This window comes from Mercenaria mercenaria, chromosome 8 (genome assembly GCF_021730395.1).
Source record: "Mercenaria mercenaria strain notata chromosome 8, MADL_Memer_1, whole genome shotgun sequence".
In the NCBI taxonomy this organism is placed as follows: domain Eukaryota; kingdom Metazoa; phylum Mollusca; class Bivalvia; order Venerida; family Veneridae; genus Mercenaria; species Mercenaria mercenaria.
Window position 1 is genome coordinate 41,799,593 of NC_069368.1, and position 72,089 is coordinate 41,871,681.

Here is a 72,089-nt window from a genome sequence, read left to right on the forward strand (position 1 = left end):
ATTTTATTCAAACTCTTTCAAGCTGGTAATTGAATACGTAATGTGTGAGCAGACCAGCTATACATATTTCAAAAGCACAGTTTTAAATATACAATGTAATACTAAAGATATATACGTCTCTATCTAAGGTGGGCATTGAACAGATGTTGCCTTTAAACGATATTAATATTATTCAAATTCACTTGAATACTTGAATTTGCTGGTTTGTCTACAAGAAAAAATATCCACAATTACCGAAGATCAAATAAATACAGGCAGACTAGTATGACCATTCAAATAGTGTCTTATTTGTTTTTGATATTTTTCAGCTAAATTAGGATTGCCGTGAGGTCATCTTAGCTGGAGAAACATCCATTGTTGCTAAATATTCTCTGTGTTACCGAAAACGGAACATTTGTCCGCGAATGCCATGACGATTTGCCGAAATTAAATTCTTAAAGAAAAAATTCGAACTTAGGTCCCTTGTGCTTTTACGGGCGCTTTTTTCAGACACAGGCTTGGTAGAAACACTACTAGTACTGCATAAATGTAGTCACCAATCAATGTGTTGTCCGTATAATTTTTTCAACAAATGGTTAACTATCCAAATAGTCTTAAATATCTTATAAAACAAATTTGCAGTTTCCCAAAAGGGCATGGGTGTTGCTCTCGCTGACATTCCCTTGGTAGTTCAGATACAATTTGTAAAATATTTGCCGACAAGTTGTTAGCTGTCCGATAGAACATCATACTATCATAACTATTCAACCAGAAAACATACTAGTGGATTGCTGTCCTATAGAATGTTATTTCGTCACAAATGTTACCTGCAGTTGGTTACTCGTATATAGATTTGGCACAATGTCGCGTGACCCCAAACATTCAATGGCGAATGACCAGCTCATAAGCCTTCATAAAGTTTTGACTGGAACGACTAAATTAGACCTTCCTGGTTTTGGTAATGTTGATAAATGTTTTACCTACATATGAGCCGCGCCATGAGAAAACCAACATAGTGGGTTTGCGACCAGCATGGATCCAGACCAGCCTGCGCATCCGCGCAGTCTGGTCAGGATCCATGCTGTTCGCTTTCAAAGCCTATTGGAATTAGAGAAACTGTTAGCGAACAGCATGGATCCTGACCAGACTGCGCGGATGCGCAGGCTGGTCTGGATCCATGCTGGTCGCAAACCCACTATGTTGGTTTTCCCATGGCACGGCTAAATTATGTCTATGTAAGCTATTAGGTTTGTGAAATTCCGTTCTCTAAAATCTTCAAATGTGTGAATCTTAAGAATTATATAAACCTGTACGTTTGGAAAATTCTTTGAAATCTCTTACATATAAAACAAAATTGGTTATATTTGGTTCCTATGACAACCACAAAGATGAAGCCCATTATAAGGAATACAATGTCTAAACTTCTAATCATCAGTTTTTAACAAGATTTACAATAAAGGGAAGCTCATTATTCCATAACTTTTACTGACCGTGGTGGTCCTAGTTGCCTTCCCTGACGGTCCTTCTGAATTAGATGCTGTTGTGTGTGTGTGTGTATGTATGTGTGTGTGTGTGTGTTTTTTAATGAATCGTTTCAATTTTATGATCACTTTTTGGGTTTAGAGGTTTACCCCTTATTGGTAGTCTTTGTCTGAAATTGATGAAGAGTCAGATATTAAATTCCTTTTATTGATCTTTATTGTCGTAGTCACAATAACTGTAATCAATTTTGATTGATATTTTTCGAGATTTATAAGACTTATCTAAGAATGTATTTACGTGTATAGGTTTATTTTCTTTGTAGATTTAACAAATAATGCAAACCTTTGCAGATTTTTATGGATAAAATTTCATATTAAGCGTTATATTCAACCTTATGTTAATGAATATACAACAGAAATGTATCTAAAACACATATCTGAAATCGTTAACTTATTTGATCATTTGGGGAATGGTGTTTTATGCAGAGCGTGGGACCTGTTATTTTACACTTGTTTTCTATTATGGGGTGGTGCTAAGATGGTCCTGAACTCGGGGTGAAAATGGGTACGCAGTCACAACACTAGAACTTACTAGCACTGATTATTTTTATCTTAAAGCCATCCATACTTTGCTTGTTGTATTTTTAATCATTAAATTGAATTTTTAGTATCGTTGACGTTGCTTTATAGTGGCAAGCTAACTATTTTAAAGTCATTGATATTTTAAAGCGTTTCGAGTAATAGCAAAAATGTGGCCATCAGTTGTGTTTTGTTCTTAAATCCTGGTAAATGTGGGTACAAAACCTTTTAGAGCATATTTCGGCGAACATTTTGATCTACCCCTCTGTCTGAACTCGTATCATAAAATCTAACTTTATGTGAGGCGATGTTCATCAAATGTCTCCAGTTTCGTGTCGAACCATTCACTAATTTGTGCGAATAAAAAAGTAACAAATTTTTATACGTTGACATAATTATGCGGTACTGATTAGGTCTAAATGCACGTCACGATGACAAACGCTGCGATTCTCATATTTTTGTATAAAATTTAAATTTTGTAGTCGAGTGTATATAACCAGGTTAGCCTCGAGTTGGCAAGCAATTACTATAATCAGACTGGGGTGAATAAGTCGCAATATAAATGCAAATTTGAATAATTTTATACACCGGCTTCGTGAAAAATAACACTTACGTATTCCGGTAATGAACAAAAAAGCTATATAAACGTTAAATGTGCACTTCGTACCCGGGATAGTGAGGCTTGCGTGTCAACCAGGAGCTTGGATATTGACTTACAAATTTTATACTAAATATGTAAACAATATGTGTATTTTATATCAATGTAGTAAAGTTTTATTACCTCCGTATTACAAACACGCACTTGAAATTCAAATATCAAAGTTTTTTTCTTTATTTGAACATGTCTAAATATTCTATCAAATTTCTAGGATTAAATCCAACCGTTGACGAACGGTTTTATGTTAAAGCGAAACGAGGTTGATTTGAATTCATCTGAATAGCGTTTCACAAACTTAGATTTAAATTGTCTGAACGAAACTATCATTTTTATTCGATGGATTGTCGGTGCGTAGCAACAGTTAACTTAGTGTTAAAAATCTGAGTAGCGCATTATCATTAACTTTCAACGGCTGGATTTGTAGTGAACTTTTTAGCAGATATTTCATTTCATTTGTTTGTGAGCCTGCAACAGGATTTACATTTTATTGTCGCAGACGACATCCAATGATTTTTCCCGCGCTTGTTTTATCTACATCTACATGATAAGTGTTATAACAGGAGAATAATAGAAGAGGGTGCTGTTATTATTGATACAGCTCTAAAATATAATGTGCGATATATGTAGCTAAACTTACAGTGCAATAAACACGTCGTGAATTTTACTCCGACTGGAGTTCTTTAAAGTGTTAGATACTCGACTTATATTTTGTATTATCTTGAATCGAATGATAGCCGACGATTGGGATGATAACCACGAGATGATATTATGAGTTATTATAGATTTCGTCTGGACTGAAATGACTTTTATAACACTGTAAGTAAAATTTAATCTTCTTTTTTCTTTTCACTATCCTAAGATTATGGAATGAGATTTAGCTTTAATAATAGACTGAATATATTGTAGCTCTTTTATGGTACGGCAAAGAACTGATAAAAAAAAAACATGTTATCTTGTATAGGAGGATTTCTACTTCGATTTTTGAATTTCATGCATTGCTGTCACCTTCTAGTGAAATCTTGTATATGTATGTGCGTCAGACTGTCTGTTATTATATGCACGCATTTCAATAAAAATCAAGAAAATTAAACAGGCACAAAATGGAACGCATTAGCAGATACAACCCATCTCCAGTGACAACTCAATTCATTAACTCATTCGCGAAATGCACGTGAAGACACACACATACGCGGGTATTTAGTTATCCGGTATACATTGTATTATTTTATACGTATTTCTAACACGTTTCTGGTTTGAAACTGTTTAGATAGAGTAATGATTTGATGCATCATAAAGATGGTGATAATAATGTTGGTGATGATATCAAACATAAATATAATACATGCGCCATTAAGCTAGGAGAGCCCTGCTGTTTAATGGTCTGTTCCGTTGCGTTGTTAAGCAATCATAAAGGTTGAAATTGTGAGTAAATTACGCCTAACGGCCCAACAAAAGAAGGCCAAGGGTATAATAAAAAAGGAATAGCAAATAAGCAACTTCAGTGACAACTTGCAATGCTGTGTGTTTGATGAAGGCGTTATACCAGTAAAACTGGAGGTTATGGGTCCGAACTCAAATGAAGTCACTATCAATACCACTATCATATGACACAAGTACAGATTTTTCTCATCAAACAGACTGGAAAGCTAAAATTTATAAGTATTTACTATCTAGCTATTGAAGCCCCTTTTTATTGTATCGTTTTTTACTTTTTAATTTGCTAACATTCTATTCCCTATTTTTATTCACACTCTCTCTGTAGTGTTTGTTTACATTTCGTATTCTGTATAGTTTATAACTGTTGATCAATACGAGCTTTATTGACTATGAATGAGCAATAAATAAAACAGCTTTATGTATATTTTATAAAGCAAATGATATTTTCCCAAATTTAAGGTGCCTGCTAATGTTTCATCTTAAAGTGTTACCAAAAATCTGCCAATTACATTTTCTATTTTACGCCCTCTTTAATTGCCAGTTATTTTATTACCCTAACTGCACTTGAAAAAAAAAGTTGTGCGTTTGATTTCCACTACAAGTAATGAAAGGGAATGTGGGTGACAGACAGATTTCATAACATTACTGCCTAAAATGTCTTAAAGAAATGCTCTAAGAGCAAGCAACGGAATGTGGAGAATTGTGAAAAAAAAAATCATGTATTCTTTCGTTAAAACAAAATTACAAGATCGAGGGAAGAAAAAAAATTCAATGGGGTTTGTCATGTTTTCAATGTGTGTGTCTTCATTTCATTTCAGGATACCAAAAATGACTAACCAAAAAAAAAAGAATGTTGTTGCATATCATTAATGTGCCGCAAAAGATTATCATGTATTACGATGTAACTTCTACAAAATTTCAATTTCAGTTCCACTAGAATATATACAAAATGTATACATATATATCAAAAATTAAATACAGTTAAGAACATTTTTAACTCGTATCATTCGAACCTACAGACTAATTTCCCTATTATTGATAAACTTTTGCTTCCCAAATATTTGTAAAACACAGGGTTATGATATTGCCAGTAATTTCAAATAAAATGGGCACTTTTTAAGTCCGTGTGTTTTAAGTCCACTGTGCCCGTGATATCATATTATCAGTGAAATGTTAATGAACAATATATATATATATATATATATATATATATATATATATATATATTCTTTAAAAATGTTTGTATAACCATGTGTTCATTATATACTATTTTTGATTAAGTGTGGTTGACGGTTCTGTTTAAAGTTTGACTCGGTTATGCTCACAAGATTTTCTGCAAAGCCTAAAATAATGCCTTCGGAGACAATGTTGCTTTGAAAAAATATGATTTAATATAGTTCTTCGTTTTAAAAACAATATTTGTTTCAAACGTGCAGAACTACCTTAAAACATTCACTTAAATTGAATCATAAGTTGAACAAAGCCACCTCCTCGTATTGAAATTGTGTTGGCAATCAAATTTAATAGCATACATATTTCCTGATAATCTTCAGCAGTTTTCAGAACAGTTCAATTCTGTTCACATTTTCTTTAAACCTTTTTGATATTAAAATTATGTAGTTCAGACAATTAGCAGTCATTCAGAGTGTATTAGACCTAATATATGTGACCATCGATCTTAACTCGACTTCCCTTTTATACAGGGGATGAAACTCTGTCATAAACTATAAACGTAAGTTACTTTAATAACGAAATGCTTCGGCATTTTAGATGGCACATGTGGTTTATTAATTAAACATGGAGCAAGAACATAAACTCGGAAACATATAATTTATCTATTCTATCTTGGAAACGGCGCGTACAAAGCGGACATCTGTGAATATAAAAACACATAATAAATGTGTCTTAGAGTGCTAGAGCTGAATTATCTCGACCATTATCGAACATTTATTTTTTGTTGTTGCAAATTATGGAACGCATAAAAACATTTATTTTTCCTCATGAGTTTGCCGTATAAAAACTATGTGGTGTGGTAGTAGTAACAACAAAATATGTAGATCTAATGGTTTGTATATGAGAAATGAATTTAAAATAAAGTAACAAACATTAAATAAAAAGATGCAACCTAATACAGAGTTTAGTGGTTCAAAGAAGCGCAAATGCAGTTGTGCCTAACGTATCTAGAATCACAAGAGACAGAAAAATACAACTTAGCACTTGTACACTATACGTGGCAAGAAATACGAATTATGTATAGAACCAGAAATGGCATAAAAATACGATTTATTAATGGTACTATAACTAAACTGAAAAAATACGAAGTGTATATAGCCGCAAATGTCACAAAAATACGACTTATCAACGGAACTATTTATAATCACGTGACAAGAACGAATTATCCATAAAACAAATACGCCAACTAATCAACAGCTCCACACGTAACACGTGAACTGTACTTGATACAAACTGAAAATATGAAATGTCTATAGACCTATTCGTGACGAAAGAAAACCGACTAATTAAGAAAACTGTAGTGACAAGAACTAAAAATAAATACGCATTTAGTGACACAAACATACGACGAATCAGCAGAACTAAGTACGAATATCTGTTTAAATAAGTACGAATATCTATAATACATACGAATATCTATAATACATACGAATATCTATAATACATACGACATACGAATATCTATAATACATACAAATATCTATAATACATACAAATATCTATAGAACTTAAAGTGAAATCAAAATTCGACTAATCAAGAGGAATGTTGGGGAAATATAAATTATGGATCTTCGCTCTAATCCATTGTAAGTAAAATACCAAAGGCGCACGCTCGATTTTTTTTAATATTCCATATAAATGCAGTATTCCCAATTTTGCAAGAGTGAATGACCATGATGACTAGAGTATTAATTCGTTTTCGGAGTGTAGGCTTCAATTAATTTGTACATTTATCCAGTCAAACAGCGCGTGCAAATACATGTATTTAGCATGAGTACATGGCGCATATATATTTCATTTATTTAGATATTTATTGATCGATTTTCACGCAAATCTCCAAATGTTATAAAAGTTGGTATCGCCTCATGCTTCCACTTCATTATTTTCTGATTGGTTTAAAGGAGGTATTTGGTTTATAATTTTTATTTCGTAAAAATCATCAGAATAGACTTGCGCTACTACTGTATATGGCTAGTTTTGATGCTTAAAATGCTGTATCACCGTTAAACTTTGAATTTACCGCATCCGAGCGAAATAAAGACTGAACTGGCGCCAAACAGCACGCAAGGTTCTGACTTCACATCCTAATAACATGGAAATGAAACTATGGTACATGGAATCTTAATCCTTATATCCTCAAGAATCTTCCAGCTAAAGTGTCCCGAAAATTGTAAAAACGATCGTTTTATTGACTCTTTTCCAAATTTGGCAAATAATGACTATTTCCATAATAGAAGCATCTGCCTCTAAAAAATTGATAATTTATGACTCATTGACAAGCAAATCTTTCGAGACCTGTTAATATTTCTTCTCCTAATATGAAGAAATTGCCTGTTCTCGGTTTCTGGAGAATGTTATTCCATCAAATTCATAAAGCTATAAAATTACGTTATGAGCAGTTACGGAAACCAATTTACAGAATAATAAGTTGGAGTTAAAATTCACGAATAAAAGCAATTCTCTTGAAATGAATAAAATACAAATTGAAAATACCATATGCGTGCAAAGACATTAACAAATAGCTTCTGGTATGTTATAAGGAATAGATAAAAAAAATGCTTCTAAGATCTGAGGCCCGTCATTTGCATGGTTGTAAATGATTTAAATTTTTTTTGTTTTATTGGTGTGGGGTTAGGTCTCACCAGGAGCTAATGCCATTCATAGATTATATAAATCGCCGGCCCATAGTTCGTGCTATATGACTTGTCTCTATTCAGCACATGTTTACTGGGCTTATAAGTCAAAACGTGAAAAATAATTTCTGGATTTATGTAATAAACACTGATTGAATGGCTTTCCTTGTTCGAACCTCGGTTCAACAGACTGAACTGTTGAACTGCAAGCATTCAATATTAACAGGTCGAGAAATAAGCGGAAATATTGCCCGACATTAAGAGAACGAGTGTATATTTCTTGATGCAATGTTAATAATCTTTTTATTACATGCATATCTACATATGAATATTTATTAATATTATGAATTTGTTCAATAGTCTGAATAAAATTGACAATAGTAACCAAAATAAAATAGTGCAACGACACACAACAAAATGACGTCACGCATCCATTATGAAATTCAGACGTCAGTAACTTAACGGAGAACAAAAATGAGTGTGTAATAAGTGTATAATATGAACTTATCTTCAGGGTGTAAATCTCCACTTTCTGGGCATTATTTTTATATTCATGGATAAACACCGTTATTAAACTGGGTTTAAGTCACTTTAACGGCAGCATTTCTGTATACCCTGTTGCAAAGGCAAGTATGTACTGTAGGTTCGCTCTCTTTTTTTTTTAAAGAAAAAAATATCTCCATTAAAAATATCAGATTATATTATGTAACGTTTGGTTCTAAATTTAAACCGATTTATTCACGTTAGGTGTATGTACTGGCCATGTACATCAACGTAGAATTCAGCAAAATGCTTAAAACTTTGGTACCAAACATGATATAATTTGATTAAAAAAGAGATTTTTTAAGAGTTGCGCACTTCCATTTAAAACAGACTATAGATATAACGGTCAATTATTATTTCGAAGGTTGTAGGACACAATTATGATTCATATACATTATAATTTTATTTGCAAATCAAATAAATAATTTTGTAATATTTTGAACTATTAAGGATGACACAGGTTATCATGTAAGATACGGAATCTTGATGGTGCGGGTCCTGCAATGTGGATTAACAACATTTGTAGGGAAAGAACTAGATTAAATACTCATTGAAGATTACGCTCGTTCCCACACATTTTTTCACCTTTTAGTATTTTTTCTAAATTTATAAAATTTATAAAATTGTGTGCATGGAACGCCGCACAATTCTGGACTTAAAAGGGATGTCAGCTGGCTTTTGTAGATAACTTGTTTCCGGCAACCCTAATTTCTAGTAATTCAAGGGCGAGTAGGGAACCTGAAGCTCCACTGTTAGAATGCTTTCCTGGCTTATTATATACGCAGAAAACATACGAAGTTTTTAATATTGAAATGTCATTAGAGAACATATATCACAGAAGGATGTAAAAAACTTGCTCTTTGGGTAATGAAATGTATGTTTTGGGATAATGTCACGATAACCTGCACCCTGAGGCTGGGCCTCAACAAATGTTTGAAAGTGACGTTGAATTCGCCACCTTTTTTTCCATTTTGACAGTAATGCGAAAACAATACCAATTTGTACGAAAATAACACATCTTAGCCTCATAACTTTCGCTCACATATGATTACCATCAGACATAATTCATTTTTCATATGGGAATCTTCTCGTGCGATGTTCACGAGCAGATATTTTGTTATTCCCCACGGGTCGACCCTATGGTCTATCAATCATAAGAAAACGGAGATGAGTTTCGCAGCCTTCCAAACCGACAAGAAAACTTTGAAGACTCTCGTGCCAGGCTTGTATTGAAACATGATCACAGGACGTTAGAAACCTTCAAACAAGACAACATCAGGATAATTTATAAAAGTTATGTGATTTTCATGATTCATGGTCCCTGTTTGCATCTCGCCGGTGAATAGATTTATTGTTATGTGTAGGCCTATATATGTCAATTCCAAGGTAATGAGTTTTTCATTTTCGTTTGCTCAAATTGGTTGCGTAAAGTAGTTTAAGTTTATTATAGGTCATTTTGGTACAAGAATGTTAGTTAAATTGTTTATTTGTGTAGAATGACAGCTTAAAATTGTACACCCGCTGCAAGTAAATGCTGTTAATAACATGCGAGCTGTCACGTCAAAAAGTACCATCTCTTAGACAAAACGTCGTTAAAATATAATTGTCATTCAATGAGTTAAGTTTTACACTTTTATTGAAAAAGGAACTTGAATTACGTAGGCTATAAGGATTCATTTTATTCACTTTATTACACAGAAAAAAAGATCTTTTATTTTTGAATTCTGTATTTCGATTGTCCTTATATGCTTGTAGGAATTCTTTATATAAAATGAGGCTTGTAAAACAGTCTAACCTGCGTTGTATTGGAGTATATTTGTAAAATATGACACTTTCAGTCTTGAAGGCTAATATATAACTAGACGTTGCCTGTGCATGCTTCAAAGCTATCGTGTTGCAAACGGAGTTACTTCCCTTCTCGCCACTCCGCCATTTGCAACGTCATATACAGACGACATGTTTATTTACGGTAGATGTGAATAAGGAACGAAATACAAAGGTTCTGAGTTAAGACCAGTCTAAAAGATTGAATCTAAATTATTTAGAACCACATAGCTTGCGTACCATAATGCTCAGTTTGTCTTATCTGTAAGTAGAAAAATCTAATGTAGATCTACGCTGGATGGGCATCAGACATTAGTTTTTCATTTGCTCAAATTGGTTGCGTAAAGTAGCTCTAGTTTAAGTTTACTATACAGTAGGTTTTTTTGGTACAATTGTATGTTTGTTAAATTGTTTATTTGTGCAGAATGACAGGTTAAAATTGTACACCCGCTGCAAGTAAAATTTAGGGCTGTAACGAGTATCCGAGTACTCGGATATCCACAAGTTTGACCAAAAGTTCGAGTACGGATATTCGTCATTGTCAAGATCGTTGGATCGCGATCTTTTTCATTAATACATGCAATATGTATAATTCTATCAATAAAACTGAATTAAAGCCACATTAAACGTCTTTAATGAATTTTCTTGCACATCTAAGACGGTTACGCGTTGTCAGATTCTAAACCGGATGTAAACAAATGTCTTAGGTAGAGTTAGAATCGGTCTTATATTCGAACTAAAATTACTATGAAATCTGTCAAAACAGTGAATAAACATTTATCATTTAAGTAATTAAATTCAATAAAAAGTTAGATACGAAATCCCTGTTCAAAAAAAATAAAATTTTCTCATAAAAAAATACGGAACTGTTACTAAATAGTGTGATATTAATGACCGACGTCATATCGTTATCTGCAAGAATGGCCGAACATTACAAAAGTCCACCCGTGAAACCTGACTTTAATTAATGAGAAAAACATTAAACATAGGTCAAAACTATTAAACTGAGCACCATGAGAACTGCAAATTTAGATTCCATAAAGAAAAAAGTACAAAAATAACAGGCTTGCATTTTTGTATCATTATAAGTTGTTGCTGATGATCCGTGGTTCGATCTGTGAATCGTAAGCCCCGACTCGCGGATCGGATCGGATCGCCACTTGTCTGACGATCCACAGCCCTAGTAAAATTAAATGCTGATAACATGTGAGCTGACATGTCAAAAAGTGCCATCTGTGGCAACGTTAAATGTCGCAACGCCGCTAAATGTCGCAACTACCGTTAAATGTCGCAAGATTGACGTTAAATGTCGCAACCACCGCTAAATGTCGCAAAATCGTCTGCCGCTAAATGTCGCACCTCTAACGTTAAATGTCGCAAAAATTTTCCCATCGTTATATGTCGCAACACCAACGCTAAATGTCGCACAGCAAAATAAGGTAAGTTAAACAGTCTTTACAACTTAGAGATAAGACTGGGTAATGCATGCTTGATTTGGGGAGGGCTGAATTGACCTTTCACTCTAATCTGCACGTTTGCTTTTCAGTGGTTCCGCACCATACATACGTTATATATTTCATATCTAACGGCTTGAGCACTACCGCAGTACCAGATTTATTTCAGGTCTGAACTATGTAATTCTATGGAGTCCTGTTTAGCTCATGAGACATTAAGCTCGCGCTCCGTATTGTCGCGCGTTGTATCGCATGTCTTTAGTCGACCTGAATTCCGTTACATAACAGGCCGGGGGCCAGAAATTGTTGATGGAGGATGGGAGGTAGGGAGTGGGGGCGGGGGCACCAGTATAAAACAAAAGCGTCACCGGCGACGTGCGGTAGGGTTCCTCTGTCCGTATTTGTGGGAAAGTTTTTTATATACCGGTATGAAATGTTGGCCTGTGGTGCATTTTTGTTTATTTTTAGGTAAGTACTATAGGGGCACTTCCCTTATTTTAGGTGGTTAGGGTCTTTTCTCCATTGACAATTTTGAAATACAAGTATGGAATGCTGGACTTTTATTGCAGGTTTTGTTCAAAATTTCGGTGTATGGGAGGGGTTATCCCTGTCATTTTCGAGGGCTCAGGGTCTCTCCCCGGGAAAGTTCGAAAACCAGGTATAAAATGGTTGCCTTTAGTGCATTGTTTTTCTTAATTTTAAGGTACTCGAGGGGTACTCCCCCCATTTTAAGGGGTCAAGGGTTCTTCCCCCTGAGGAACTTTGAAATATAAGTATAAAATGTTCGCCTCTGTGGCGTTTTGGGTCTACATTTTGAGAAAATATTATTTCCAAAATAGTTGGGTGCAACTTTGATGAGTATAAGTCACTAGTAAGCCAACAAGGGTGGGGTTTGGGGTTGGGGGAATCGGCTCGGGCAACAATCCAGGCCTGTACACAACAGGATGTTCAACTACGCGACACGAAGACTGTGTTTTGTACCAGCTGTAGAAAACGAAGATTTTCTATTAATCAGCCATGGGTTCTATTTCTTTGTTTGGAGGTTTACATTTAAAGTCATAAAGTAACTATTAAGCGGAGAAAGATCCTATGTGGCCCTCTGTACATTCTTTCAGGTAAAGCGGAAATTTTGTATTATTTTACTTTTAGTCTCTTAAAATTGTCTGGTTTAGTCTCATTCCCCTCATTATCCTACTTTTCCGCCTACCCACACATAACCACCCCCCCCTCTCTCTCTCCCCCCCCCCCCCCCCCCCCACTCTTGAAAAATGTAAATATTTATATTTTTTATTAATTTGTTAATTGTCTTGGTACTGTGTGTTTGTGTCTTAGATGTCTGTGTCGTTATTCACCCCGTTCCACACCCATACCCAACCCCCACAAACATACAACACTATTACTAAATCGTATTTAGTTAGAAGAAACCTCAGAATATTTCTGTCCTAAAACACTGGCCCTATTACAAAATAATTTCACAAATATTTTTCTTGCGTGACTGTTCACGCAAGGTGTGGAACTCAGGTGAGCGATCTAGGACCAACAAGGCCCTCTTGTTGCTATACGTAACAGCACTTATCATTAAGATAATTATTTGTATTACATAAACCTGTTAATTTTTCTTCCCTCAAAAAAGTAAATATACACAAGGAAATTGATAGCATAGTGTCAAATAGGAAGTGCGACATTTAGCGTTGGTGTTGCGACATATAACAGTGGGCAAATTTTTGCGACATTTAACTTTAAAGGTGTGACATTTAGCGGCAGACGATTTTGCGACATTTAGCGCTGGTTGCGACATTTAACGTCAACCTTGCGACATTTAACGGTGGTTGCGACATTTAGCGGCGTTGCGACATTTAACGTTGCCACACCATCTCTTGGATAAAACGTCGTTCAAATATAATTGTCATTTAATGGGTTAAGTTTTACCCTTTTACTGAAAAAGGAACGTGAATTACGCATAAGGATTTATTTTATTACGTAGAAAAAAAAATATCGTTTTTTTTTTTAATTCTGTATCCAGGATATTTCGATTGTCCTTAATATGCTTGTAGGAATTCTTTATATAAAATGAGGCTTGTAAAACAATCTAACCTGCGTTTTGTTGGAATATATTTGTAAAATATTACACTTTCAATCTTGAAAGCTAATATATAACTAGACGTTGCCTGTGCATGCTTCAAGTGTTGCAAACGGAGTTACTTCCCTTCTCGCCACTCCGCCATTTGCAACGTCATGTACAGACAACAATCGCATGCTTATTTACGGTAGATGTGAGTAAGGTCATTGGGCATCAGACAAAGTTGCCACTCAAGTGTCTCCCTTTAGTGTTTGCTCTTTGAATAGGCTATTGACTAACTCAGGAAGGTTTCAAGTGATCTTTGTACTCTACACTGTGCGAAATTCTCCGACATTTTATCCTGAATATGTGACCACAGACACTTAGGGTCTGGAACCAATCTGACTGAAGTACTTGATCTTCTAAACGAAGATCTGAGAACGACCCATTCACATACGTCTTGAACTCACGGTCTTCTGTATATTTTGGATTTCCAGCATTGCTATTTTTTTTTAACCAATGAGACGACTTGTTAGAATGTCAAAGAGTAAGAAAAATGTGCAGTTTTTCCCGGGGCTCGAACTCGGGACCCCTCGATTACTAAGCAAGTGGCCTACTGGACTGAGCTAACCGGCTATCTGACTTTTCCGACAAAGAATTCTAAATATCAAAAGACAAGGCTACAGGTAATTTGCAAAATTTTGTAAGTTAAGCTTGATTGGCTAGCAAAAGGGTCGTCAGAACGGGGCTATGAATAGGTCGTTCTCAGGTCCTATGTAGCGTAATAGGAGATGTACTTTAGTCAGATTGGACCTGGAACCTCCACCCCCTCCAGCCCAAACTACTACGCACCTGTACATTTTTATTCATGTATTTTTAAGCTAGTGGGAGATTATATATTTCATAAAATTAGTTCAAATAAATCTAACCTTGTTTGTGTGATTAGAGTCTGGGTCTGGATATATACAATGACGATGATTAAAAATATACAGGTGCGTAGCAGTTTGGGCTGGAGGGGGTGGAGGTTCCAGACCCCAAGTGTCTGTGTATGTGACAATAGTCAATACACATTATACAGTACAGGCTGTGTTTGAAGGGTAATTTACTGCATCATGATTCAAGCTTTCGAGTAGTTTGATCCACAGGAATCATATGGGTATCAAATTCTTTTTATGCTCCCACATTTCTTTGGGGGCATATAGCGTTGTTGCTGTCCGTATACATACATCCAGAATTTTTGTGTGTCTAACTTCTCCCACACTAGATCTATTAGCCTGATTTGCTTCAATCTTCACAAATGAACAAGTTTGATGTGCAGATGACCATACAGGAATGCTGTGACTATTTTTACCTCAGTTATGGCTCTTTGATAGAATATAGAGAAAAATCTGGTGTGTCAAACACTATTGAAAGTATGTGCTTGAAAGTTTCACAGATCAATGACCTTGATGTAAATGCCATAAATAATGAACTTTTTTTCTATGGTTATTTTTTTCTAGAATTATGGCCCTTTCTTAATTTTACAAAATATGCCATAGTCATATAGTGAAGAAATTTGGTGTGTTCAACTTCTCATACACCAAAGTCCTTTTAAAGGAATGGATTTAAAGTTGCACAGATGCAAAACCTTGACTGAATTTTACCATATCAAGGAGGTGCAAGCAGTATGTGTGTGTGTGGGGGGGGGGGGGGGGGGGGGGGGGTGGTGTGTGGGGGGGGGGGGGGGGGGGGGGGGGGGGGGGGGGGGGGGGGGGGGGGGGGGGGGGGGGGGGGGGGGGGGGGGGGGGGGGGGGGGGGGGCACTGTGTCCTATGGACACAGTTCGATTTTTATTATGAATACAAAATATAAAATTTCTTCCTATATTTTATTTTCTGCTTCTGTTATCTCAGATATTTGTTATAGGTATATGCATATTGGATTAGCATTTATAAAAAGAAGTATTAGGAATCCATTGTTTTTATTTGTAATATTTTTATATGGCTCTGAATCGATGTATTAGTTCATGTGCATCACCAAAAGTACTGCTTTTCTAACCGCTTTGCGACCAGCATGGATACAGACCAGCCTGCGCATCCGCGCAGTCTGGTCAGGATCCATGCTGTTCGCTTTCAGACCGTATTACAATTAGAGAAACCGTTAGCGAACAGCAAGGATCCTGACCAGACTGCGCGGATGCGCAGGCTGGTCTGGATCCATGCTGGTCGCAAAGCCATTATGTTGGTTTTCCCATGGCGTGGCTCATCTATGTATGTTTTAACATAAAATTAAAAGCACTGTGGTATTATTACCACTCATATTCAAGTTAAAATATTGCATACAAAATTTTCTTGAACGTTCTGTAAACCAGAATTTTATACAGAGAAAAAAGTTTTGGTGACCCTCAGTCTTGCAAAATAAACTGCAGAAAGTCATAAAACCTCATGCTATGGATTTGAGATCTGTCAATTTATAAAGTATTGCAACAAAAAGCAGCGTTTTAGCAGACATATTAATCTTCCATAAGGCTGAAAATTTATGTTAAACACATATAGTTATATAATGCAGCTGTCCAAATAGAGAATATATGCATTATTATATGGTTTTCAAGATTGCACTTGTACAGTACAATAATTGGTCCTTTGAATATAGTATGAGGAACTAAGATTCTTTAAAAAAATCTGTGCAGTGCTTAAAAATGATTTTCTCAAAAATCCCTACGCACAGCCAAAGTTGTTTGTTTCGCATGTATAGAACTGTTTTCTTTATTTCCCATAATGCAAGTGTTAAGTGTAAATATGATATACACTACCATATCATTTTTTACTGAGTTCGTAAGTAGCCTTCCGTGGATTTATGTAGTTTCAACGGAAGGGTAGACTGCTGTCGTTAGCCAAATCTTCTTATATATTATAATACTGGCCAGTTTTAGAGGGTCAAACCCAGTATCAACCACTTGTTTTCAGTCTAACCATTGACCCTTCACAGAAATACAGGGATGGGGATCACCACGAAACCACCTTTAAACCGAAGAAAACGTTAGAGTATAGTGGTTACTTGTCATTCCTCGAAAATATTAGGGGTCATTAAGGGCATACATTTTTTTCCTTCAGTGTCTTGCTTTTTTATTTGTCTGGATCATTCCCATTGTTTAAATGCTGGCAACTGAAAACTACCCTGCAAAGTTCAATATTAAGCCTTTGGCATTTAGACTGGAATTATCTAAAAACGTCAAATTTGACACGAAAATGTGTATTGCAAACATAGATGATTGATCATGTACAGACTTAGATTGCAAATCAACATCTCTCGTCACCCAGATACAACTGAAATACCAGGAGCAACAAATTGGTTTCATTTTCAACGTTTTCATTTCACTAGAGAGCTGAATCCTGCGAGAACTGGTAGACTTCCGTCGCCTCTATAGCTCTTATGTAAATATAATTCGTCAATGTGAATGATAGAAAAACACCGTGCTGGCACTTTCATTGTTTTTTCGACACATATTTCAACACTTACGTTCACCATTTTTTTCTCTATATTCTGGGTGAAATTTACGAGTATTTCTGTTAGGCAGTGGTTTCAGATTCCGTTCATAATACTAAACCTGTTATTGATTCACTCTGTTATAAGTAAGTGGTATGACATTTGTGATCAACAGTACAGTCCTGTAAGTACCGGTAGTGCCATAAAGAAAACTGATTTGATACATTCAAATCAGAGTGTCCGAAATAAATGTGGTCAGTCTGATGTTTGATATGAACAAAAATTTTAATTCAAATACTGCTAGATATCAACAGTGGATATTTTTCAATTGTGATATTTGTAATCTGATTGTCCAGTCAAGAAAGAATTTTCAGACGTAGGTGTAAAATTGACAAAGATATTCTGACTAAACAATTCACAGTAGCACTGGTAAGATAGCACTTCAATTTCCCTGAATTTGGAAGTCTGAAAATTAAACGTGAAATTTTAAATTTTAAGACATTTTTTATCTCCTTTCTGTCTACAGATTGACCAGAATTTGTTATCTGTATAAAAGTGTTGTCTGGCGCGGATGGGACAGTGAGAAAATGGCATTGCTTTTAAGAAAAATAAGCATCATTTTATAAAATTAAATATTGCCCTTTAAAGGAGGCAAAACGAACGTTTACAAAATCCAGTTAAACTTACAGTTCTACTCAAGGCAAAAAGAAAGTATGCTGCCGGTTAAATATGTATTAAAGTTATAATTGCAAACGCGTAGTTACGCTGAACTACTAATCATTTGGGATAACTTGTCAGTTGAGCAGGTCGATTATATATACGTTTATTATTTCATATTCGGGAAGAAATTGATTATTAAGACATATTTACATTTTATTTACTTACAGATCATTGTTAGACCGATAGCCGTGTTCCCCAAAAATAATATAAAAGATAACGATGCAACGGGTAGACAGAAAGCAAATGAAATTAATAGTTTTGGCTATTCATTAATTTCCACAAATTATGTGAATTTGCTTCAAAAAAAGGAAACAAAATTATCTAGTCGGTTGCTAGATTAGAGATCTAACTGGCTTAAAATCATCATCGGCTGATTATCATCGTCATCACCATCACCAGACAACCAAGAGTAGAAAAAATAAAGACCATCCTATATTAGGCATATAAACCTTGTTCCTCCTAAATGCTTGCGTCTCGTACTACATAACGATACAAAATGTATGGAAACAAATGTAACAAAAAAAAAAAATAATCTTATATTTACATTATTTTACATGTGCGTGTGTGTATCTATATATTTCAAGAAAATGTATCAAAAGGCAACATAAACTTGCTCCAGTATTGTTATTAAAGACGAGACATAACTCGTGCCATTTGCAACTTGTATTTTTCATACTTAGTCTGCCGACGTCATAACACAGTAAGAAATTTGCGAATGCTTTCTAATCCCATTAAAGGAAAAGCATAAATTTCAATTTCGTAAATAGAAAATACGGCTTCTTAGAAAATTCTGAAATTAAGGAGTGGGTTAATTTGTATCCTTACTCAAATTTCCAGCTGTGTTCTGGTGTTCAATTTAAAATACTGTCAGAAAAATATTCCTGAATCACTGGTTTTGGATTTGGTAGGAAATCCATGCTCTCGAAGGAATTAAATACGTCACATAAATCAAGCCCTAGCTTTTTGTTGAGCAATTGCAAAGAATATTTTATTGACAGCATCGAAAAGTGTATTTAAAGATTCCAGTCTTTTATTTCTTGGTGCGTTCTTCAGAAATCGTTCTTAAGTTGCTCCTTAACCGTGAGATTATTATCACATTGTGACATAAAGCAAACTTCTTCCTCTTTTATACTAATTTGGAAATTGAGTTTGGCCAATTATATAGAAGGTATCTGTAAAGAAAGTACATGCATGCGTGCGTCATATTTCCCGTCCTCTCCATAACTGTTATAACTGTCAAGGGAATTTAATATATAACTTACCACTATGAGGCAAAAATGCACAGGATGAATACCAGTAGTACAAAAGTCAAGGTCACACTAGGAGGTCAAAGGTTTGCTGGATATACTTCGTGTGGGTCCATAACTCTGCCAATTTTTATATTACTTGGCACACATTTTCACTGTCACAAAGTGGAGACGCAGATCAACCAAACAATTGCCATTGTGACAGCTGGAGGTCAAAGGTTTGATGGGTCTTTTTCGTTTCCATCCATGAAAAGGGTTTCCCCAAACGCTCAGCGTAAGGAGGCGACTTATCACACGTAAGACCCAGGCTGGTAGGCTGGTAGCGTCAGACTTGGATGTCAGTTGTTCATGTCCTTTTACGCTGCTATTACTGTAGATAACGTGAGCTTTAGTATCAGTATTGTAACGTGTGACTGTCCGTAACTCTAACAACCAACAAAGGGTTCAAAATTACCTGGCACAATGTTACCCATAATGAGTCACAAGTTTAATATAGTTCCATGCGTGCATGGACACGGGTAACCCTGTAAACACATGTGCGCAGTGGGGCTATGGGGGCATCGTAAAGTAATATGTATCTATGTGGGATTCTATTTTAAGTAACCTCATAGGCCATTTTTATCCCAATTTTTGATTAAAATCGTGGTAACTTCCAGTTCTCTTAAATACGTTATAGAAAAATATTACCGATTCGCCTGAAAAGCTAAAAAAAAAAAACTTTGGCAGGACATTATATCAGGAGTTTGGTGTTTTGTTGTAATTGAATATAGTTATTACTTGACTATAAATATCCAATTTTGCAATATTTTGTGCCCATTCGTTAGCCATCGATATAAGGGAAGCAACTCGATACATCATAATGCAGAGTTTTTTTAAAGTGTAATATCAGTTATATCCCTTGAAACAGAAAACCCCTTACAAACTGTTAAGAAATAATAAAATTGTTGAGCATTATTCCGGGAGTACTAACAAACTGAAATTTCTCATAATAAATTTGTTGGAATTTACCCTACGTTTATCAAAATTATTAAAGAGCATAGATTTTCATCTAAGACACCATATCAGGTAAATATCTCTTACACCCGGGTCTTACATTTATTTTTTATTGTGATCTTTCCGAACCTGTCACCGCATTCATCGCACAGATCATAAGTGATTGTTTATCGATCATTCATTAGTTTATCTGCTAAGCATATTACTTTCATATTAATTATCTTGATTTAATTATCAGGACCAGCGTTCGCACCTCAGGTGCGAAAAGCGATACTGTTATCGGCCAATCAAATTCAAGGGCAGCCATGTTTGTTTGTATTCCATTTTGACAGCGCTATTGATATTTGATATAGGAGTCTTATCTTCAACCAATCGGAGCAGCGGACGGATACTAATGGTGTGAGGTTGAAAGAGTAAGCTCCGCCCATTGACCCAAATTAAAAATAGCACAGAACACTGCGATAACTGAATGTATTAGCATGAATACACGCTTTCAAATTGGACCTAATTTAATTTGTTAGGTGTAAAATAAACGGATTATGCTTTGCTTATGATTGTTGCATAGGTTTTTTTTTGTGATAGTAGAAACATTTGATTTACTAAAACATGCCGATACATGGCTAATGGTTGTTTATGTTTTATTCACAGACCGAAGTCTCGGAGAAAGGGGAAACGTTCGGACATTTTGGAAGAAAAAAGGAATTACACATTCGTGCCGAACTCGTGTCATGGAAAAACGGAGATGTTTAAGCCGATTTCCCGTCTTGGTCGGGAAACAGTGTTCCTGACGATATTTGTTCTTGGGATATTCTTTAAATCAGGTAAGACTGGGTTTTATTTTAGTTGCAAAATTATCTATGTCGAGGTCACCGATTTTGGACATTACGTTACCTGTGTAATATTGTATACACAGCAGTGTATTGTCAAAGCAGTGACGGCGCGTGAAGTTTCGCACCTGGCTTATCTAATTGATAGTAACTGAACATTTTATTTATACAATTAGGAAAGAAGATTAATTAATGTATATGCAGGCCATTTTGCATGCGTTAGCATCACAAATTTCAGATGTTTAGTGTAGTCAGTAAGGAGGTTTTATAAGTATTATATATCGAGTATGCAAGTTGATATGATAAACTGTCCTAGCAGAGAGAAAATGGTCCTATGGATACTGGTAAATGTTTCCATTGACATTGGTATTGAGGGAAAGCAGTGATCCTACAAAATGCATTTCTGCCATTTTTCTGTCTCTGGTTAGCAGTCCCTATGTATATATATATTACTAGGCTCAATTTTCGACTGCAAGACACATAAATGGACAGACCAATTTCACTGTGAAATCACAGACTGACATTTACTGTATGTCTGCCTCTACGTGTTTGTATGTGGAGGAGAGGGATATTCACCTGTGCAAAAATTTATCACAATATCGCGACTTGCGTACAGTTAATTGGACTGCATATATTACATGAAAAAGCACCTTTTAGAGAACATGTTTGTGCATAGTGATCAAAAATCTATTGAGAATTTATATACTTTCATATATTTCAGTACATACATGTGATGTAGATGGATGCTGGGACGAGTCCCAAGTCGCATACCAGACACTAAGTCAAGGTGCAGCAGGAACAGGTTCAAATAAAGACACAGACATTCGATGTACAAGTCTGAGGACATATATGCATTGCTTAGATAATTTACATGGGTGCAAAGGGAATATCAAATTTCATAGTGTGAAAAAAGTTGTGAGAAATCAAATGAATCACTACAGGTGTGATCCTAATTTGGAAATTTGGACTGGAACACCAATTACTCTTCTGCCACCAGATGAATTGTGTACCTATCATGGAACAAAAGTGTACAGACATTGTGGATTATTTGGGGATCCCCACATACGTACTTTTGACAATAAGTTTCAGACCTGTAAGGTGCAAGGAGCATGGCCGCTGGTAGACAATGACCATCTTACTGTGCAAGTGACAAATGAAGTGGTATCGCGTTCACTCAGTGCTACTGCCACAACCAAAGTAAGCATTTTGGAGTATGTCTGTATGTGTCTTTGCCCCTTTGCCCCTTTCTACCCTCTCCCTCACTACACCCTTCCTCCCTTTTCATAACCCCTCCGGCTTACTCACATAATCTTTATCCTGCATGTACAGTAAGGTGAGTTTTATATTTGTAAATTTTATTTGTTTTCTTCTTTGGGTTCAGTTTGTGATTGTTTTTTCATTTAAGGTCACAGGGTTATAGTTGACACATGCAAAATGCATACACTTTTCACACTCGCAAAGAAACCTTTCTCTTCAATTATGTAGCTATACATGCATACATTTTATATATACAATGTATTTGTAAACAAGTCAGAATGGATTTAATGAAAACTCAAGATGGTATCATTTATTTGATTTCTTTCTTTTGCACCATTTTCAAGTAATGCCTTCAGTTTTTGACAAGTATTTTTTCTTTCCTGTCACTATTAACAATTTGTCTCCCATGTGTTTTGCCTATGGCTTGGTTATATTGTACACTATATTTACCATAGGCAACTTGATGTCATCTTTGATTTATGCAATATCGGACTAGAAGGTTAACCTTTGGATGAAAAAAAGATACACTAGTGTTCACTGTGGCTTTTTCTCCAGATAAAAATTAACATACATGTGTGTATGCCTTTTGTCTGTCAAGAGTTTCAGAAGAATGTAAGGGCAATACACACATACACTAAATCTTCTAAAAATGTACCTTCAGTGTAGTACTTACTACTACGTAAATGAAAAGAAACAAGTTATTCTAATGGCCGCTCAAGTAACACATCTAAAGTAACAAGTGTCAGTCATACTCGTGCAGTTCATTTTTCATTCACAAAATATCTATATGTTATGCCAGTAAAATATTTCTGTGTAACCCTTACCATGCTGGACACGATTGATTCTGCCTTTGCGACCAGTGTAGATCATGATCAGCCTGCACATCCATGCAGTCTGATCATGATCTGAACTGTTCGCCATTCAGTCAGTATCTTTTTGGTAAGCACCTCTTTCAACAGTTAATGGTACTGTCCAAATTGAAAGATAGACAAGTTCATTATAAATTTAGCAGGGTCAGGGTTAAACTGTTTGAAGAAGTGTAACAATAAAGGTCTTTAAAGAAGTTGTAGGTAATAGGTGCTTTGGTCACTAATTGAAGTCCAGACAGGTAAAATTAATGAAATATACGTAATATGATATCTTAAAGTTTGGTCAAGTAATGTACTTGTGTATGGTTTAAGTTATGTGTTTGTTCAAAGATTTAATGTCCGATCATATGGCCTGGTGCACAGTAAAGTGCCCAATTCAGCAAAAAATCATGTACATGGCCCCATCTTTCAAACAATACATGATAGAACTATGAAATAAAGTTTATAAGTAAGGTACGATACAGATGTAGATGTGGAGGTGAACATTTATCATGAAAATTTAGAAATAAAGTAGTGCGACAAGTTTAAGTATGCAAAAATTAGCCATTTTTGCATGTAACGGGTTAGCATCTAAAATTTCATCATTTTTGTAAGTTGTCTCACAGAAGTTCTGTTCTTTTTTACATCTTCACTATTAAATTTTGTGAAAGAAAAATATCTTAGCTTTCATTTGATATATAACATCATGTACTTCTGTAATTCTTGTTCTGAGAATCATGGTTTGAACCAAAGTTGTATGGATGTAACGCCCTAGAAATCTGAAAAAGCTATACTTAAAAATGTGTAGAAAAAAGTAGTATCTTTTGGTGCTAAAACATGTGAGATAGCTTTGAAAAGTTTGAAAAATATGTAAGTTGAAATAGTCAAAGTATCATTTCTGTACATCAAGTCTATAAATAAATATGGCCGAATATCTCATCAAAAGTTAGTTTGTGACAAAAAATCCGTAATGTCCGTCCCCCTACCATAAACTTCATTAAGTGTTATAAAACTAGAAATTTGCAGCACATTTTTATTACATATGATGACATGAGTAATATTTCCAAAAATTGTTGAAATCCATCAAGCAGTTTTTTAGATATTGACAAAAGTGTAAAAGTTATCTGTAATGTCCGTCCCCGTAATGTCCGTCCCCACTTATCATTGCTTTTGAATGTTGTATATATATTATTATTTTCTATCAAAATCAATTCCTTCTATTTCTGTTTTACCAATAAGAACTGAAATTTAAAAAAAATGCATTGAAAATCAGTAAAATACATTATTTTGTGATATTTTTTCTTAAAAACACATTGTGTGTAAAAAAAATGACAAAATTTGTTGAAATCTTCAGCAAAATGAATCAGTTTCATACATGAATTTTACTTTCATATAAAGAACTCATGCAACAACATGAAAAAAAACTAATGAGTATATAAATAAAGTAAAACTTTGCCAAACATTATCTATAAGCACATTTAAAGTGTTGGAGGACGGACATTACATTTTTGGACTAAAACTACATGTTGAAAAAAGTAAGTAGTCTGAGTTTCAGTCCTCGTTCTTCTTGAAATTTATAGTCTTGTAATTTATAGGGTTTAACATCATATCCAGAAAGCTCTGCCCCTCTTTTGTCCCTAATTACAAAAACTTTTTGAAATGCTACCATAAACACTTGATCCCCCTCCCCTAGTGCCCTATTGTATATTTCTTATCTTTTATATTTTCTCTTATATTTTCATTTACAAAATAAAGGGTCATAAGATGCATCAAAATCATTCCTTAATTAAAACAACATAATTAATAAGTGACCTATTGAGATGGCAACAACATGCCATAAAACACAGGTGGCCACAGAAGATCACAAAATCACACTTTCTCAACAGGGTGCCAATATACAAGGGACCATAAAACCCCTAAACTGGATCTTAATTGATCATTATGGAATCTTTACCTAAAACAACACTCTTTGATGTAAGTGTTATAATCCCGTGTATTGTATAAAATTAAAACCCCTAGTAAGGATATATTTTGCCTTTTTATGCTAAGGACTTCCCCCTTAAAAAAAAAAAAAACATCAAAAAAACAAAACAAAAAAAACATATTTTAAATTAAACCGTGAAAAAATAAAAGACTGGTACAAGTATACAAAAAAAAGACAATGTGTTGAAGTGTTTTATTTTTTCAATCATAGACAGAACATTATTATGTTGTCATTATTTCTTTTTGTACCATTAACACAGCACTGATAGAAAGCTAAACTGATACAGTAATGTTATGGTCATCTACATTTAATATGCTTGTATTCTATGGGAAGGTTGTTAGATATGGATTAGTTTTATGTGAATGTTTGTACGGCATGTATGTTTTTTTTCTTTGAAACAGAACAGTACTTGCATATATGATAATATGCAGTGAAGAATTGATTGTAAAGCTGATTTTGACAAATACTGCTTAATACTAGTAGAATACTTGTTGAAAATTAGTAAAAATGAAATACTTCAATCTCGCTAGCTTTTTTAACTGCTATTTAAATGAATGTCTGAAATGAATTTCCTATATCATTTAGTAAAACCATTTACTATATTTATAGACATATTACCTATTGAAATGACACAAATGTTCCCTTAGTTAAGAAATTTGAATTTCAGAGTAATTTATGTTTCAAAGTAGTTATAAAAGCTGAACCAGTCATTTTATGTAATGTCCGTCCCCCATTTCTGGCACTATTTATTTATGATATTTTCTGCTTAAATGTAATATAAATAAGAGTATTTATGTTTCTACTTTGTTGTTTGTTTTAATTACTTGCTTTAAAGGTGTTTTCCTGCTGTAAATGTTCCATTTTCCAAATTTTAGATTAAAGTGAATTTTACGATTAACAGAAAATAATCGTAATTTCAAAGAAATTAGCTATTTTTTAAAAAAATATGGAAAAGCAAAGAGTTAAGGCTTATATTTTCTTGATCTTTGCCCTAAAACTATTAGAAAATACACATAAAACAACTGGTTTTGCATAAAACATTTACAGTAGGAATCTAATTTAAATGAAGGTGTAATGTCCGTCCCCAACCCGACATGGCAACTTGAATCCACTTTTTTGAAAAAAAATCCCAAAAAGTTATCTATTTGGGTACTGATCCTTGTGCACAACATGTTGAAGTGTAGAAAAAAGGTATTTTTCAAGGCAAAGTAAAAACTTTAATTTTTGACTTAGATGCTAACCCAATTGGGCACTTTACTGTGCACCAGGCCATATGCATTTGTTTATGTTCACCACAGGTCCAGTTTTAGATTTTCACTGGAGTTATATCTATTTAAACCAACATGGAGTTATTTTAGCGTAAATTTGATACACACATGTACAGACTTACCTTAAAGGTCCAATACTAAGGAAAGTGAGCATTTTAATTTCTTTTAAAAAGCACAGAAACTATTTCATTTTATTGGAAAATGAAAGTTGGTATGTAGAAATTCGAAATAAATCGCAGTTTATGTACAATTATTTTTCTATGAAGTATGAAGAAAGTTAAAAAGACCTGGGGGGTCATTCTGTCGATTCATTGAAATTTCAGCATAATACACATACATTTCTTTGAGTTCCAAAGACCTTCTGTAAATTTTGACCTGCCAATCTTCATTATTTAGTGTCTTGCAGAAGTCTATGCACTGGCTATGAAAAAAATTGCCAACTCACTTTCCCTTAGTAATGGACCTTTAAGAAATGATAAAAGTGTAAAAATTAATGTATTATATTTGTCAAACAGTAACGGTTACATTTACAACTAAATATTTCACTGAAATTCATTACAAATGCAAGTTTGTAAAATTATTGTTACCTCCCTTTGCATGTCGTTGGTTGCGTGACTAAGATAGATTAGAAATAAATGAATTCTGATGTTACAAACAGTTCTAGAACTTGCCTTTTGGTTCAGATTGTTGAAAAAACCTTATGTCTCTCAGATACAAATGCAAAACTAGAAATTACCGGTATATTGAAATCGAAAGAAATATTCAGCCATATAAATTAATGTACTTTCATCTTTAAAAGGGGATAATTACAAATTCAAGAAAAAACAACAGTATTTCTTGAGGGGATCTAACTATATGTTACAGTATATGTCTTTGTTTCTTAAAAATCTCTAATAGATAAATGAATTTGATATGATGAACAATATGTATGATTTCAGGGCCTGAAAAAAATCTTTAATACAATCAGTTGCTTAGATGTTTGACCACCTTAAGTGTTATGTATACATGCGTTTAGTTTTAAATGATTTTTTTGTATATAATAAAGTTCTCTTATATGTTGGGCTGAACCTGATAAAAACTACTCTGCGGCAGCCGCAGGATACTTTACAATAAATTCACTGGTCAGTATTTTCATGACAGGGTTGACCATGCATGTTTTAGTGCGTTAGGTATTATGTATTGTTCAGTAAGCCAGTGAAACAAACAAACAAACAAACATTCAGTGTCTGAATATAAATACAAGAATGAATAAAGTTGCATACATGGGATAAGTAAATACTGTAGGTGTTGTGTATTGGTTAGATCGCGAACGATTGCTCGCGAGAGTAACATGTAGATGTAAAGTATTCTACATTTTCATTGATAAAATCCATGAGTTGTGCACACATTCCCTTGGGCATTCTGTCTTTTCTCTTGGTTTTTTTTATGCATTTCTAGTTTATCAATGGTTAAACTTTTAAATTAATGCTTTTTTGTATAAAAGTTTTAGTTTTGAACCAATATTGCTTTTAGTCATAAATTTTTGTAAAACAAAATTTTTATTTAAGACCCAGAAATTACCAGGATCATTCCTTTGCACGCTACTTTGTAATTACATTTATGATAATGATAAGAGAAATTTCGTCTATTTACCAAGAAATTGCCAAACAACCCTGTAATAATTAGTGCATATGAATACCCTTGCACTGTAATTTCCAAGCGTAACTTTAGTTCTGTGGAATCACTAGTCGTTATTGGCAATTATGTAGCGGGTATAATTAAAACTTCAAAGAAATCATAGCATAATATATTAATTCACATGGCATTTGATGCTATCGCAAAATCATGTATGTCAAAAGAGAGATTTGGAAGTAGAACACATGTTTTCTTCACAAGTTTTGTGCTAGGTTTGAAAGCTGTTAAGGAGCATGTGTGAGTGGGTTGGTCTGGCAACTTTATAGCAGAGAGAAACAAGGCCTAGATATTTGAGAGTTTTCATATGGCATAGTTCAGATACTTCAGACCTATCAGCACCTTCTTCCAGCTGCTGATTTACACAAATTTCATTTCCAATTATGATTTCAATTAACACAGGTTTTTTTAAGCTTGGCATAGAAAAATTCAGTGCGCTGGGGTTTTCCCACGACTTATATCTCATTTTAGTGGTAACATTTTAAAGCTTGGAAGAATTTTCCAAAATATAAGAGCTAAAAAAAATGGAGAGTCATTGTCTATAAGGGTGTATGAGTATCTACAGGAGAACTTGTGATAAAAATAATTACACAATATAGGAAACAAAATTAATGCAGGGAACTTTTTTAGTCTCGTGTGGTTGTGGGATAGCTTTTGTATGAAAAGAAAGAGAACCACTGTCTTACACCTGTAAGGTCATAAGTGGCTGTTAACTTGGTCAGGTTTTGCGTATCTCTGTGAATTTCCACACTGACATTCCAGAAGGTATCTCCTATTTTTATTTCCAAAAATTAATTTCCTGATTTTGTCCGGAGTGTAATATTTTCTCCAAACAAAACTGTGAGCCTTTTAGGTGATTGGAACGCCTAGCTATGGTAGTTTTATCAGTATAACTAAGCCCCACACCAGCTGATATCATTGTAATTAAAGGCTGTTATACCATTTTGGGGCATCTGTATGAAATGGCACAAAGCCCTTTATCCTTTCAGTATGATATATTAAATTTTTGAAGCAGTACCTGCTGTTCATTATATGGGGGCCACAGATATGTCAATATAACATGGAATTATTTACTCATTGTTATAAAAATTTTTGAAATAATGGAAGGTAGAGATTAAGGAAAGCTTATTAATTAAAAAAAAAAAAATCTTTTCAAATGTAAAATGTGCACAGCATTTAAATTTTCAAATGGGAATGGGTGGAAGGTATATGGGTATACACATCTAGGGTAAGAAAATCACATAGTGGTTACAAGATGAAAAAATCACTCTTGCCATCCTTTCTTTGTCTGTAAATATTTCTCCATTGCACTGGCCTTTCAAATGATATGTATCACATATATTTATTGAGGAAAGCATCTGCATACCCACAGAATTTTGCAATAAAGCACCAATATACTGGAATTGCTTCTATGATAATTAAAAAATGTATTTGTACTTGTATCCAGTAGATAGCAAAATTGCAAATATTTGTTTTCATTAGGACCGTCTGGATGCTTTTAATTAGGTTTTTAACCCTTACCTTGCTAAATTTCTATTATGAACTTGTCCACCTTCCAATTTTGACTGTACCATTAACTGTTAAAAGGGGTGCATAGCTAAAAGATATTGACTGAAAAGCAAACAGTGCACTGGTCGCAAAGGCAGAACCAATGATGTCCAGCATAATAAGGGTTAAGAAAAGTCCATAGATTCTGGTATGTAGGTTTTGTATGGTGTCAGGCAGATGCCAGGGCAGTGTCAGTTTCTAGTCAATAACTTGAGTTCAGTTTGATACATGCCACAAAACTTGGTGTATTGCAAGCTTATATGGAGATTGGAGTCTTAGCTAGGGATTGTATATGGGACTGTTGGGGTCAAGGTTGCTGTTTCTAGAAATAAAAAAAAATAATGTTATATGCTTAATAACAGGATTGCAATGAAACTGGTGTATAGAGGATAGCTTGCAAGGAGATTACTTTTAGGTCAAGGTCACTGTTACTAAAATAGAATATAAGCAACTTTTGTCCAATAACCATTGACTTACTGTCACTTACATGTAAGTTTAGAATGAAATATTCAGAGTCTTCAGGCCAACCTTGGTGTATTATGACTTGGTTTTGGATTGTACTTTAGGCATTAGGGTCAAGGTTTCATGGCTCCTTATTGCTGGTTCAGAATTTCTGCTTTTTATGACGGGTCTGTATTCAGTATATGTTTACTGTTTAAAATTAATAAGTCAAAAAATCAATGCTGATGTCATGTAATAAAACACCTATTGATTGATTAGTCAGTTAATACTCGATACTATGCCACTCAGTTTGAATTCATTACTCAAAACTGTTTGGCCTAGGTCCTTTGGACCACAGACAATAGTTTTCATTATTTTATGACTGGAATATTATAATCTCATTCGTATTGAGGTCCATAGGAAGTGTTATTCAGGGCTTCTTGTACAAAAAACTTGAAAAGCAACTATTCCTCAAAGGGAAATCACAGCCCTGCACTAAAGATAAATCTGCCAAACACAAATCTTTAGTGTTCAAGTTTTATTCTTCAAGTTTTACTTCAGACAAGTAAAATTTAAGGTCAACAGCACAAACTTTGAACCTATGTTCTACTTTTAATTTATACATGAAAAAAAATTAGCTTATCGACTGATCAAATGTGTTCTTTTTTTTTCTGCCCCATAAATCATGATTTTAAATTATTTATTTCTGCCTGTTGCAATGTCTTTGAGGGAAGCAGATCCTGAAAAGAATGTGGATTTTAATGATTAATGAATTTGCTTTAAGAGATGTGTCATACAGTACACACACAGCCTCAGTTTGAAGTAGAATTAGCATTACAAAAGATTAGAGGTAAAAACTAGACTGAATTTCGTTTAACTTGATCTATGTTTGAAGTTTTACAATTTTACTGAACCAAAAATAACTAAAATATTCTTAAGATTTCACGAATGTACCCACCCCACCACATACAAATTTAGGATTACCCATTCTGCCTGTAATTATATATACTTTACCTATCACTGTATCATGTGAAGAAAAACTTGTGTACAAAAATCATTAACTATAATCCACTTAATTAAAAGAAATGCTGTGTGCACTGCATGCAGTAATATATGTCAAGCAATTTGTGAACATATTACTTGTATTCGCCCAAACCTCTGAATGACTAGTATTTTTCTGATCCTAAATATATTGTGACCTCCAGCGCCGTAGTTGTAAAGGCAAACATTAAAGGCACTGACCTCCAGATTTTCCCTAAAAATGATCTTTCTTAAAATCAAAGTTTGGTCATATTGATGAACATTAGAACATGAGTTTTTTTTTGTCTTTAAAATGCCAAATCAAGGAGAAAACATTCCCGAATTTGGAGTAGAACCTGGGAAATCGCAGCATTCCAAACCCTCCACTCCTGCCTCATCGCAGCACACTGTCTGATTGATACTAACAAAGTAGACATGGGATTCATAATTGGGTTAGTTTGATAGAGTGATAAAAGGAGGAGAAAATACTTTTATTATTATTAGTTTATAACAGTCAGACTAAGTTCATTAGTAATTTTGTAAAACTGTTGAAACAATGCAATTGCAACCAGTACTGGGATATATTCATCTTACAAAAAGGTGTTTTTCTTTCTTTCTCTGATAGGTTGAACAGCCCTGAGATGATTCATGGGATATGTTATCAATGTAGGTGTTTTTTCTAAGCACCTGGTTACACTCCAGCATACTAGCATTACCATAGAGGTTCCTGATTGTTACAGGTCATTGAAACATTTTAGGTTTAACATGATACACAGGCTCATTTCCAGATAAAAATTTTGATGTTCATTTTTCAGAATTTATAAGGTATTTTGTTTGTTAGTAATTAGTCCCCTACCGGTAACACCTGAGGGGACTGTGAAAATTCTTTCTGTCCGTCTGCAAATCTGGATCCTGCAATTACTAAAAAAGTATTCAAGCTAGGTTCATAAGACTTGGTATGTGAATAGAGGGCAGTATGTAGATTATGCACATGCATGAAGTATGCTTGTAGGTCAAAGATCAAGGTCAAGTAAAAAATTATTCTGCTCCATAACTTTTATATGCAGTGCATTGATGGATTATCTTGGTGCTACACAGAAATGTTTCACATGATTAGAAATTGTTTCAGCACATGACCTATGCTTGTTAGTCAAAGGTCAAGGTCACTATTGAAAGTTTTCCACCAGTAGGGGACTTCTGCCATTGCAATACTCGATCACCTGTTGTTACATTGTAATAAAATTAAAAGCAAAGTTCTATGCTGTAATTATGTGCAACTACAGAAAACACAAGTTGTAGTTTGTGAATACAGTTGGTGTGTACTGCGTTAATCATGCAGTAAGTTTTTAATGTAAAATTAAAGGAATTGAGCTACACTTCACATATATCACATTCATTATGTAATTGTATTTATCAAGCTAAATAACATTAATTCATGACTTTATTAAAAGTGTTACTTTGGACTTGTTCCTTTTAAGTCAGCCAAGAATATTTTTTCCACGGAATAAAGGTCAGTTGATACATCAGAGCTCTTTTCCTATCCGAAGCAGGCTGTTTCCAGGCATATTCTAAGGGGGAAGGCATCTTTCACTTAGAAAATACCTTTTAAAACATGCAGTATTACCTAAAATTGATTAAAATATTTTTTTTATTTATTCACCTTTGCCCCATATACAACTTAAAAGTACCCATTAACAGATTCAGAGCCTTTGCTTCTTAACCCCTCCCCCCCCCCTCTTACCCCCTCCAAACTCTTCGACCTACTCCAGCCTTCCTTCATTCCAGTCTATAAATCTATAAAATTGGTGAATTTCAATAGACAGCTATAATACATGTATTTTATAGCTACACAATTTAAATACATGCATGATATGTGACTATGTTACAAGTCTTGCGGGATCCTGGAAAACCTGGGATGGGCTCATGGGATGGGCTCGTGGGATGGGATGGGATGGGCTCAAGGACATGGGCTGAACTTACTTCCCCCTAAATTTTTCTCAGATTCTCGAAGGTTTCTTAAGGTGAACAGTTCTCTATAAAATAAATGATACCCCTGGGAATTCATGCCATACTGTCAATAAGATCTGGTCGAGAGTAACAAAATGGGTTAATGTCTTATTTTATAGGCTAATAACAGTAACTACATTTTCTTATTATTGTTATCATTATTATTGTTAATTCTCTTGATCCAGTCAGTAGTACACTTAATAAAACAGTAATAATTTTAAAGTAATATTATGAAAAATAAAAACACGTAGAACAGTAATAATTTTAAAGTTATATTATGAAAATTAAAAAATATATACTTCTTGCATGTGTATTTATAAGTGATACCTTTATGAAATAAAAGTAGACTAATATACATGTAGTGGAAGAAATGTATTTGAATGTCAAAACAAAACAATTCGGTATAATGAAGAATTATGAAGATAAAGGGTAGAATTACATGTATATATGTCACAGGGAGAAAAATGATGAATTCAGCAGTTGACCTTTAACCCAAGTTAGAGAATGAACCTACAACATTAATTTGTTTGATGAAAATTAATTTTGAGAGAAAATATGCAATGGAACTTATGATAAATCAATTCTGAAAAGAAGTTACTGAAAATAAAAAGAAAACAATAATTGACAAATTTCAAGATAAAGAGATGACAGAAATGAATTTATAATATATTAGACTTATTACATACTCATTTCTATTCCCCGTTAACTTACACTGGTACCGGAAACGTCAATATTTTTCCGTACACTGACGCCTGAATTTCATATCGGGTGCGTGACGTAATTCAGTGTGTGTTGTTGCACTATTTTTTCTATTTATTCAGCATTGTCAGTCATATTCAGGGTATTGAACAAATTTGTGATATTTACATTTATATTTATACATGTAGATGCATATGTAATAAAAAGGTTATTATCTTTGCATCTGGAAATATGCACTCGTTCTTCAGCGGAAGAATATTGCGCTCTTCAAGTCGCGCAATGAAGAACTCATGCATATTTCCCGATACAAAGCTAATAACCTATAAATATTATAACATATGAAAAGGGGGATTCTCAAACATATGGCAATTTTCAATTTATTTGGTAATAGATTTTGATGTTTACATTAACATAAAGTGGACAATAATTGACCATATTTTGTTCCAAATAATTGCTTTTTAGTTCTTCTTATCATAAAAAAAGATGTTTTTATTTTATGCTCTTCTGTGAGAAATACTGAAATTTATCAGTGAAATAAAATTGATATTTTCACTGTTTCAAACAGTGAAAATATCATTTTTATTTTTCACTGGTACTGAACTACATTTGAATGCGGAATTATAAATGATAGGAAATTCCTTGCAAAATATTATTCAGTAAAAGTAAAGATGTATAAATATGATAAAAGGATCATACATATTTACATTTTATCATAATCAAATGTAAAAGAAATCAGGAAACGTAATAATAGAACTATTTATTCTACAAAGACATCCTGATGTCACGACATTATGACATTATGATGCGGCGCACATGACGTTGTGCGGGCAAACTGAATATAGGCCTAATTTTCTTAAAACCATTAAAAATGCATAAAATGAATAGAAAATTTGTTTGTTTCATTGTAAGATCGAAATATATTTCACTCGTGAACACCATAATTTACATTTTCACTTGTGGCTGCATTAAAGTGTTCACTCGGTGAAATATATTTCGATCTTACACGAAAACAAACAAATATCCTGTATACATTAACACCAAGTGGACAATAAATGATTATATTTTGTTCAAAATAATTGCTTTTTTCTGCTTTACTTATAAAAAAAAATGATGTTTACATTAACACCAAGTGGACAATAAATGATTATATTTTGTTCAAAATAATTGCCTTTTTTGCTTTACTTATGATAAAAAATACAGTCCATAAATTTTTCATCACTTATATTGGAGCCATAGAAGTACATTCTAACAAGTTACAGGACTAAGTATTGGTATTCCCTTCTTGGCAGCCAATACAGTGTGAGTCTCATTCTGGGAATTGTAATTACAGGCTGTGTCCCTGTTATCCTTAGCTGACCTCTTAATTGCCCAGCTGAACTTTTAATTCATGTTCCTCACTATATATTTCTCTGACCTTGGACCCATGATCCCATGACCTTCAGCCCAACCCATCCCATACCATGAGCCCATCCCACGAGCCCATCCCAGGTTTTCCAGGCTGCCAAGTCTTGCATATTTGATGTAAAGAACACTTTTAAGGAGAATCTCAGATACAGATCTAGAGAGTGTCTCATCAAGATTTAATGTCATCTGATAAAAAAAATAATAAAAAAGTAAGCTATCGCTTGGATACCCACAGTATTATATGCTGTAGATATGTAGTTTCCATAAATTAACATCCCAACAATTTTATTTGTACGCAGGAGTTTTTAAAAATCTTTGCTGTTAATATGTTTGGGCCATTTGCTGTTTGAAGTTGAAAGACATATAAAATGAATAGTGAACTTATCTCTGTCGCACATATTAGAAAAAATGTTTGTTGAATTATTTACAGGCTAATTAATTTTCCTGGTTTAGTTTGATCTGTCAGTAGAAATGATGAAAAAGTGGCCAGGATAAAAATTATATAAAATTTATTCATTTTAGTAAAATTCATTCTATCGGCCTGTTTGAAGTTTCATATACAATAAAAATATAATTGTCTTTTTTTTTGTGTGGAAGGTTGAAACCAAGCATACGTCTGACTGTGCAAGACTGGCACTTTTGGTTCTGACTACATATTTCATAGGTTACATTACTTTCTATAACAGTCTTTTATTCTTGTACTCTCTTAAGATTTTATTCTTTTACACCAATCTTGAGGATTGTTCCCACTAAAGGTGCTCTTCATATTCTAAAATAAAAAAATGTTGTCCTTTCATATGATTCAAATGGTTACAAGGGACCAATTTATCCAAATCATTTGAAATTATAAGCGATGTATTACTAGCATGTAGCTTGGCATTTGTTTAAGGATTCTTTAGAAGTATGATTTACAACATATATTATATACAAGTTCAAATTTTTGTTTCAGTTGACAGTTCTGATCAAGGAGAACAGGGACTGTGCTTCAAATGGCTACATCCTGTACCAGGCTGATTCGTACATGCTACCAAGTTCTTTCAATGACGGACAGACTAAATATGGAAAATCCCATAGTGTGTCTCTCGTGGAAATAGATCCAGGCAGACATGTAGAGATCACAATGAAATACATCGATACCAGAATTGTTATTCGTCTTGTTGGGAATTATTTGACGTTTTTGATTAGAATGCCAGAGCAATTGTTGCCAGTGAATTCCACAAATAAAAACAACATAGAGCTGTGTGTACGTGGTTGTCCCAAAAGTGAAATCATTGATTACAAGAAGTTTTTAGCTTTAAAAGAAAAACAGGTTAGTGATAGTGATGTAAACATGTCACGAAAAGAGGCGGAGGAATTATGTCGTAGTGCCAATCTCGTAGACTTCTATTTCGATTCCTGCGTGTTCGATTTATTGACGACGGGGAATGATACGTTTAGGTACTCGGCGTTGTCCGCGTTACAAGATGTGCTAAAATCAGATCCAGATTTCCATAAAAACAGTGAAAACAGAACTAAACTGACCATATATGACGAAATGTACGCAGGTGCACAAAGTGTTAGGACTAGCTATTTAAATTTATTGACAGTTTTTGTATTAACATTAGTGTCGATTTTCAATTCACACTTGAACAGAACGTAACATCGGTAGACAGGTGTTTCAGCATGTCAGTAGAACATAATAGACTTTTACTTACATGTTGATATACCTGTAATGTAAGACAAGTGGACTTTATAAGTCTTTAACTCAAAACCCTGCCATCTCATGTAAAAAAAACATTGAAATTTATCATTTCATTCATCACTTCATACACAATCATTGACTGTCATTTTGTGATTAATGCCAAATCCAATGTTTTAAAAATAAATTGTTATTACTGTTACTGAAAACTGTATGTTTATATGATCCCAACCAGGTTTAAATAGTTCTACATTTATAAAACATTCAAAATGACTGCCTATCCATTAGCAGTAAAATGATCTTATTAACGTTTGACGGAATCGACATAAAATTTGTGTCAGTCCACTGGTAACTATATAGAATCGTACTGCCTTTTTCAGTATATGTGATCTTCAGTGACTTTGCTTACAATTGTAACATTACATGTCATTTTGAATACAACTACTTCGATGATCTTTGAGAAGAGCATATAGTTGCTGCTTTGTTCGTCACACATTCTTGCCCGGAACTTAACTCAAATACAGCTCTGGGACATTTCAACGAAACTTGGCATTTATATCGATATAAATTTACCTCAGTCTTGAACATTTTCATATGCCCGAATGGAGCAAATTATGTTATGACGCCAGTGTCCGTCTGGCCTTCCATTAGCAATTTTGTGTCCGCTCTGTAACTCTTAAACACCTTGAAGGATTTCGAAGAAACTTGTTTTAATTATCTTCCTTTCGTTCTTTTTCCCCCCGAATTTTGGGGTAAGTCAGGTCTTTGAAACTTGCTCTCAATATAAACCGCATTTAAAGGATGTGTATCACAAGAATGTTATTTCACTATATATATGATCTCTTGACAGACATCCATCAGTTCTTGGTAGCCTTTAAGTAAGCTATGATCACAGGCAAGTTTCAAACTAAACATCTGCACCATAGCAGTTCTTTTCTCCATATTATATAAAGTCTTGAATATATTTTCTTATAATTGTGGATAAATTGTACTTGTAAGCAAGTTTTCTTGTAGAATCCCGAGGGACTAGTTGGTGCCCTGAGCCCCAACAACTTGTGTAGAAGAATTCTTCTGATGCTTTACCAGTGAAAAACTTGTTATGACAATTTTCGTTGAGAACATGAAAAAATTAACAATTTTTTTCATGATGAGAATTAATTTCTTCTGAAGATTTGTATTGGTTATGCATTTCAGGGCCAAAATACGTTAAGTTCTACTGCAGAACATAAAAATGTGTTAATAGCATGTGATCTCCTGTCAACACACGTTTACCATTTTCCAAACACACTTTAAATGGATATCAAGATTTTTTTTTTGCTATTTCGCACAATTTATTCAAACTGACACAATTTTAATTTAAAGATAATGATCTCACTGATTTGCCGACACCAGTACATTTCTATTAACATTATGTAAGTGGCAAAATTTTGAAAAATGTTAAAGGATGATTTATTGCCTGCTATGATATACGAGTTATTTCTTTAACAGTTTGGTTATATCAGACACCATAAACAGATACTTGCAACTACAAATTTTATGTACATTATTATTATGGTAAAATTGTGTTTGTAGGCAAGATTGATTAGTAAGAACAGCGTCTTTTTCTTCTTCTTTCTCGTACATATAAAAGTCATGCTACGGATATGTGAATAAAAATTTACTACACTGCGGAAGTGGGCCTTAAGCTGAAATAGGGACTGGGAGTTTCTAGTTGACTCTGGAGACAAAAGTCAGAGGTGTAAGGCTTAAGAGGGTGCTAGAGGGTGTAAGGAGTATTGGACACGTCATTACCTCTCAGGAACAGACTCGGTTAAACCAAGTCTGGCATTATGTTTCATTGCTGTGTTTCGTGCTTCCAAAAGATCACAGATCACAGATTTCATTGTTAGCATAACACGTCCTAGGAAATGTACATTTGACTGATATGTGATCTAAGTAATCTAGACTGTGTACATTGTCCATAGTTGTTACATTGTCCGTAGGTGGCAGTCATTCAGGGCTAAGAACCAAACTTGGGAGTTTACACCTATTTTAGCATTATTGCAGTCTCTCCAGTAAAGTTATTTATAATGATTTCTTTATTTTCTCAGTTTTTGTTGCTATGCTGGTTTCCATGGATCACAAGATCACTTTCGTTACGGCGCCAAGTGGAATGGAAAATTTTGATTTATATGAATTTAATGCTTCAAAATTGCAGTTTTATTTCAGAAGGTTTGTGAAACATACTTATATATACATAATGTTGAATTAATAATGGTGCATTTTACTACAATAAGAATGGAAAACTCCTTGGAGGCCCATCAGTATACAGTCGTAGTGAAACATTTACCTCGCCTTGCTTTTTCATTTTTCAAGCAACAAATAATGGAGGATGGATATTTGTGTAACATTTTTGTTGCATCTATTAAATTGCTTTTAATTCTTGTTGGGTAAAGATTTGACATTATATTTGGCTTTTAAATGTATCTGACATGTTTATAAAGAATTTTCTGGGATATTTATTAATTAAAAGAATGTGAGAGTTGGAAGATTGGTTTAATATTTTGAAATGTAATCTTGAAAATGCCATCAACATCTTTTGAAAAAATGTAAAATCATTCATTCCTTCTAAATTTGAGGTTTACTGTATTCACTCATTGAAAACATTAGGTGATCCAAGTATTTTACTGCTCCTCCAAATTATCGTAAAATTCAAAAGATTCTTGTGTTTTTTATGCCTGTCCACCAGCGTGTGACACTATAATGGGATGGTGTATAAAGGAATCCTTCTATTTGCAGTACGTGTTTACACAACCGTTTCAAGTGTTCGGTCTTTGTTCATCCAACCCCTTTGATTTTTGTTCGATTTATTTGATTAACTAATGGCGTTTTCTAAGCCGGTTTAGCTGTTATTCTCCCTAGTACGTTGATCTTTAGCAGGACTTTTAAAACACAGTTTTTACTCACAAAATGAACAGTATCGCTGAACTAGAGATCATGGATAATGTTACTTGTTTATATTAGTCATGTCCTTGCACTTAATCGATAAGTTTATGATAAAAATGTGTACTTCTGATGTTATCTCTATTTTAGTTTTATTAATTCGCTTTGTTTACACTTTTAACAAGTAAAACACTTTAAATTCTATGAGAAGAGCATTGTTTACATTTAAAAGGTTTGAAAACAGAGTTCAAAAGCTCCTTGTTCAACATGATCAGCCGAGTTTTGGAAGTTTTGTTTGCCAAAGGCTATCACATTATGCTGACACTTTTTTTATGCCTTTATATTAAAGGCCCCTGTGAAGTTCTGCTCCCATTTACTTGTTTGATTCAGATATTTTGGTAATCAAAAATGAAAATAATGAAGATAATTTTTTTTTAAAAAAGAAGTAATTTTCTCTTCATTATCTTCGTTTTTCAATTTGGATGTATATCATTAAGAATGAAAATTCTTTTTTTTCCCCTCACAAATGTATTTTCTTTTCTGACATAACACTGAGACTAAAAACGTTATAGGAGAACTTTTAGCAATTTATGTTTAATAGGTAGCAACACCATGCTGTCCTGCTCACATGATTGGTACACCGAACTGTGCCAAATTACTGTTTCTATCAGGCTGCTTGCATGTGTACTGAATTGACGCACACGTAACTAGCCTGACTGAAACAAGTACAAATCTTGCGAAATCCATGTACAGAGCAAAAACAGGGTACATATTCAAGCCCACCTTCTGATAAAAATACAACTCCCTTTTAAGGTAGTGTAAGGATAATGACACTGGACAGTTTCGGTGGAATTGATAAGTAATCTCCAAATTCTACTTTAGTATTCTTCAGCAGTAGCTCAAACAAACACCAGCTGGGAAATGCTGAAATTGCAAACACAGATATAATGAATACACATGTATAATCAAAAGTTTATTAAAGGGAAATTCCTGATTAGTTATCGGTACACTACTTTAATTAGATTTCCGATCTGACCACAATTTGTTTGATAAACTTTGTGATGTCACAGATTTTGTTTCAGAAAATTTTAAGTTACTTTTTTGTCCGCTTAAAATTTGTTAATACATGCAGAAGCATAGACTTATATTGAGACTAACACAGGAAAAAGTACGTGCCCTTGAACACAAAATATTTGAGAGTTACAATAGTTTCTCCAGGTGTTAGATTAATCATCAAAATTTCTATATTCTTATCTGTTTTACAATACATGGTGCATATCTGCGATCTTCTGCAGTTTAGATGTAATAGTTCTGATATAATTGAGATAATCTCGACATTTTCTCAATTTGATTTATCTTATATCACAAGTGTCGTGTCATTGTGTATACAACTTTTTTAGATTGATTGCTAACAATTTAAGTGATTTTCCAAACTTTTGAATATTGTAATTGTTCATTCACGTTCGAAATATTTGACAATTGACAATTTTGACTAGATTCAAAGCTATTCAACTTTGTTAATCGTTAAGGTCTAAAGCAGTAGCGAAATGCAGTAGAAAACATAAAATTTGCGACAATTCACTCAATGGCTCAAGATTTCGTAGCAATTTAAAAACAGGTGTAACTTTTAAGTATTGAATTCGTTCAACCTAGGGTGACCTATAAAACGTGATATGACTAAGAAAATAAGTACTGTTGCAAACTGTCGTTAGTGTTAAAACCTTTCTTTGACGCATGACTAACACTTTTCAATAAAACGAAAATCTGCCATTGTATCGCCGAATATATTTTGTTAATCTTAGCCCTTTTAGGTGACATATTCTTTTATACATTTGTAACTCTGGAGTATTAAATTATATCATAAGATTAAAAGCTTAAAAACTGCACAAATGCTTAAACAAGTATATGAATTTTAACTGCTCAAAAGTCTGTTTGTTTCTTAATGTTATACACACAAAAAAAATTTAATCTATTGTTATGCAGTAAGAAAAGTGTTTTAAATATACAGTATATGAATTAATGTATGTAGATGATATATGCCTGTGTCAAAATGTTTACTTGACTAGTGTATCTGGCAGTTTTATCTTAACTGCTTTGTTAACCACACACCTGGGCACCCAATTACCATTCATATTAAAAGTTCGCCTTTATACATAAACAGTTGTGATATAAATGTAATCAAAATGTTTGGTTCCTGGCCCTGATAAAGTTCATTTATAGTAGTATTGTTCACTATTATCTGAAAGAGACCTTTAGAGTTAAATATTTGGATAATTATTTGGGGATTGTCATTAACACTATGCCATCGCATTGAATATTGTTTTTGATTTTATGAAACCATATTATATGATCACTTATGGTGGGTAGATGGAGTCCACTGAAGTTTTCTGTTCTTGAACTTGAGCAGTTCTCTTCCATTATTCACCAAACCTGTTCACAATGTTTATGGGGATAATATCTTGGCCAAATTCAATTACCATTTGAATTGTTTAGCCCGCCCGCTTAGCTCAGTAGGTAGAGCGTTGGTCTACGGATCGCTGCGTCGTGAGTTCGATCCTCGAGCGGGGCGTATGTTCTCCGTGACTATTTGATCAACGACATTGTGTCTGAAATCATTAGTCCTCCACCTCTGATGATTCATGTGGGGAAGTTGGCAGTTACTTGCGGAGAACAGGTTTGTACTGGTACAGAATCCAGGAACACTGGTTAGGTTAACTGCCCACCGTTACATGACTGAAATACTGTTGAAAAACGGCATTAAATCCAAAACAAACAAACAAAATTTGAATTGTTTAAGTGACTCTTGAGTTATGACCCTTGAAGTACTAAAATTTTCAAAAACTGACAGTATCTGCTGTCTTAGTAAAACAGTCATTACCGACTGTTCACCAAATTTATGTCACAATGGTTATGGCATTTTAACTTGGCCAAGTACGGTAATCGGAATTGTCACAATGGCTCTGAAGTATTGGCCTTTGATTTACTAAAATTTACAGTGTCCACTTCCTAACTTGAGTAGTTCATATCCAGTAATCACCAAATTTGGTCACAATGTCTGTAAACATAATGTCTCGTACATTTGTGATAAAACTGTATACTCCCAGCCACTCAGTTATAGCCCATGAATTTCTTAATACTGTGAAAATTGACAGTGTCTACTTAATAACTTAAGCAGCTGTTATTCAGCATTCACGAAACTTAGAATGTTAACTAGTCCGTCAGTAAGTAGAGTATTCAACGCTAGTTTTATATAAAATTGCTTTGAACAACACACTGTTTTCAAGATTTAGTTAGACACAACCTAGGAATATTTCTAGGAAAGTTGAAATCTTTTCTAAATGTATTACCGGTAGCAGACATAATTTTCTCCTTTTCTGCACCCATTCGGTCTTTTTCCAAATACTTAAACAATCATAATAAAGTTTGAAATGTAAACAAATAACTCTACAAAGACCTTTATTAAAAGTTTGATATTCATCTTTCAAAATAAAAAAATGGCAGGAAATGCTAAGCATTGTTTCTTGTAGGGAAAATGTTAATTTTATAGAGTTAGCTGTTTTCACGGAAATTTGAATAAAAGCTATACTTGGTAAATTATGTTGAGAAATCAATGTTTGCTAAATATAGTGTTACTTCATATGTTCTATAGTCCTTAAGAAAATTGAAGAAACGTAGATCACCATAAAGGCTGTTGAGTTTGAAGCATGTTGGCAAACTGTTTACATTATAGGTCAAGGACATTATAAAGTTTTAAGTCTATTTACTTGCCAATCTAAAATTTGAATTTATACAAGTTATTAAATCACTATAGAAGTATTCTGCTCCATTCATACCTATAAAACTGCTCCAATCCTTTGGTTTCTTGTCCCTGTAATAACATGTACGTTTGAAAGTACTTCAGAGATAGTTTAAGATTTCATAGAGTTAATTACTATGAATGAGATTTCTATAGTGTTAATTACTATGAAATAGAATTTATAGTGTTAATTACATGTACTATGAATGAGATTTCGTAGAGTTTATCAGAGATTTCATTGTATTAATTACTATAAGAGAGTTTTGTAGTGTTAATCACTATGAATGAGATTTCATTGTGTTAATTACTATAAATGAGATTTCATAGTGTTAATTACTATTAAAGAGATTTCGTAGTGTTAATTACTATGAATGAGATTTCATTGTGATAATTACTATGAATGAGATTTCTAGTGTTAATTACTATGAATGAGATTTCGTAGTGTTAATTACTATGAATGAGATTTCATTGTGATAATTACTATGAATGGGATTTCGTAGTGTTAATTACTATGAATGAGATTTCGTAGTGTTAATTACTATGAATGAGATTTCATTGTGATAATTACTACGAATGAGATTTCGTAGTGTTAATTACTTTGAATGAGATTTCGTAGTGTTAATTACTATGAATGAGATTTCATTGTGATAATTACTATGAATGAGATTTCATTGTGATAACTACTATGAATGAGATTTCATTGTGATAATTACTATGAATGAGATTTCGTAGTGTTAATTACTATGAATGAGATTTCGTAGTGTTAAATACTTTGAATGAGATTTCGTAGTGTTAATTACTATGAATGAGATTTCGTAGTGTTAAATACTTTGAATGAGATTTCATAGTGGTAATGAGATTTTATGAAATTTATTTTTTATCGGTGTTAATTTCATTTAGATTTTACAGAGTTAACATCAGTGAGATTTCAAATTTTCATAGAGTTACTGATTTGGTACAGTTAATTATTGTCAGTGAGATTTTGCAGAGATAATAACTATCATTTAGGCTTCTTTAAGTTTATTGTTAGCATCTTTCTTTTTCCAAGTTACAATAAAGGTTTATTTTACTCAGGATAAAGGGGATAGTTGTAAGGGCTAATTATGGTCAAACTGGGACAAAAACCCTTGCGGGGTTTTCTGACCCGTTCAAGTTCATTCACCAAACAAGACCCTTTAATAAGCAATCTCAAAACAAAGTTTAAGCAGTAAGTGAAGGAAATATACTGAAGATTTGAATTTTGTCCTATCAACTCAATTGTACATTGAATCGTAATTTGCTATGTGGAAGGGTATAACGGTGGGCCACTTTTATCTAGTGGTTTGTTTGACTAAGCATGATTTATTTAAAGGTCAAAGTGTTTGGGGGGAGATAAGACATGTTTACCTGTGTGAGGCGTAGCTTGATGGTTGCTTTAAGATGGTTGTTGTTCAGTTTTAGCACCTTCACACCATTGGCTTATCAGTAAATATTGGTAAGACTTGGAAAAAAAAATCACCCTTAATATAGCATGTAATTATGAAAACATTAATTTCTTTTAATGGCCGAGTTTAAGCTAAAACTAAAGCAGACAAAACCGATAAAATCTTTAGTGTAAGGTGTGTGATAATTATGTTCTAAACTTGTTCCTCAAAACAATGAAAGTGCTTCCAATTATCTTAACTTAAATGAAAATATTACATGGCTTTAGGTAACCTAGTGCAGTGCAATAATATATCGGTGTCATTAATTTTTACAGAACCTTTTTATGGTGCTGCAGCAGAAACTAGTGGGTAGTGAGTAGATTTGTGATTTCAAGGCGGTTTACCATGGTGATGATGTATGGGTTTGATTCCTGTCGCTAGCAACAAAACTTACATTCTTCAACCAAAGGGTGAAACCAAGAATAAACAAGTTCACAAAGTATTTTCATGATCAATATTGTTTTAAATAAAATGGAAAATGTTCAAAAAGTTACAAAATTTTACCCTTACAGCATTTTGAGGAATAAACTTAAAACTGATATAAAATAAAATGACTAAAACAGTAGGTCACTGTGAAAAGTGGCCTATAACTGGCCTGTCATAATGAGGCTAGACTAGATGATCCCTGCCCTTTTCCTCCTTTTGACATATATCAAACAATTAGGGAATAATGTTTAGTGTAGCTGAACCTACAAGAAACTCCATTCATATCCCATAGTTCAGATATATGAAAACAGTAAACATTAAGTTTAGATCCAGGGAAATGAGAGAATGTAATAAATGAAAAATAAATTAGTTAAGCGCAACAAGGTCTGGTAATTGGTTATGTTATATTCTAACATATGTCCTACTGTATTCTAAAATGGGGATGTTTTTGACTTTTGATTAAATTTTTTTTATTATTAAACATACCAGTTATCTTGTCAAACAGTACATACATTTATTTACTTGTTACAGGTTATCTAGGATGAAATCATGGTATAATTGAATAATATTACAGCATCTGTCATTACTTTGTGTCATCTTGTGATTTATTTTATCCTATTTTCTGTTTTCGTTTAGCCTAAAGACACTTGTCACTCATTGACTACAGAATAAGTTTACTGTTCTGCTTAAGGTATTATGTTAAGAAAAGGGTATTTTGTTGGGTGGGGTGCTTGTGTTTGAAACACATTATTTGAAAATTAAGTTATGAACACCTGAGACAATATTTACTGATCTTATGTTGAAAGCTTGGACATTATATTGAAGGTGTTATAACTAGTGAGTTTTTTAAGGGGTTTGTTCGCATGCTTCTCTCTAGAACTGCACCACACACACATGCACGCACACTTACACACATACACAGTATAAAATGTTCACATAAATTTCTTTTCATTAAAGCTTTGTTGAATAAATTGTTTAAACAGTTCCATAACTGCAAAAAAAAATAATTGTTTTCTACAAGTTGGTAATTTTAGTACTTCACATTCTAATATTTTGACGGAACAAGCCATAAAAGGTAAAATTATCTTTCACAATCGCAGCCAAAAAGCTACAGTTATATGGTTAAAGTCCATACAATATGACTCTGTTTTATACAATCAGTCAATTAAAGTTGTGTTTTTAAAATTCATTGTTTACTTAAGCATTTTATTTTAAGCTTATAGATTTAAACACGTGCAAATATAAAATCTTTACGAGTTGGTTTGATAAAATAAACTTTGTATTAGACGGGAGTATTATTTTCAATGCGACAAAGGTTTTATTGTATGTCATTTGGGTCATTTCATTTGAGACAATTCAATTTCGATTTAACTGCCTTAATGCGGTGAGATGCGATACAACAGTTTAGAATTGAACCGTTTAAATTGTTACAATTTATAAAGCTTATTTCTTAATAGACCGAATGCACTTGCGACTCCTTTACTCTAATGTCAAAACTACAGCTCTTTCAAGTCGTTTCAAATGAAGTCAGATAATGATTTGCATTATTCGTGTTTTGGAAGGGCTTGCGAAACACATGTTCAAATGTTAGATTTCAAACAAAGCGTGTGTCTCAAATTGTTCAAAATATCAGATAGTTTTAATTTCGGTTCACTGAATTGAAGACCTCGGCAGTAGATAATGTTCCATGGCATGGGCTGTGCCGTGAAACAGATGAGAAATTTTGGCGTGAATCCCATGTTTGTAATCTTGACAGAAGCGTTTCCAGCTCCACACTTGATATAAAAAATCCCCCACAAATTATTCATTTTACTGCCAGTAAAGTTGGAAAACAAAGCAAAAAATCATAGGAGTGAAAGAGACTAAGATATGTTACATGGTTTATCCATAAAACTGATGGAAAAATGGTCATTTTTACAAGATTTATCTGCTTTATTTTCTCTTGTCAAATGTTATCTCTTCTTTCATCAAAATCAGATTAGATTCAGATTGTTTTAGTTTATATCCAACTGCTTAGATCAGATTATCATACAAGTGCTTCCTTTACACAAGTAGCCACATAAAATATAGGGATTATGTATACAAACTACTTGTACAAATTTTGGTGGGGTAGGGACGCAGGTGGATTTGGGGGATGGGGCTGTGTGGCCAAGTTGTGGAGGTTATTTACTGTAAAAAACTTGCCTCTCATTGTAGTTGAATCAAGTTATGCTCCACACTGCCGTGGAACCAGGTTTTAGTCCGCACAGCATGTGCTGCACTATGAGTTGAGATTTTTCAAGTGAGGATCATATTCAAAAGGTTAATTTTTCATCTTATTTTTGTCCCTGTTTCACTAGAGCTAGACTTAAAATTTGTTTGTTTGTTTCTTTTGGGTTTAATGCCGTTTTTCAATAGTATTTCAGTCACGTAACAGCGGCCAGTTAGCTTAATCAGTGTTCCTGGATTCTGTACCAGTACAAACTTGTTCTCCGCAAGTAACTGCCAACTTCCTCACATGAATCAGAGGTGGCAGACGTATGATTTCAGACACAATGTCTTTTATCAAATTGTCACAGAGAACTTGTCACCCTGCCCGGGGATCAAACTCATGACCCTGCAAAATGTCAACAAAACTAACTTGGTCCTTGATTACGTAGCCTAGAGTTTGAATCAGCAGCACCATTTGTTATCAGCTTTCTGTCACCACTCCTAGAAAAAACTTGTATTTTATACAACTTCTTGTTTTCAAGTTAGTTTGTTAATTAGCGTGTTTCTATTATTGCTTCTGCTTGCAGATAGGTTTAAAATTTATCCCAGATATATTTAATGTTATGTTGATTCTTAAAGTCCTATAATTGTGTAATAAATAAAGTTGTTATGGCTGAAAACTCTTTAATTGGATTCATGTGGAATTTTCAGAGCAGAATTGTTTATTTTTGCAAGGCTAATTGGAACCTTGGGCTTGTTTTGGTAATTATATTAGGAGAATGAGAACTTTGTATTCCAAAACTTCATGTTAGCTAAAACCAATATAGTTTAGTTCTCTGTGGACCACTCCCCTCATCAGACTAGAACTGAGGCTTCTCTATGTTCACAGAGATAGACTTTAAGCTTATGAATTATTCTGCCTTTTGACAATTGGTCTGAAATGTGCTGATCTTAAAAAAATTACCTTTCAGATTTGGCCATTTTGTCACAAACACGTTTGTGATGTGTAACTGCAGTAACTGTACTCACTGCTTTTAAAGAGGCACATCTGCAGATTATGTCTGTTTTTTTCTGGAAATCTAGACAGAATTTTAATTTGTATTGTATGAAACAAAGGGATTTGGCAAGCTGTTTATTATCAGATTCTGTTAGATACATAGAAAAGATAGGTGGAATTAAGTTGAACTCGATCAGTATAGTAATCATAACCGTTATTTGGATTTTTGATTTAGGCAAGCTCCTTTAAAACGAGTTTTAAATGTTATTACATTCTTAGCTCACATTGGAACAAGCCAAGAGATAATTCTTAATATCTAAAAGCTTAGGAGCTAAAGCCTTGAATTTTCGTACAATACCTGCTCTGTGATTTTATGACCAATAAGTAACAATTTAAGATATTTTAAAATGAAAATATGTAACCCCAGCAGGGTGGCATTAAACGTAATTCTTTGTCAGAAGAAATGAAACTGTTATATTTATTGTTGAAGAAAGAAGTAAAAAAAGCCTCATTTTATTGCCAAAGCCTATACTGTGAATATAAAAGCCAAGATTTTATAGCAGCTATCAGCATTGTGCATAAGTATAAGGCATACTTTAATTAAAGCTGTATTCACACAGAAGATAAATTTGAAAATAAAAAAACTATAAAACCCGTTTCAAGTCACATTTTCCTGGAATCTAGACCAATGTAAATGGGAAAAGTAATAAAACTATGAAACATAATCCCAGAATATATACACTTTCATGTAAAATAACAGCAGCTGAATTTCTTAGATATTTTGATATGATGGAAATTAAAAAATAAACCTAGGGCTTTATAGGCTTCCAATGTATATTAAAACGCGGTACAGTTTACAGGTTGATGTGTATTTCTAAGATCTATTAGGTTCATGTTTTCCCCCAAATTTTTTCCAGGTACTGTGAAATCATTTTATTTCGCGGGCGTAAACTTTTGTGGTTTTGACAAAAATGTCTAGGTCATTGGGACATAAGTTCATGGACGTCAAGTTTAAGATATACAATGATTTATTTGTTAGTTTGGATTAAATTCCATGGATTAATGCAACCATGAAGTCTACGAAAATTACTCTCCTATGAATATAAAGGATTTTGCTGTATAGGATTTTGTGTGGTTTTCATGAGCCGCACCATGAGAAAACCAACATAGTGCATTTGCGACCAGCATGGATCCAAAACCAGCCTGTGCATCCGCATAGTCTGGTCAGGGTCCATGCTGGTCGCTTTCAAAGCCTATTGCAATTAGAGAAGCCGTTAGCGAACAGCATGGATCCTGACCAGACTGTGCGGATGCGCAGGCTGGTCTGGATTCATGCTGGTCGCAAATGCACTATGTTGATTTTCTCATTGTGCGGCTCATGTCATGATTTGGAAACTATACTTCTTAATACAATATGGGTCTGAAAACTCTTGTTATATTATTCCATCGTGCTGTTTTATAAAATGTCTGGGTCATGTTAGATACCAGGCTGAATAATCCAGTACCGGAATCAGATTCGATCGTTGGGCAAAACAAAACTTAAGATTACCCAAGATTTGAGACAGGTCTTTTCCATGGTAATGATGCCTTGCGACTTCCAGCCGTAGTCGATTATTTCCGTATCTCTTAGTGATTGGGACATTACAATTTTCAAGAAATTTGTCCCAGAGTTACAGAAAAGCATTTCGTCATGCCACACCTTAAGAATGAGTTTACATTATGAAGACATTCTAAAGCAGACAAAGAAAAATATATGTTACAAAATTGAAACTGCAAAGAAAATTTGAATTTAAATTTGCTTCATCGACTCCTTGTTTAAAAAAGCAGTAGGACCAAATCTAGTAAGATTTTTTTCAAGTTACAAAAATCGTGGGGAAAGGTAGGAGACAAATCAAGCATTTTTCATATACATCTGTCCGAGATTAATTTTACAAGATATTTCTTTAGATTGATCTCTCTGCCAGGGTGTTTTGTGTATTTTGTAACTTGTTAAGGATATCAAGAAATGTAATTTGTTAAAATAATAATAAAAAAAAAAAAACACCCAGGCAGTCTCAGTGTAGTTACGGCACTATCTCGTGTCCAGTTTTCATTCATTTTCAGTTTACCAATATTTGGCAGATAAACAAAGAGAAAAAAAATATCTGTAGAAAAATAAATTAACCACACAGTACTGATACCCCAGTATAAACGCTCCCCTTCCTGTTTTCAATGGATATACATGTATCATCGTGGGCGTCCGTCCTTTGGCACATATTCTGAGTGCAGGATATATTTGCGGAGCATTACTTCAGTTTACGGATAGCTTTTGTTTCATATTAAGGGTATAATTCTACTAGGTTTCATTTGCCGTCCAGACACTTGAACTATATTTGGATTTTTGTAGCCAGCTGCTGAAACACTGTCCGGCAGCACAAAACTCCAACTACTGCGCCAGAAGAAATGACTATGAAACATTAAGCACAATAGGTAGATGTACATATAAACTGCTGCCTGTTAAAATCATTAGCCCACCATCATCAGATGGTGGGCTATTCAAATCACTCTGCGTCCGTGGTCCGACGTCCGTCCTTCCGTCCTTCCGTTAACAATTTCTCGTTATCGCATCTCCTCAGAAACTACCAGGGGGATTTTGACCAAACTTTGTCAGAATGATGTATTGGTACCCTAGTTGTGTCCCCCTGAAAATCAGACTGGTTCAACAATTCTTTAGTGAGTTATGGCCCTTTGTTTATTTCTATAATTTACATAGATTTATATAGGGAAAAACTTGAAAATCTTCTTGTCCAAAACCACAGATCCTAGAGCTTTGATATTTGGTATGAAGCATCATCTAGTGGTCCTCTACCAAAATGATTCAAATTATTTCCCTGGGGTCTAATATGGCCCCGCCCCGGGGGTCACATGGTTTATATAGACTTATATAGGGAAAAACTTTGAAAAACCTCTTATTCAAAAACACAGGGCCTAGGGCTTTGATATTTTGTATGCGACATTATCTAGTGGTCTTCTACTAAGATTGTTCAAATTATTCCCCTAGGGTCAAATATGGCCCCGCCCCGGGGGTCACATTGCTTACATAGACTTATATAGGGAAAAACTTTGAAAATCTTCTTGTCCAAACCACAAAGCCTAGGGCTTTGGCATTTGTAATGTTGCATCATCTAGTGGTTCTCTACCAAGTTTGTTCAAATCATCCCCTAGGGTCAATTATGGCCCCACCCTGGGGGTCACATGGTTTATATAGACTTATATAGGGAAAAGCTTTTAAAATCTTCTTGTCAATAACCTACAACATTCAAATTTGGACCACCTGTATGGTTTTGAGTGGCAAGATTAACCTTGACATGAGTTGACCTTGATTTTGACCTAGTGACCTACTTTCACATTTCTGTAGCTACAACCTTCAAATTTGGACCACATGCATAGTTTTGTGCACTGAAATAAACTTTGACCTTGATATTGACCTAGTGACCTACTTTCACATTTTTGAAGGTACAGGCTTCAAATTTGGACCACATGCATAGTTCTGTGTTCCGAAATAAAATTTGACCTTGATTTTGACCTAATGACCTACTTTCACATTTCTCAAGCTACAGCCTTCAAATTTGGATCACATGCATAGTTTTGTGTTCCGAAATGAAATTTGACCTTCATTTTGACCTATTGACCTACTTTCACATTTCTCAAGCTACAGCCTTCAAATTTGGACCACATGCATAATTTTGTGTACCGAAACAAACTTTGACCTTTACATTGACCTAGTGACCTACTTTCACATTATTGAAGGTACAGGCCTCAAATTTGGACCGCATGCATAATTCTGTGTTCCGAAATAAAATTTGACCTTGATTTTGACCTAGTGACCTACATTCACATTTCTCAAGCTACAGCCTTCAAATTTGGACCACTTTGTCCTTGAAATTGATATAGTTACCTACTTTCACATTTCTCAAGCTACAGGTTTCGAATTTTGACCACATGCACAGTGTTTTGTACGGAAATGAAATTTGACCTTGAGCTAGTCAATAAGTCTTAAAATTTGGAATTCTCAAAAATGGCACATTGGTGGGCGCCAAGATCACTCTGTGATCTCTTGTTTTTGTTTTTGTTTCTATCCCTCCGAACATTACTTGACACTTGGTAATTATTTTTAGTTTGACACGGAAACAAAATTGGAGAATAATAATAGTAGATTTTCATTACTACAAAAGACAGTGCCGGCGTTCCATAGAATATGTTCTTTTTGTTCTAATAACGGGATGGACCTGTCCTTATCTCTCTTCTCTGTGGAGTACAATATTCTTGTATTCAGTTGTCAGCAATGGAATCTCTGAATGTTTTTTTTCCACATTTAGAAGCTGGACCATGCGTAATCAGCGTGAAGTTGGCAGTACAGCAGTAGGAGCAGTTAACTGCTGCTACTGCCAGCAGTTACAGCAGTTAATGGCATAATACAGATGTATAATAGGCCGTCAAACCTACCCCTTCACACATACATTTGTCCGTATCGTATACTGAAGCGTTCTTAATCTATTTCTATCTTCAAACTTGTAAACGAAGTCTCGTGCGCGTTCAGTTGTTCTTATTAAATTTAATGTTATTGGATCGCGCAAGTGCAACGTCCAAGGATATTCATTTTTTTGTTACAAAATTACTCAATGGTCTTTTCTTTTACGGACAAAAACTTGTTATGTTCTGTTGCCAAGTGTTATGTGCAATGATTTTACATCTGTGCTTCTTCCACGATAATGAGGCGGGAAAAGTGCCGAGTCGGGATTCGAACACTCCTCAGCCCGTTACAGATGTTATCGCCAGCAGGTAAATGATATTTCTACGACATGCTTTATCATTTCTTTGTGTATGTCACTGCCAGCAGTTACATATTGTCACTTACTACAGTTCCAGCTGTTTTCTATATGTTTTTGACAGCTGTTAAAACATACGAATTTTTGACTTTTCTATATTTCCTATAAACATTATATTATATAATGATAGCAGTTAAATGACAATATCTGGTATCAGTGTCAGATAAATGTTACAGTCAATAGTTAAAAGTTGTTTCTGCGATTACCTTCATCAGTTTCATGTATATGTTACTACAGGTAGTTAAATGATATTTTTAAGAGCAGGATATGCAACACCTAGCAATAAAACAGTATTACTAAGAGCAGTTTCGTCATTTTTCTTTTTTTACTCTCAGCAGTTAAATAGCTTATAAGAACGTTTATTTGAACAGTTGATCAGGTTTTTATGTCTGTTATTGCTAGCAGTTAACTGGTATATACGAGCAGTTTAAAATTCTCATATAAATTATGTAAGACCAGCAGTCTCAATTATGTTTTTGCCAGCAGTTAAGTGGTCTATGAGAGCTGTTTACCAGACTTCTGTTACTTCAAGCAGTTTAATGACCAATGAAAGCAGTTTCCGAGTTTTCTTGTGTTACTGTCAGCAGTCAAATGGTTTAAAAGAGCAGTTTACCAGTTTTCTACGCGTAACTACCAGCGGTTAAATATTTTATGAAAGTGATTTCCAGGTTCCTGTTACTGCTAGCAGTAAAATCGTTTATGACAGCAATTAACAAGGTTCTTGTTACAGCCAACAAGAGCAATAAACAAGTTTCGTATATATTTCTGGTGTATTTACTGCTGAAAGAAAGCCACTCGATTTTAGGCCACCACCGACCCACCCCCGCCTCACACCTCGACCTGGGTTCCTCCCAAACAAGAGTTTTCCCGGAATGGCGGCCACCCGTGCCTGCTACTACTGCTGCTACTGCTGTACTGCCAACTTCACGCCGATGGAAGTTGACTGCGATACGCAATAAACTGCTGTAACTGCTGGCAGAATGAACAGTTAACTGTTGTAACTGCTGGCAGAAGCAGCAGTTAATTGCTGAAACTGCTGACAGTAGGAGCAGTTAACTGCTGTAACTGCTGGCAGTAGCAGCAGTTAACTGCTCCTACTGCTGCTACTGCTGTACTGCCAACTTCACGCTGATCCATGCGTAGGTGTTTTATTTAAACATTTTTTTACTCAGATAAAAGGATGTCAAAAAGATTTTTGATGCAAATGGGATAAGCGTCTCAGTTCTGTAATCGTCATGCTGCAAAGAAAAACAACAGCATGTTTAATGTAACGGTAAAAAAACTACATTACTAAAAGGTGTGAACTATGATTATTTTGCAGAGGTGCGGCCAAGCGCACATGGGATTGAGAAGGTGGAACAAGTCTTTCTCCATATTTGGTATTTGCTTTTTGTGTTTTGTTACACTTTTGTTAGAGATGTCGATGTTTTCTTGTTATATCCCATACATTGCTGTACAGCCAAGGAACTCGCGGCAGAATAATGGAAAGGTTATATTATAATAACAATTACTGCTAAATACATGGTAAGTAGTAATTCAGCTTCAGCTTTCAAAGGCTAATGGCCGTTTTGTCGTTTGGAGGAGTTGTCTCCACCCAGATATTAAAGATATTAAGGAGGTAGGTTACCTTGTTACAAGGGTAAATTCAAATTAATTGAACCGCAGCATCTTTTTGTATTTCGTGTAATATGAATTTTTAACTGCTAAAATCTCAGTTTCGTTTGTCTCTGTCCCTTCAAATTCAATTTTTATCCAGGTTTGAAGAACATGACCCTCCAAAGGTATTTCATATTGAAAGAAGAAGGAAAATACGGATATTTAACACTTTTCAGTGTATTTTAGTTTAATTGATATCCGTAGAAGTCAGTATAATCTATTATTTTACTAGTATGCACGTCAGCTTTCTAATATAAGCCTAAAATGTATATGTCGCGGGGCTCGTGTTTCCATGGTAACGCATTTTCTCTCATTTTTAAACAACTATGTATAAAAATAGGGGTTTTCGACGACTTCAGTGCCATTCTATTAATGACCAACATGGAATATTTGGGTAATATTATTAGCAAAATACCAAGCACTATACATGGTACCCTATTTTTCTTAAAGTTTAAAGTAACCATGGCAACAGAGATGTTTAAAATGGCTTATATCTTGCTTTTTGTCGTAATTTCTTATAAAATAACATTGAATAAGATTGTCTTTCTAGTTGATGTAGCTTTAAAACATATTATTTCTAACGTAAGTTATATTTTCGTGTTATCTGCATTTATTCAAACAAATTTCTAAGCTTAGAATACTTACAGCAGTACCCCTCGTCTGGCATTTTTCATGGAAAAATCGTTCAGCATGCTACTATTATTCTCATGGATATTGTTGAAATGAAAATAAAAAGCCGAAGCTGTGTTTCTTAAATAGGCTAGTGTCAACGCTTTTGAATTTTACATTTAGATACATAGGTCACGGGCTTCGTTTCCATGGTAACATCAATTCAATTCAAGAAACCACAATTTTCTACTGAAATTCGAACAATTTTAGATCTTAGTTTTAGTATATAAGTAAGAAATTATCAACGGAAACTGAAATAGGTATTACAAATAAAACAGCTAGATTTTTTATTTGAAAATGGCCGTAACAAGTAACCTCTCACCCAACTATATTCCAAATAACATTGGTTACCATCATCCATTTTCTTACATTCCGCATAACATTTCAATATAACTACATAAAAGAAGCAAAATATTGATTATTATTCAGAGCAAAAGACTCATAAAAAATATTTCAGCAAATAATGGTTATTTGAAAATAGTTTGAATAAAGAAAATGCACATAATTACGTACTTTCAAGACAAAAGCTATTAATTTTGCGCGGTAACTGACACGTAACGTCATGACGTCAATGACGTCATTTTAAGACAACATTGTTTTGAAGCGTTTCTGCGGCAATTTATTCATTATTTCTGCATTATTAAACCATAAAGCGTCAGATCGAAGACAGGTCTATGATTTGTTTTCAGAAGAATGAATATACAAACACATTTAGTTTGTCGTAAACGTCGTCGTAAATCGTCACGTTAGCTTCCGGTTGGACATGCGCACATACAAATATAAAGGTAACCTACCTCCTTAATTCATTTCCACTATCAATTTCATATGTAATGTTATGTTATAAATACTTCAAATGAGTGTCAGTCCTGGTGCACTAAACGAATATATATATGGCAGTATCCTGGCCCCGTGTTCACAAGACAGTTTTCGGTCTCGGCTGAGTTTGAGTTTGAAATTTTGATATCAATTTTACTAAAACTTCTAGGTTAAATTCCAACTGAGACTGACCATCAATACTGAATAGTCACTTGGAAATAGTTATTAACTTCAAATTTAGTTTTAAACATACTATTTAGATGTAAATAACAAATAAAGTTTCATTATCACACTCAGCTAAGACTGAATATGTTTTTGTGAACACGGGGCCTGTTCATATAGAAATTCGTCAAAATAGGTAAAGAACGCTCAGAAAACGGTGCCATTGTCACAAAATTGCGTCTGTGGTACGCAACTATCTTGCACATTAAAAGTCCTGGAAGAAGATTTTCAAAACTTTATTACTTGACTGCTGGATATGACCGCGTTTAGTGATGGCAGAAACGGGTAAGAAGACAACTTTGGTCGAATGGTTATTTTTTCTTCTTGCTAATGTGTTATAAGTTTGTCATATGTTAGAGTCGTGATATATTTTGCGAAAAGAACATGTTTAGTCTGAAGCCGACCGATGCTCCGAATTAAAACTTTGTTTAGCCGTGATTTTTGTGACACTTGTTTGTCTCTAATGTTGTTTTTGAAATATTTAACACCAGCAGATGGTTTCATTCACATATCAACAAAAGTGAATAATTTGTCACACTCCAAGCCATTAAAATCAGCTAGTTTATGTATTTAACACTGCATTAAAGCAAAGAAGTTATTGTCTGATAATAGTGTGTAATGCCCGTTTGTGGCATTTTTGAATATATTTAGGTGTACATGCATTTGCTAAAAGTAATTATGAATAATGATGACCAGAGTTGCAGTTGTCATTGACCTATAATGGTTAAGGATTATGGAAACCAAACTTCAAAATTTCAGTTAAAACTGGGTCCTCTCTTCTGGCCAAGATGTAAAATGACGGGGAAAGAGTTGACTGATATCACATCGATATTGTTCCTGTCATACTATGAGCATTCTCATCCATCTGATGTTCGTCAAAATCACAACCAGGGAACCATAGTAGACCTCTGGTATGCGAGAATGTGCTAGGGGTGCTTCAGGTTTTATTTTTCAGTGCATTCAAAAGCACTGAATACTGTGAAATCATTAATATTCGTGGGGGACAAATTTTCGTGGATTTCGTGGTTAATTCAATCCACGAAATTTAATTCCAACGAACAAGTGAAATTCCGATTCATTTTATGTTCAAAATTTGAAATCCACGAATTTCTATCCCCACGAAATTGCCGTTTTGACCATAACCACGAAATTAAATGATTTTACAGTAGCTGAATTTTGTCGTTTACAGAATTTATTTCAATATTTGTCTCTTTCCGTACTTTCATTTTTATGCATTCATTAAAGCTTCTTTTTCTCAAGGTTACCTTAACGTTTTAAAATCAAAGCAGTGAACCTTCCGAGTACGGCGACAGCTTGACATGCGCAAACACACTGTTTTACTCTGTTCCGGCGTAGATCATATTAAAATCATATTAAAGTCTGGTTTCGAAGGAAACATTTTATGTCGTAAAAATATCTTTTCAATATCATTTTACTATCTATGTGTTTTTTCCCATACATAAACTGGTTTTGCCCACAGATATTTTATTACACTGCAATTTTATTGTGGATGATTAAGGTGATGTTTGATCAGCCTACTATGAATAGGTACATGGGTGCCAGTTTTCAGTAATGGCAGTTTAATATGCTCCTCTTCAACGAAGTTTTCTGTTTGAAGCAGTTTCAAATTGTGATTTACCGATATATACTGTTTCACTACACTGATTTTGGTCAGGCATATCTTCTTTCAAAAATTGTATCTGTTTCAAATTGGGAAATTTATGGGTACTTTGTTTAGATTCGCAGTTTTTTGTACGTTTTAATGATTTCCTCTCTACCGCTTTAAATCATTTCCAGTTGCTACAATGAATTTTAATATTAATTAATTTTTTACCAAAAATATACGAAAAGTAATAATGTGTCGGTCGTAAAGTATCTTTGAACATGTGTTTTGAAAAGGAGTAACATTTTGTGGTGGCAAATATTCTCCAGCGGTTTTTATTAAAACTCGACGACAATTATTTTCGAACAGGATGCCAGATGGAGGGGATAGGAAATAACTTTGGTTTAGAATGTGTTTTAAATGCTCCAATACTTTGAGACAGAATCTAGATATTTTAGTTTTAGAGGGTGACTCAGTCCGGACAGAATATCCACCTTATACAATAGACTACAGTTTGTTTTATATATGCAGGGGCGTAGACACAAGTATTTATCGGAAAGTTTTTTCTTCTCTATATTTTTTTTTTCAAAACACTATTGAACCGTTTCAGAGTGATGAACAAAGTTTCGTTACCGGTCGTTTGGTGGTGTATAAATAAAAAAAATGCATGCTAATCGATTCCATTTGTCTACAGGAAATCAGGAAAGGAAACCACTTCCCTCCATGAACCGGTGAGTTTCCCATTTAAATCATCGTTTACATTTACATCATTCAAATACTCCGGACAATATGATTCGCAGTATAACCATCTCTTTTTTGTCATTCTTGTACACTGGCTGACACAACAATAACTATAACGCTATTTCATTCTGATATTTTAGAATGATATTCTACATGGTAATTATACTGGTGTGTCATTCTGATACCCCGGAATGGTACGCTCTGCAGAAATGATATATCGTTTTGTTACCTTGGTCTTGGAATGAATTCTGATACCCCTGAATGGTGTGCCCTACAGAACTCGCACTGATATATGATTCTGATACCCCGGAATGGTTAGCTCCACAGAACTCGCACTGATATATGGTTCTGATACCCCGGAATGGTGTGCTCTACAGAACTCGCACTGATATATGATTCTGATACCCCGGAATGGTGTGCCCTACAGAACTCGCACAGATTTATGGTTCTGATACCCTGGAATGGTGTGCTCCACAGACCTCAGACTGATATATGATTTCGATACCCTGGATTGATGTGCTCCACAGAACTCACACTGATATATGTTTCTGATACCCTTGAATGATGTGCTCCACAGAACTCGCACTGATATATGATTCTGATACCCCGGAATGGTTAGCTCCACAGATCTCGCACTGATATATGATTCTGATACCCCGGAATGGTGTGCTCTACAGAACTCACACTGATATATGATTCTGATACCCCGAAATGGTGTGCTCCACATACCTCAGACTGATATATGATTCCGATACCCTGGATTGATGTGCTCCACAGAACTCACACTGATATATAATTCTGATGCCCCGGAATGGTGTGCCCCACAGAACTCACACTGATATATGATTCTGATACCCCGGAATGGTGCGCCTTACATAACTATATGATTCTGATACCCCGGAATGGTGTGCCGTACAGAACTCACACTGGTATATGATTCTGATACCCTGGAATGGTGTGCTCCACAGAACTCACACTGATATATGATTCTGATACCCCGGAATGGCGTGCTCCGCAGAACACACACTGATATATGATTCTGATACCCTGGTATGGTGTGCTCCACAGAGTGAAGAACTCACACTGATATATGATTCTGATACCCCGGAATGGGCAGCTCCACAGAACTCACACTGATATATGATTCTGATACCCAATACGGATGATTCTGATACCCCGGAATGGGCAGCTCTACAGAACTCGCACTGGTATATGATTCTGATACCCTGGAATGGTGTGCTCCACAGATATGATTCTGATACCCTGGAATGGTTTGCTTCACAGAACTCGCACTGATATATGATTCTGATACCCCGGAATGGTTAGCTCCACAGAACTCACACTGATATATGATTCTGATACCCCGGAATGGTTAGCTCCAACAGAACTCGCACTGATATATGACTCTGATACCCCAGAATGGGTGTGCTTCACAGAACTCGCACTGATATATGGTTCTGATACCCCAGAATGGTTTGCTTCACAGAACTCGCACTGATATATCATTCTTATACTATAGAATGGTGTGTCTTATCAAAGACTTGTTCCGTCTTAAATCTTCAAAAGGTATGAAAGATAAATGAGAACACATTTCATTTAATCTTGAGTATACTTAACATCTGACAATGGCTGTACTTTATAGCTCTACGCATAGTAGTTAACCATGTGAAAATGGTTTACGAGACAACATAAATAAAGAAGGGGGACATTTTTATCATATATCATATGAAGAGTGTGAATTTCTCGCAGGTGTGAAACTAGGTCACACGGCTTCAAATTGCAGCAAATATAATATAATGGCAATCTAAATTGGCTGTTTTTCTGTTTTGAAACATATTTTATGTTTTTTTTTCTAGATGTCTGAAATATATATCTTTGCAAAACACTTTTGAACAGATGTTGGTGCGATTTATGCTTTCTCAAGTATTTGTTATTAAAATAAATACTCTACAAAACTTCGAAACTGTCATGAAAGAATGTATGAAAAAATATAAAAATCGCACCTATTTTTTACAAAGGAATGAATGTGCAAGACAAAATTTGTGCAAATATGACACCACGCTGAAAAGTGCCAACTTCCACGATAAAACAACTGAAGATTGGGACCTATCTAAGCCCTCAAAAGGGCCATCTACACGTGTTGTGTTGCTTGTCGGATCGTTGTACTGGTTTCTAGATAGTTATACTGCTTGCCAGATCGTTGCACTGCTTGCTGGATCGTTATACTGCATGTTGGATCGTTGTGTCGCTTGCTGGATCGTTATACTGTATGTTGGATCGTTGTTATGCTCGCTGAATTGTTGAGCTGCTTGTTGGATCGTTATGTTGATTGTTTAATAGTTGTGCTGCTTGCTTGCTCGTTATGTTGATTGTTGTATAGTTATACTGCTTGCCAGATCGTTGCACTGCTTGCTGGATCGTTATACCGCACGTTGGATCGTTTTGTCGCTTGCTGGATCGTTATATTGCATGTTGGATCATTGTTATGCTCGCTGGATTGTTGTGTTGCTTGTTGGATCGTTATGTTGATTGTTTGATAGTTCTGCTGCTTGCTTGCTCGTAATGTTGATTGCTGGATAGTTGTACTGCTTGCTGGATCGTTATGTTGATTGCTGGAGCTGGATCGTTATGTTGATTGCTGGATAGTTGTACTGCTTGCTCGATCGTTGTGTTGATTGTTGGATAGTTGTACTGCTTGCTAGATCGTCATATTGATTGCTGGATAATTTACTGCTCGCTAGATCGTTGTGTCGATTGCTGGATAGTTGTACTGCTCGCTGGATCGTTGTGTCGATTGCTGTTAGTTGTACTGCTTGCCGGATCGTTGTGTCTTTTGTTGGATTGTTGTACTGCTCGCTGGATCGTTATGTCGATTGTTGGATAGTTGTACTGCTCGCTGGATCGTTGTGTCGATTGTTGTGTAGTTGTACTGCTCGCTTGATCATTGTATCGATTGCTGAGTAGTTGTACTGCTCGCTTGATCGTTGTGTCGATTGCTGGGTAGTTGTACTATTCGCTGGATCGTTGTGTCGATTGTTGGATAGTTGTATTGCTCGCTGGATCGTTATGTTGATTGTTGGATAGTTGTACTACTCGCTGGATCGTTGTAATGCTTGTTTGACTTTCATACTGCTTGCTTGGTTTTGATGAACTGATGTGATGCTTACAGAACTGTTGTGTTACTTTCAGCTAGATGAAGATACATCAGTCTTGGTTTGTTAAAATCTTTCCTGCAAAGTAATGGTACTATTTAACAGCTTGTCTTGAAATAGTGAACCACCCTTTGTTGCATGCGATGTACAAAATTATATTCTAAATAATTATTTTGATGGCTTATGTACAGATAAATGACTATTAGTGGACTGTATAAGTGTCTGCTTAATAAAGGTAATTGCTATAGGCGGATTAAGATTTTACCAAGAAATGAGTTCGTTTTAGGACACTATTAAAACTACTTCGCATTGTCAAACCCCGAACGAAACAGTATGTTTTCATGATAAATCACTCTAGACATTTTATATGATTGTTAGCAAATACACTGGCAAGTTTGAATAACTTAGAGCCTCCGTGCTTAGAAACAAAACCACGTTATCTACTCCATATGGGGCATTTATATGGGATCATTATATGTCAGTTTCCGTCTTCATATCATTTCAAAATCATTTCAAACCTTTTTGTAAAAGTTTTTTATTGTCTTTATTCTATATAAAAAGTTATGGATATCAAAGCCGGCAATTGCCATAAACATGGCTGACTCGTATACACAAGTTTGACCATTCAACGACTCGCCATTGGTCTTATGTTTGGAGACTAGTCTCGGAACTCTAGCTTCTGAGAATTGTTTTTTCTAACTGGACAATGGCGCTGTTCCACACCGAAGCTTGTCTCAAGGCTTGCTGTCGGGATCTTCAAACTATACCCTTCTTCAAAAATGACTTATGGTGTGAGAAAAGAGAAGAAACTGTGCGTGGAAGAAGACGTAAAAACAATGGAATATGGTTACTTCGTGGTGGAAATTGAAGATGGGATGTAACCTAATTCTCACTGGTTCTGCTCGGCAACTAAGCGACACATCCTTTATTCCTGTGTCTGTAATCCCTTGTTATTGATAAATTTATTCAGCCATTTGAAACGCACAAAAATGTAAAATCTTGGGGATATCGCTGCACTGAAAAGACGCAAGACATCTTTTGAATCCCTCATGCAGTTAAAATCAACATAGAACTGACAAACTAGATTACATGGGTTGTACTAGAGCAGGTGTAAATACGGAGATATCGCACAAAGGAAGGTTAGATAATGTGACGTGCATCGACTACGAATGTGCCAAAAACCTCGCTAGGGTTAAATCTTGTCAAATATATTTTCCTCTTATCTTTCGCATATTTTCCGAGTGTGAAATTTTACCCCTAGTGTATCAGTAAAATATCGGAGAATATTAAATAAATCTTTTATGTTCAAGACAGCATATGTTTAATTGAGATTTTTTATGGAATGTGAATATTTTTCCATGCTGTTGAAAACTATGTTAAAAGTAGGCTATGGTTTTGTTTTAGAAGGCCATGAACTAGTGGAAATTAAAGGATGTAACTAGCATTGTAACTAATAGTTATCAGTCTATACTGTTTACAGTCAACTTTCTACATATCCTGGCACAGTGCTGGTGTCCCAGTCAGGACATGCGGTCACGACCTGAGCAGCTGCCAGTCTGCTTCGCAATTGACTGAGAGAACCTTGTTCGCGGCTCCATTTCCAGTTCTTTACACGCTACAAGGTTGAGACACTACCGCTCGAGAATTTCGTGCACCATTCTGTAAGACACCTCTTTCGGATTTTTTTTTCTTTTTCAGACTACGTCATGGCAGTTAGAGGCGACCCATAGGTCGTGAAGTCGATCATCAGAAATACAAGTCTCTTCTCCACAATCGAAATTATATATATATATATAAAAATATATATATATATAAATATAAATAAATATATATATATATATAACATTCGTTCTTCTCTCATATACATCAAATATTAGAATTTAGGCTATGATTGATTGACATCAGTTTTAAGTGCAAAAATGTATGTATAAATGGAAATTGTTTCGAAATCTGGCTATAATAACATAATGTTTGAAACATAATCTACGGAATGTGATCGACAAGACAGTATTATATTTTACAGAAATTTCTCATTTAATACTTCGGTTACATCATGTATTCTCACTCCGCCTGAAAAAGCATAGAATGAATGTTCCTGAAAAATCGATTAACTGACAGAACTGCAGAATCTGGACTAACATTCAATACCTAATATGGGTCTTGGGAAATCTCTTCCGAACCGAGTATATTCGGCTGCTGTAATACATAAAGATTAATAATAATCATGTTCATTACTTGTAAGTTGAAAAAAAAAAATATCATGATTCCATTTCCGCACTTAAGGACGTGGTTTTAGAAACAATACTGCGAAGTCCTTTAATTTCATAATTCGGGGTTTTGACTTGACTAGCCACCAGACTGATAATAAAGAATTTGTCAAAAAAATTTAACTTTTGTATTTTTCTTTTATTTTATATAATAGTGACAAAAGCCAGTCTATTTAAGAGATTGTAATATTATTATATTTGACAGGGGATATAGACTGGCTATATTCACAATTTAGAAAAAAAAAAAAAAAAAAAAAAAAATAACTATCTTAGTCTAAGAGCTGGTTTAGACCAAAACGGTATAAATATTTCGATAAAATAAATTACATTGGGATTTCATTTTGTGAATAGATACAGCCACGAAATCCATGGAAATCAGCCCCCTGCGAATATTAATTATTTTACAGTGTCCTTGTGCAGAGCAAAAAAAAAAAGTGAATGTGCCTTTTCTGCTTCAAAGAGATGAATAATTAATATTGCTATCTCCGTCCCATAGCATCATGTGATAGACCTTTTTATGAGTCAATACCATGCAATACGGGAGAAGAAGAAAAAAGCGCGGAAACCCGCATGCAGTTTTAACTGTCTCTATAGCTTTTTTTTTGTCTTTGTTGAACGTGGAGAGAAAATTGGAAGTTACGTAAGCGGTATCAGTACAATAAGCTGACATGGAATATCATACAAGTTTTTGACAGAATAAGTGCCGATAATAAGTGAAACCATATGATCTAATTTGTGTAAGGAGGTAATATTATGTGGTATAAAACCTAAGAATTTCAACCTACGTTATACAGCTCAAGAAATAGTATGTTCATCGCGGAATAACGTCTGTATTACCCATAAAATCCGCATTAAACTTAAGGCCCGACTGCATTACATGCGGTGTGAGGCTGCTGACGTTTATCCCTTTTTATCCTTCCTTTATTCATCTAATTTTGCTTTATTACTTTGAAAGGAAAAACGATCCTTTTTGGCCCATTTTATTGATTTCTGTTTGCATAACGATGTACACATTCGGCATAGCTGTTTATAAAATATTTAGTTTACTAGTAAATGAAATGTAAATAAAATCTGTAAAAAGATCCTTTGGAAGCGTTGAATGCAACCAAGCAGAAAAATAGCAGACTCGTTTTGACTGAGTATGTTCATGAAAGGTAATTAAATATTCAACACCTCTCACGATCCATAGCCCCGGCTTTAGCGGAACCCTGAACATTACACATCTATTGAATGAACTCAAAGAAATCCAGAATTAATTCAAACCAAATTAATTTAGCTCTTATACATTCAGTCCTAAAGTATGTGCACATTTTAAGTATATAATGTACAAGTAACAACTGTATCCTGTTTTCAGACTGAATATATGTAGCCTGTTTGCAATTGTCTCATTTTGAAAAGACAAAATGACATAATATTCCCAATATGGAACCTCTGATGTACCGGGCACTATGTGATACTTGGTGGTCCATGGAGGAGAACTGTTAAATACTCGGTCAATAAATTTTGTTTTTCAAAATTACGACTGGCCAGATGAGTGGTATTATCGTTTAGTTATGCTGCATGCAATAAATAGTATTCTTTTAGAAAAGATTGTACGCCAAAATGGTATTTTGTTGACTCTCAAAAATGTGTTGAAAGTGTCCATTTAGTCGTTTTACTTCACGCATTGCATGCTTCTTCATGCAGTCTGCTATAATATTTCTTGCTTTCAAGTGTTTTAAGTGCATGCATTATTGATTAACCGAAAGGGAGAGGAATCGTTTTTCTCAGCCCCCTTGAGATTCATAAAACCGTCAATGAATGCAACAACAAAATAATGTCCGTCGGCCGTAAAACACATTCTCTATCTAAGAGACGCTCGAGGTTTTCGCCTGGCAAACAGCTGCAAAAGCTGGTCAATACTACTTTAATGGAAGCTCGCATGGTGATTGAAGTTAATCAAACAATATCAGATTTCTTGGATATCCTCAAATCATTCGGGAATGTTGCACAAATTGAAGCAATCAGGGATACACGCCGGAAAATCAATGGTAATAAATTACTTCATTGATAGCTCCCGAAGTCTTCAATCATAATATGATTCATAAAACACTCTCTTTTCGCTGTTTTTCTCTTACTCCAAATCTTGAATATAAAAAGTTGCCAAAGATGTTTGCTAATACTGTCAAACAACATACTAGTGGTATCTCAATGTATTGGTATTGTTTAAACAATTAATTGCCGTAAACACAATAATTTACACATTGATGATATTCAATTCGATTCAGTTCAGGACACCATTTTTGGGAGAGTACATAGAAAATATGCCATATGAGGTAATGCAAGTATGTCATATGAGATAGTGCACACCTTTCAACAATATAACTCAATACATACAACGTTTGTCATATGAGATAAAAGTGCAGCATTCAGTATTATGGCCCAGTACATATAAGTAAGCCGTGCGAGATAAAGCGCAACACTTAACAATGTGGCTCAGTACATATACATAGTATGCCGTATGAGATAGAGAGCAGCCCCAGTACATACAAAGTATGCTTGAACATCCAACAATATGGCTCAGTACGTATACAAAGTATACCGTATGAGATAGAGAGCAGCCCCAGTACATACAAAGTATGCCGTAACATCCAACAATATGGCTTAGTGCGTATACATAGTATGCCGCATGAGATAGAGTGCAGCCCCAGTACATACAAAGTATGCCGTATGAGGTAAAGCGCAACATTCACCAATATGGCTTAGTACGTATACAAAGTATTCCGTATGAAATAGAGAGCAGCCCCAGTACATACAAAGTATGCCATATGAGATAGAGAGCAGTTCCAGAACATACAAAGTATGCCGTATAAGGTAAAGCGCAACATTCAACAATATCGCTTAGTACATATACATAGTATACCGTATGAGATTGAGAGCTGACCCAATACATATAAAGTATGCCGTATGAGGTAAAGCGCAACATTCAACAATATGGCTCAGTACGTATACAAAGTGGCTCAGTACGTATACAAAGTGGCTCAATACGTATACAAAGTATACCATATGAGATAGAGAGCAGTCCCAGTACATACAAAGTATGTCATATGAGATAGAGAGCAGCCCCAGTACATACAAAGTATGTCATATGAGATAGAGAGCAGCCCCAGTACATGCAAAGTATGCCGTATGAGGTAAAGCGCAACATTCAACAATATGGCTCAGTACGTATACAAAGTATGCCGTATGAGATAGAGAGCAGCTCCAGTACATACAAAGTATGCCGTATGAGGTAAAGCGCAACATTTAACAATATGGCTCAGTACGTATACAACGTATGCCGTATGAGATAGAGAGCAGCCCCAGTACATACAAAGTATGCCGTATCAGATAGAGAGCAGCCCCAGTACATACAAAGTATGCCGTATCAGATAGAGAGCAGCCCCAGTACATACAAAGTATGCCGTGTGAGGTAAAGCACAACATTCAACAATTTTGCTTAGTACGTATACAAAGTATGCCGTATGAGATAGAATGCAACTTTCAGCAATGATTCTCGCATACCAGATGTTTAGCATGGTTCCCTGGTTTGTCTCGGGTACCATGTCGAACACCCATTGAATGAGATTGTCAGCAATATGACCCAGTACATCAAAACTATGCCGTATGGGGTAAAGCTCAGTACGTACAAAGTACAATAATGGCTCAGTACATTATATAGTTCATATATGAGATAATGCGCAGCATTTAACAATATTACTCAGCATATTATACAAAGAATGGCATATGAGGTAAAGCGCAGGGTAAAGCACATACTTCAACAATACGGCTCAGTACATACAAAGTATGCAATATGGTATGAGGTAAATCACAAAATTCAACAACAATATTAGACCAGTGTATCAAAGATCCTGTAGACCTGCAGCTTTTGTTTTCAATAATTATGACAAGAGACAAGGATATCACTTTAGGAACCTTTTTGTTCATAATGTAACTTGTTAGATTGACACATCAGTTCCGTTTTAGAAAGTTAGGTTGGCTCAACATTCCCCATCGAATCTTACTACTTTTTCATGTTTTGGTGAATTAATCTTTTCAGTCATCTGATCACATGTGCAAGAATCATCTTTCCCACCAAGTTTTTGAATGCCGTCAAATTTCCTGTTAATGTATCTGATATGTGCTTCCTGTTTTTCTACTGGAGACTTTGTTCATCTATAAGATCGCCGTGACGTTTCTTTCTTAATGATCTGCCCATTTTATCATCAGCTAGTGCTTGTCATTTTTCATGTATATTTGATTGTCTTGTGTCTGTAGCCTCACTTGAACGCCATTCACCATAGTTATATTCTCAGCTCAGCTGAACATTATTTTTTCATTTATTAACACCGAACTTTGAGCTGTAAGAACATTTAAGACTGTACGGTTGGGACAGACCAACTCTGGCTAGTGTCACATTCAAGTAGACCGTCACCAAACGTTGAGATCCTTCTAGTGAAAATAAAATGTGTTTGGAAAGAAGAGTTCCTGCAACTGGTCAATCAGATGCTAGGTATCTCAACTTATGAGCCAGCTTGTCACTATGTTGTCGATCTGCCCACCAAAACAAATAATTTTTACTGTAAATGAGTGACCTTTAACCTATGTATTTGTTTCACCTACCTGTGTTCTTTGTTTAGGAAAAAACAGTTTCCTTTTGTAAGTATTGAAGGAGGACTTTTATTCAGACGGCATCTTGAACTAACCTTAATGTCAGACTGTCTTCTATACTTGCGACCCTTAGAAGATGTGGTTCTGACATGCTTAAGTTTGTGCTTTTAATGATATCAGACATTGGCATTTCCCGAACATTGTTGCAGAGGAAATTATTCGTGTATGTTGAAATAAATCCTACCACTGGAAAATAAAAAAGCTAATTTCCCACTTAGAGCCTCTTGCCTATCATACATACGCGTAATAATCTTCAAAGCTGAGAAGGTTTTTATTGCCTCTATTTTGATTGTAGATTCTCTGGCAGCTGATTCCAAGTTCTAGTACTCACAGGTGTTGAATAGGCCAAGCAAATGTTTTCTTTGTGTCCCAGATCCCAGTTTCTTTATCTCTCATTTTCAAAATTCTCAAAGGACGTTGTCATTTTCAGTTTCTACTAGAGTTAAGGTCCATATGATATACCTTATACGTTTTGGTTGCTTTGTAGCTATAGTGAAGAACTGTGGGTATGATGTCAGTTTTTGTTCCCGAGGTCTTTTCAGTTTGACTGGACTACATCCTTCTTTATTTCAGGCACAGGGGTTTGTGTAGGGGGCGAGGGAGTACTTGAAATTTTGAACAAACGATCTTGCACATTGATGGTGTAGTATTTATAACTAAATTAAACCCCGATGAAAGTCAGTTTTATTTCAGGGTTTTACAGTCATATTTGAAATCCATAAAAAAATCGAAAATAGGTCGAGATTTCGGTATTATTTTTGATGTGATGTTAAAATTTGGAAAAAAAAAAGCTGTTATTAGTCCAGACTACCAACAACTTACGTGAAGTGACTGTATATAAAACTGATACCTACCATCAGAACATTTCTTTTTTTATTTATCGTTTTTAGTCGAGGCAGTCTTACATCGCATAAATATGTAAATAGTTGAAAATAATGAAATCTTTTCATAGGCCATGAAACCACAATATGTCAATGTATAGCACAGGTGTTTACCATGCCGTATTTATTACAGCGTAAAATTGATGAAATAAAATAAATCGGGGTTTTAATGTAAATAATCATGAAAGTGTAAAATCTTTATAACAATCATTCCTTTTCTACTTCAGTGTTTGCATATTTTAAGTCTCAGATAGTGGAGTTTCCCCCACGTGTAAATTATAAATCACCAAACATGATAATGAAAAGGGGGTACTTTTTAACTGCGATATTGTGGAGCTCTTAAAATCAGATAAATTTAATATTTGAAGAGATAACCCTGTTTGTTTGGGTAATCAAACGACAAAAACTACGCAATATTTTGCACTTAATGGTGTTGGAGATAACAATCAAAGTTTTAACCTTTTGCACGCACCGACAAAATCAAGGTACGACTAGACTATGAAATGTGCACGGCAATGCGTTACACAGCGCTTTCTGCTTTTGAAGAAAATCGTATAGAATGCATACATAAAATTGTAGCCATTTTATAGATTGCTTTAATTTATTCTAGTACTCAATTTATTTATATATTTAATTCAAGCTTACTCAGGAAATGCTGAACATTTTATGATGATATGATAATCCGATATGATATAGTATGATGTTAAATCATGACTGTATGAATTACGCCCCTTCTAAAAATTACTAATATGTATCCGTGGCCTGTATTTCTGGATTTTATACATGTATCTTTTGTTTTCTTTCTTTCAGAAGTCTGTCTGAGCTTATGTTTGGAACTTCCTATAGATCTTTGTGTGGGAAAGCTCATATTATATACGACTTTCCAATAGATAATATCTGTGTATTTTATGCGTTGATCTAAAAACTGTTTTACCGCATAATTTCATAAAAATCGAATATTTGAGTTCCATACCAAAATATAGAATACTTAAATCCATTGCAAGAGATCGTTATGGAAAAGGTAATACTGCGTGAACATTCCACATTTTATGTGGCTTCTTCTTACTTCCTTATCCTTTAGCGTTCTTCGTATTTCTTAATCTTAAGCATTTCGTGCGCTTTTTTTTCCATACAACTTTTTCTTAGCTATTTCGTGTGCTTTTTCGGCAATTCTTACTTCTAAATATTCGACAATCCCATATCTTTTCTTCTGTTCTTAAGTGGTAAATGACCCACGGTGTTGAAATTTTAAGTTCGGAATACCGGCTTCAAAGATATCGTTTCGTAAATTTTAGATTTAAAAAATATGTACATTGAAACCACATACTGAAAATAAAATCACATATGAAACACGCACGAATGGTTTTATTTCTAAAATGTATGTGAAATGACATCCCGACAATAAAAGTTAACTGTCTGGAAACTTATCAATGTTTTCTATAACTAGGGGTACATGACGCAGACATTTTGTTAAAGCTTTTTTATGCGATTGTGTTTTGCAGTCGATTTTTTTTTAAAACTGGTTTAAAACTTTGCGTAGTCCAGCACGTCAAATTACGGCGGATCTTCAGGTGAGGTAACTTGAGTCACTTTTTGCGGATCATGTCTCTTAGGTCTTGTTACTGATTATAATCGTTTTCTTTTATTTGATACTGTTTATATTTTTGAAAACTACAAAATAACAAAATAACGGTAGGACTTCAGCAATTTGAAAAGGAACATAAAGTGGTGTTATGTTGAGCATAGGAACAGCCAGCCAACCGGTAATGAAGCCA

General features: G+C 34.6%; 1 protein-coding gene across 4 annotated transcripts; it reads left to right on the forward strand.

Annotated features, from left to right (window-relative positions):
* The first annotated feature begins 2,813 nt into the window (after positions 1-2,813).
* On the forward strand, positions 2,814-37,158 carry LOC123566521 (repulsive guidance molecule A-like). Of its 4 annotated transcripts, none has more exons than XM_053549777.1 (4): positions 2,814-3,513; positions 20,953-21,125; positions 21,853-22,328; positions 36,228-37,158. In XM_053549777.1, the coding sequence occupies exons 1-4, from the start codon at positions 3,497-3,499 to the stop codon at positions 36,915-36,917; spliced, it is 1,356 nt and encodes a 451-aa protein (XP_053405752.1). In that variant the 5' UTR covers positions 2,814-3,496; the 3' UTR covers positions 36,918-37,158. The 4 variants fall into 4 exon arrangements, with proteins under 4 accessions (XP_053405752.1, XP_045216635.2, XP_053405751.1 ...); XM_045360700.2 differs by lacking the exon at positions 2,814-3,513 and adding an exon at positions 9,901-9,929; XM_053549776.1 differs by lacking the exon at positions 2,814-3,513 and adding an exon at positions 10,511-10,631.
* Positions 37,159-72,089: the final 34,931 nt, after the last annotated feature.

Excerpts from the sequence above, each read along its gene's own strand:
- LOC123566521 (XM_053549774.1), top strand. The coding sequence starts at position 20,921 with ATGGCTAATGGTTGTTTATGTTTTATTCACAGACCGAAGTCTCGGAGA. Across the intron at positions 21,126-21,852 it reads TGGGATATTCTTTAAATCAG|TACATACATGTGATGTAGAT; the intron begins GTAAGACTGGGT and ends CATATATTTCAG. Across the intron at positions 22,329-36,227 it reads GTGCTACTGCCACAACCAAA|TTGACAGTTCTGATCAAGGA; the intron begins GTAAGCATTTTG and ends TTTTTGTTTCAG.